Source organism: Phalacrocorax aristotelis, chromosome 1, assembly GCF_949628215.1.
Source record: "Phalacrocorax aristotelis chromosome 1, bGulAri2.1, whole genome shotgun sequence".
Taxonomy (NCBI): domain Eukaryota; kingdom Metazoa; phylum Chordata; class Aves; order Suliformes; family Phalacrocoracidae; genus Phalacrocorax; species Phalacrocorax aristotelis.
In genome coordinates, this window is record NC_134276.1 from 194,430,607 (window position 1) to 194,502,695 (window position 72,089).

The window sequence follows — 72,089 nt, forward strand, 5'->3', positions numbered from 1 at the left end:
AATTATTCATAACTCTTCAAAGGGTTCTAACTTTAATGTAAATGTTGACTTCAAATATTACAGCTTCATTATTTAAAATTTGACCTGGAGTGCTTTATCCTTCCTTCTTCTCCTCTTCTTCCCCCAAGCCTTTCCCCTTATTTCAGATGTCCCTTCCTTGGCTTTCAGTTGTTTTGTCTGGCCAACAACTCACAGAATCACAGAATCCCAGGTTGGAAGGGACCTCAGGGATCATCTAGTCCAACCTTTCTAGGAAGAGCACAGTATAGACAAGATGGCCCAACACCCTGTCCAGAAAACTCTTGAAGGTGTCCAATGTGGCCGAGCCAACCACTTCCCTGGGGAGATTATTCCAATGGTTGACTGTCCTCACAGTGAAAAATTTCCCTCTGGTGTCCAATTGGAATCTCCCCAAGACCAACTTGTGTCCATTCCCCCTTGTCCTCTCCATGGGACGCCTTGTAAAAAGGGAGTCTCCATCTTTGTAACTGTCCCTGAAGTACTGGTACACGGTGATGAGATCCCCTCTAAGCCTCCTTTTCTCAAGGCTGAACAAACCCTGTTCTCCCAGCCTATCCTCATATGGCAGGCTTCCCAGTCCTTTGATCGTATTGGTGGCCCTTCTCTGGACCCCTTCCAGCCTGTCCACATCCTTTATGTATAGAGGGGACCAGAACTGTACACAGTACTCCAGGTGTGGCCTGCAAGTGCTGAGTAGAGTGGGGTAATGTCTTCCTTCTCTCTGCTGGTGATGCCCGTTTTGATGCAACCCAGCATCCTGCTGGCCTCCTTGGCCGCAGCAGCACACTGTTCGCTCATGTTGAGCTTCCCGTCCACCAGGACCCCCAGGTGCCTTTCCACAGAGCTGCTCTCCAGCCAGGTGGATCCCAGTCTGTGCTGCACTCCCAGATTATGTTTTCCCAGGTGCATGATCTTACACTTCTCCTTGTTGAACTTCATAAGGTTCTTGCTGGCCCACTCCTCCAGCCTATCCAGATCTTCCTGCAGAGTTGCTCTCTCTTCTGGAGTGTGTACTTCCCCACTCGACTTGGTGTCATCAGCAAACTTCATCAGGCTACGCTTGATCCCATTATCCAGATCACTTATAAAGATGTTGAATAACATTGGGCCCAATATCGATCGCTGGGGGACCCCACTTGTGACAGGTTGCCACTTTGAAAAAGAGCAATTTACCACCACCCTTTGGGTGCGGCCTGTCAGCCAATTCCCCACCCACTGCACAGACCACTTGTCTAGGTCATAACGCATTCATTTCTCCAGGAGGAGACTGGGGGGGACTGTATCAAAGGCCTTGGAGAAGTCCACGTAGACAATGTCCATCGCCCGCCCCATGTCAACCAGGCAAGTCATTTTGCCATAGAAAGCCACCAGATTTCTTAAGCATGGTCTGCCCTTAGTGAAGCCATGTTGGCTTTTCCCCACTCATCTGATCTGTCTCTGCACTCCCTACCACCACTGGTCAGCAGTCCTAGTTTCTCTGCCCAGCCAGCCCTAGCAACAGGATAGGGCTGTCCATGCCATTTGGACAAAAGCCTGTGAGTGTGGGACTTCCCCTATGCCTGAATATTTACTGAGCAGTCTCTTTGGTGGAAACCAGTTTATTCCTTAGGAACACTCAGCAGTTTAGGCTGCAAGATGCAGTGATGCTGGGAACCTGGGGCTCCCTTTCTTCACTTCAGTGCCCCTGATCCCCAGTCTCAGGACCAGCTTTTTGATCCAGTCTGCTGATGGAACTAAGACTGTTTGCTTAATGTTATTTCATTGCCAAAAGCAATGTTAAAGTAGCAGAGATACCTCAGAAGAAAACCACTCCCAGTTTCATATTGAGAGTCCAGTGTATAGTCAGTTTAAGCATTTAGAAGCAATTAACTGTAGTTCATTTGATAAAATATCCTTTCCAGATTATTATGTCAGATGCTTAATGGACAGCTGGACTTCTGATGGGTGAAAAGTGGCTGCTGGCATGAACAGATTAAAAAAGTCTTCCTAAAGCTAGGCATGATCTGCATAAATAAATCACTACCTCCCACAGATACAACCTGCCTCACTAATGGATATACCAGGGATTTCAATATAGTGGCCCTTTATGAAAAGTTAATGCCTAAATTTAGCAAAAAACAGATATTATATCCGCTGCCTTTGAATTTGCAGGTTGTCAGTTGTAACAGACGTGCAGAAAAATAGGTAAAGGCTTTAGATTTAACATGGAGAAATAATGTTTTATTGCTTTTGGACAACAAGTTATCAAGAGGAAGTGACAATTTTCTCATCGCAGTTATGGTGTTGTGTCCACAAGTCAAAGCTGTTTCTGCTATCAATGTTCCAAGCAGAATAATGAATAAAAGATATATATGTAGCAGACTGTCCAGCACAAAAGAAGCCAGGTGGTTTTGATCACCTCCGTAAAAACATAGTTTCTTCACTGCAGCTTTGATTTTGGTTATTTGATTTTGGATAAACAAAAGCCATGGTATGTCTTCCGCATAATTCCTGTACCTGATGTCCCTTGCTTTCACACTGGACTTGTGGTAACTATCAAAGAGTTTCTAAAAACTGGAAACATCACTGGTAGTGTCTTAGTGTACTTTGTATTACTTATACGAAGTTCTATGTTTTCAGCCAAATGCTTTAACACGGTTAAAATTTTACGTTGTTGCACAGAGTTCAGTTCAAACACTGCACTGCTTTGTTAAGGCACAAATTGGCAAAGTTTCCTGAGGTTAGGCTTGTTTGTATCCAGTGTTCTGAAAGACCCTGGTTCTACAGCACTTTCTGACAAGAGAGCTTGTGGGTTCACAAAATCTACAAGTCCTGCCGTAAATATTTTTGACTATCAGCCAAGCAATAGCAAGCAGAGCATTTGTGATGAGGAAAGCATGAAATCACCAGCAAAGGAAGAATGAGAAGTTAAAATCACAGAAGAGTTGAGACAGAGCACCCAGGACCCCCCAGTGAATGCAGAGGAAGTGAACTGCGCAAATGAAGGAGTGAAGCAGTAGGGAATGTGGACAGACCAGTCTCTTCCCATTCAAGAGTTTTTATCTACCTGGTATTTAATACAGACAACTTTTCCCTGAGGCTCACTGTAAAGATAAAGGGACTCAGTAACTGTTAGATTAGACCTATCCATGTGATCCTATCTCTTTCTTCTTGAGAACAGCCAGGACCAGAAAAGTAGAAGGAAGGTGAAAGGAAAGCAGACTATTACAATAACCTGTCCACAGAAATGTGTCTTCCTAGGTTCCATCCATAAATATCATTTGATGTATTTATGTTACCTCTGTGTATCTGCAATTCATACTTTAAATCCTACAAACTTGTCATAGCAAGATTCAGGTCAGCTACACACTGTGCAAAATTACAGTATTTCCCAAATATATTACTTTGCTTTGTATTATATTTGCCTTGCCTATATTCTATGCTAAAGAGTCACCATGGAGTGAGTGAGTAAGGAAGGAGAAAAGAAGGAAAAAGGGTGCCATGCCTTGCATTGCTGGTGACCAGCTCATGTTCAAAGCTAAACTTGTTTTCTCCTAAAGCAACCCCCTCCCCCCAAAATATATTCACCTTCCATTCACTGCATTTCCTGTAATCATTAGTTGTCTCTGTAGCCTTTTCGTTTCAGTTTCTTATATTCTTGAATTTTTCAAAATATTAAATACTAAAGGAACATTAATTTTGCTTTGATTGCATTCACTATCTTGTACTTCTCCCTTCTAGGTAGAGTTCAGGCTGGGAATACTGAGGGCCTGGGAAATGCTGAAACAGGTTTGATGAAGTGGTCTAAATGAAAGGCGTTTAACAACCTCCAGTGCCCTCCTTCAATGTCTAGAAATTCTACTAAAATTTTAATTGAAATTCTGCTTCTCTATCTGAAGAATCTTGATCTGGTTTATTTTATTGCTTATGCTGGGACACGCAAAGATATTGGCCCTTTTAAGAGAGATGGCTATTGGCACTTATAGACTCTGAACAGAACTGAAGTCATAGCCTAGTCCCTGCCTTACAGTTTCTTGCTTCTCTGTATTAAAAATAACAACATGGAGAGAGATTTTGAGACAGGTCAATAAGGCTGCTTTGTAGACAGCCTAGGACATGACTAGCATCCGAAGGAGTTGAGCAAAATTTGCCTTAATCCCTGCATCACACTGAGACACCCTGTTGTATATATATCAGCAACGAACTGTGTGGAAGATTTCAGACCTGTGCAATATGCACTAGACAACTCCCAGACACAGATTAGATTTGTACACGTACCTATCCATCACTTTTCAATACAAACAACAAGGGAGCAAAGGCAGTTACATAATTTTAAAGCATATTCAGTTATCGAGCACTGATGACCTTTTTAGGAAGACAACTAAATTCCATCCTTCAAGCATACACACCTAAAGCTTACTTGAAAGGTCTTTGCAGTGTGCCTGTGCACTACAGATACCTTTGCACTGGCAGATACCCATTCTGCCAAAGCAATATGGCCTGCAAAATTAGGGTCTGGGATTTCAAGACAGGGTCATGAGTTTCATTCCAAAGAATAACATTGATACAAAACAATGTTTATTGCACGGCTTAAAAAAAATTTACTGCTTTACTAAACAACAACTTCATCTTCCTTAACAAAATTTCTTTTTTGTTGTTCTTTCTTGGCAGTTTTTTTCCTGTCTTATTGTATAGGTGTCTGGAAACAAATTCAAAAAGCTTATTGGTCTAACGTCACCCCTTCACAATTCTAAATGTTTCTTGATGTGTGGTTATGCCAGACTCTTCTGTTTGTTCTTTTGGAAAGACTCCACTGAAATTTAACCCAGCATCATGGTATTTTTCTTAACGATGATAGTCATGTAAAGATAACAGTATTTGAGATCAAACCTAAGTTTCTGCATACACCAGTGAAGGATCTGGATCTTTAGAGAACAGTTCTTTCATTGTAGGTGTTCTGAACCTTTTGCAGCTACCTTTCACTGTCAGTAGTACCCAGGACTGCAAGGTCTTACTGCATTTGTTGTCCCTTTGTTACATACAAGAAAGTAAAGGGCAAGGAGGTAAAGGGCACCTATTAATATTAGCATCCTTAAGGGCATAACTTTGGATTTCATTATGTTCATTAATGTGTTACCACCATCATGGTGCGTTATCATTCTCCTTGGCCAGTGGTAATTAGATGACATTTTTCAGTGTATACTTGTATACCCCTTAGTTTATAACTGATAAGGTATTTATCAGTCAGTAATCAGACACAGACAGTATGAAAATTAATGTGAATCACTATTGTTTATATTCAGCCAACATTTTCTTTCTGTGCATGTAATTCCGTAGTGTGATGTTCAGCTTTATATATATGATGACATCAGACAATATGCAGTCACCCTTCTCTGCCTCTGTTTTCATCTCAGAAAATATATTTGTTCAACAGAACTTCAAGATCCTGCAGAAGAAATAGACCATATGTTAGCAGTCTCCTTCTGGAGCACACTGCTCCCTCAGGCTACTAGCAGGATGAGAGAAGATGACAGCTTGCCAGTTTCAAGTGATGATTTCCTGAGGCAGGGACCTAACAGCCAACCTTTCAAAGGGAGGCTAAGGGCACCCTGCAGTCCCATAATGATAATATTGTTAATGTCACAACAAAGCATGAAGTACCTTACTGCTGGGACTAATAATACACAGACTTAGGCTGTCTGTAAGTCCGATGCATTGTTTCAGTTTTCATGCTGCTTATACCCAACTTAGGTATCCAAACTGCAGAGTTCTTGAGTTAAGAACCTTAATCTGCCCCATTCTGTCAGCGTAACAATCCTTTCAGAGATCCTTTTTCACTCTTTCCTTCACTGGAGTGTGAGGAAAATTAAGATACATACCGAGTCTCTGACGCTCCAGCCAGCAGAGGGCACAGATGATGCACATAGACACTGGCGGGTACATTACAATGCCTTCACTGAGAAATTCAATACAGACTTTCTGTTCTCTTTAGCAAAGCAGCTGCTTGACTCTGACCTACAAACAGAAAAGACAACCAGTGTCTCACCAATGCAGCGCATCATTAGCAGAAAAGATGTATGCCTTATTCTGCAAGTGTTTTTTCCCAAGCATCTGGTATATCAGGACAAACCTGAAAATACCGGAGTCAGACATTACCTCTTCTCATGCTCTCTGGAGATTTCATTCAGCTGAACGCTTCTCATTAAGATCTTCAGCTATCACTAAAATCCATGCTTAAACTACAGATAGAATCATAGAATCATTAAGGTTGGAAAAGACCTCTAAGATCATCAAGTCCAACCGTCAACTCAACACTACCATGTCTCCTAAACCGTGCCCTGAAGTGCCATGTCTACAGGTTTTTTTGAACACCTCCAGGCATGGTGAATCCACAGCCTCTCTGGGCAGCCTGTTCCAATGCCTGACCACTCTTTCAGTGACGAATTTTTTCCTAACATCCAATCTAAACCTCCCTGATGCAGCTTGAGGCCATTTCCTCTCATCCTATCACTAGTGACTTGGGAGAAGAGACCAGCACCCACCTCTGTACAAACTTCTTTTCAGGTAGGTGTAGGGAGCAATAAAGTCTCCTCTCAGCCTCTTCTCCTCCAGAATAATGTAATCTGATCTCTTTGGTAGTACTCCAAACTAGAGATGTGGGTCCCAAACATCCTGTCTCTACCCAAAAATTGAAATATCTGGATATGCAGTGTTGGTTCAGGTCAAGTTTTGCTGGCTAGGTATTTATAGCATCACTACTATCGTCATCTGAAATATAAGATCCATTGTTATAATTTTTTTAGCACAAATAAGTCTCTGCAGCGGAGTAAGCTGCTTTACTTATCCCTTCAGAGACAGAGCACTTGGAGGACTCCATATACTGAGTGCTACATGGCCCCGTTACAATGCTAAACTGGTCCTAAAGCGTGTAAATCTTAAGAGACAAGACAGAAGAGTGAAATATTTTATCAGTGGTTAAAGGTTTCCCAGAAAGATTATGTGGCTCGTCTACAGTCACACGAGACAGCGAATTGTGGCCTTCTGTGCCCCAGCTCAGACTTTTAGCTACAAGAACATACGTCCTTTGAGCTGCTAACTGTAGCAAAGTAGCAATATGTATACATACAATATACTATACCAAGCAGTCTGCAAAATAAAGAACTGCCTTTCATAATCATATAGTTTCACAAAAGATGTAACAGATTTTAGAACAATATTACAGATCTTTGAACTTGGACAAACCCTCCAAGACTTTTTCATGTATTATATTTGACCCCCTAGAAACTGTAAAACACTTCAGTCAGTGTATAGCTGAATTCATGTTTTAGAATTTATGTTCCCATCCTCTGCTGGCCTGTTAGGAGGATATGACTGAAATGTACTTTTTTAGAATATGTTACTGTATCTGCATTATATTGTTTCTTTAAGCTTCCATCACTATGAACCTTAAGAACTACTGCAGAATTTAAAACTTCTGGTAAAAATTCTTGCAGAAATAGAGACTGCTCTATTTTATGTGAGTTTTCCCCTGTGCAGTAATCGGAACATCTTCATTCACAGAAACCACTCTTGCAAATGGACTGTCTTTATGCCACACATCATCATCTGGGTGATAGGTGGAGATGGGAGAAATTCTTATATTTTTCAGCTTGAAGGCAGCCAGAAACATTTCACCTCTTCACTCAAATTTCAGTAATTTATTTGGCTGAAACAAGTTTTTAAAAATATCAAGCTACACAGCAGAAAAAGAATAGTGTTTTGTCTGTGAATTATTTCCTGAGGTCCTTTCACCCATCCAACAGAATAACCCATTTCTTCAATGTCAACTTTTCCACCCATGTCTTCAGTGACTCCTCCCCCCACCCGCCCTGCCATGTTTAGGGTAAATGGTAATCAGTCAGTAAATTTGTGATGGCTGTCTGAGCTGCTACCAAGAGGCAAGTAAAACTGCAGCAGAGTTCTGCTACACTCTCCCTCAATGCAGGACCTGACCACGTTCCTCTCTTTCACTGTGCCATCAATTTTTAAGAAACTTTGAGAGCTGTAATGTGCTCTGAAACTGCTGAAGACACCATCAATGCCTCAGTTTCAAGAGTAGCATCCAAAATTCTGACTCTAACCCAAACCACCAAAGCTAGGGACAAAGGGAGTATCTGTATCAAAAGCAGCACCGTATGCTACTGGAAAAAAAACAGACAACCCCAAACAACAAACCTCTTTTTGTTTGTTTGGGACTCAGCACTTAAATCTGTATGCTTTCCACCAGGTTTTATATTAAGAGAAACAATGAAAAATAATTCCCTAACATTACCATTGGGTGGCAGGACCATCTCCAGTGTCCAATTTCCTTCTGGAAATGTTCAATTAAATTTACAAGGGTAAATAAATGAGTATCTGTAAAAAAAAAATCTCAGAATTACACTATGAGTCATTTTGGTATCTACAATGCAGGCATGAAAAAGCATAAAGTTTTTCAACTTTACAGCTACACTTGGAACCAATTGCTCTTGACAGCAGTGTCGCAAGAGCTTCCAGTCTTTGTGGTCTGACTTGACGTAACCAATGAGGTTTGTCACAAATTGCATTCTCTAAAATGCTGAATTATGTCTCTAAAAAGAGCATGAAAACCAGATTTCAAAATGTTTTGATGAATTTGCTATGTTTCAACAGTAGAAATATCAATACTAAATTTCTGAAGTGCCTTGTTTATTCCTGTATCAAAGTCCTTCATCAGCCAATGCCACCGGCATTGCAACCTTCTAAAGCATCACATATAATTTCAGTGACAACTTCTGAGACTGGCTGACAGATACAGCTTAAGCTTTACCTCTTTATTTATGGGGAAAAAGAAGCCCTTCTCTAATGCAGTCTGGCAAGGCTGTACGCTAAGTGTTGCCTATCCAGCACAGGCAGGAGATTCCTGGTGAAGTGGCATCTCCCGTCATTGCCCACTATACAAAACCACTGTCACAAGTGTCTCTTGTTGAGGCAGGGAAGCATGCTAAGGCAGACTCTCCACAAAATGTCAGAGAACCCAAATAAAACCAGGCTAAGCCCTGGATATGAAAGGCTGTCCTTACACGATGACAATTCAAGAAGAGCTTCATGGGAAGAGTGGAGGTCCTAGGGGTGTGAGAACCGCCACCACTAGAGGTGAAAGACCTATCAAATCGATCCAAATCGATCCTGTCATGGAGTCCACCAACTCTCACAAGCCCGTGCAGCAAACGAGCCCTCGGCCACCGCTTGCCGGGCGGGGGGTGCCGGACAGCCAGCCCACGGAGGCAGACCGAGGCCGGGCCGCCCCGTCCCGCCACGCTCCCGCCGGGGACCAGCCCTTCACCTCACACCATCCCCGCGGAGCCACAGCTGCCCATGACGGTGCCCGGAGGCACCCCGCTGCTCCCGGGGCTGCCGGTGCCTTCATCCGAACGCCTCAGCCCCTCCGCCTGCCGCCGGGCCCCGCCCGCCATTTCGTGTGGGCGCCGCCCCGGTTGCGGAGGCGGCTCCGTCACCTCACCTGACGGGGGCCTTCCCACCCGGCCGGCGCCCGGCCCCGACTCCCTCTCGCCCGCCCGGGCCCTCCGCAGGGCGCCCCTGCTGCTCCCTCCCCGCCCCCAGCCGGGCCACCTCACACCCCCCCCCCCCCCCCCCCGGTCTGCAGCAAGTGGCAGCGGAGAAGGGCGGTGGCGCCATCACGTGAGGCTCTGCCTGCCGCTCGCCTCCCGCGCAGCCTCGCCGCCGCCCACCCCGGGCCCCGGCCCGAGCCCCGCCGCCGCCTCTCCTCGTCTGGCCTCGCCCGGCGCTCCCATGCCCAGCAGCGAGGCGGTGCCGCTGGGGCTGGGCGCCTGCCGCAGGTCGGGGGCGCTGGCCGGGATGCTGGCGCTGGTGGCGCGGCTGCTGGAGTGGCTGCGCTCGCTGTTCTGGAAGGAGGAGATGGAGCTCACCCTGGTGGGGCTGCAGTACTCGGGCAAGACCACGCTGCTCACCGTGCTGGCGGTACGCTGCCGCGGCCCGGCCGCCCAGGGGCAGGGGCAGGGCGGGGGGCGCTGAGGGCGGCGGCCGGCGGGAGGGGGCTCGCCGCGGGGCGGTGAGCGGCGGCCCTGCGGGCTGCCGGGGGCGGAGGGGAGCGGCCGCCCCGAGCCGCCCGCTTCGCCTCGCTTCCTCCGGCAACAAGTGCGGGCTTTGCCTCCGCGGCCTGCGGCGAGGCCGCCTCCTGCCGGAAGGTCCTGGGGGGCGGCAGAGGGAGGGGGGTAGGGGGCACCGGACAGCGCTTTCAGCTTTTACAGCCTCGGGAATTGCACAGCAGGCTCAGGTGGGTGTGAAATTGTTTCAAGAGGGAGAAAGAAAATGTCTCCTGTGTCTAACTGCAAGGGGTGCCCACCTCAGAGCAGATTCCTGAGCACGGACTCTTGCCTGTGACTCAGAGTTCGCTTTTCACAACCAGTGTATCCCAGAATAACGTGGAACATATCGTGCATCCTCCAAGGCCAGAACTCCCCTGTCACTGAATTCTCCCCTCCCATCAGTTGCATCAATATTAATGCCTCCCACAATTCTTTGACAGCTCTTTCCCAGCATTCAAGTCTTGAGTTTGGCATTCCCTTCCCGCCATGGCGATGGCCTTGCAGCCTGGGTCTTCTAACGCTGATGCCTACTCTGATGTTTTCCATTTTGTTGCCATGCTGAAATACATCTTTGTTCACCATGCTCTCTGCCCTTCTGCAGTTGGGTCCATCCCAAAGATTTACTTCCCATCAGAAGATGGAAACAAATATATATGTTAAACGTCATTAGTACTAATCATGCAACTTCTCAGTGCATACATTTTTCTGTGAGGCGATCACTGCTGTTAGATGTATTGCAGCTTCACCTGCCATGAGGTATGGACTTCCCAATGTTCTTCAGTCCTTATCCTGAAAAGTTACTGGATCAAGAATCAAAACCACACTGGGAGGTATATGGCCTAAAGTCAAAGAGATTGAGACAGTGATGAACATGAGTTTATGAAATGTCTTGTTTGCCCTCATATATAGCTATGGATTAAGGGAAAATTAAGAGATTAGTGCAAGTGAAGAAGTAGAGAGAGAGAAGGAGAAAGGAATGGGGTAGCGAAAGTACAGAAAGCAATGAAAGCATGCATTGAGGGACATTACCAATCAATGAACAGAAAATATCTGGAACTGGTATTGTAGTTTGTTTGTTTGGCACTGTGGTGGTCTTGGTAACATGGGCCTCAGCACTCCTCATGCCTGTTGCTAGCGTTCATCTCCCGAGGGCGGGCTTTGCTGAGGAAGGGGGAAAAGGCCTGACAAATTCTATTGCTTCTTGGATTGATTTCTTAAATGGATCAAAGAAGAACACAGCAGTTCAGAGACCTCTAACAGCAGTGTGTGGTATTAGACTTTTGTGTGTGTAAATGTTTGCCCACTCATTTATACTATACCACCTGTGGAATGGCATCATAAGGTGTTTGTCTCTCGTGCTAATTAATATCTTGAGTGCCAGAGCACTGCTGTTACTGCAGGTCTGATCTTGCCAGCAAACATACCATGTAAGAATGTGCTACATGTTTTCTGACATGGGGAGTACCGCAGATTGCAGGTTTTGTGGCTTTTGGATCTTTCAGTCTGGAGATGACGCACCATGATAATCACTGAAGAAGGGTGGCTGAAGAGTTGGGAGTAAGTCAATGGATAATAGTTTACTCCTGAATACAGTTGATATGGGATGGCAAATAGGTTGAGAACTCTATGTGCGTTTGTGTGTATGTGGTTAGAGTGTGACAAGATGAAAATAGCTGTCACAAAATAGTGCCTACTTAAAACGCAAACTGCTGTGGATCATAAAAACAAATGGTAGGAAATTACTATTTTTTCCACTTTGCAACAGTATTCAGCAATCCTGTCATGCTAACACTGAATAAACACCCTTTGAGACAGTATCCTCCCTGAAGGGCTTGAGCCATATTTAGTCCTCTGTTACTAGTGGAAGCCTTGGGTAACGTCACTGCCTTTTACGGTGGATGTGCACTGATGTAATGGAGTAGAATCTGGCCTGTGGTTGTTATGGTAAGGGGTTACAGCAGTATTATCAGTTCAATATTCAGCAACATTTAAAAAGGACATTACAAACTTCTTAGTATCAGTTGTTTTCGTCTGTGTTAGGATGTAATATCTTTTTTTACTGAGCTACAACAATAAACTTGTTTGCACATCTTGAATGGTCACAAAAATAGGTAATTTGTCATGTAAAACTTCATTAGAAAGCAAAATGGAACAGGGTTTTTACTTTATGGTGCTTACAGTACTTGAAACAAAACACAGTAACTGGAGTTCTTGGACTAATGCAAACGAAAGATTCAACATATTACTTTCTTTTCTTCATTGTATAGGAAAATAAAGAACTGTAAACATAATACTTTCTTTGTGGCTGGTTCCATTCAACCAGAATGAAAAGGTTTTAGAAGAGAAGACCCACAAAGGGAACACTAATTCTTTGCATTCTATCCCCAATACCAGAGCAGTTATGATGGTTTATTTTTTATTTTTGTCTTTCAGTTTACCATATTACATACGGTGTATAATTTGCGAACAAAAGTGGAATCCTGACTTTCTGTGAGGTTGTTTAAACAATAGCCTCTTGAGTCGGCTGGCAGTTCTTCCAGGCATTCCTGTGCTTGAGTAATGATGTTACATTCTCAGGGTTTATGTGTTCGTATGTGTTTATGTGTCTGTCCTCCACAAATAAATGTACTAAATATTTTAACAAATTAGGCCGCTACCTGCTACAAGAGATGGTTACTGATTGGCTCTGTCTTACTCCATCCAATAAAAAACTTCTGTCACTGCTAGGTACGAGTATCTATATGAAACTGCAGGTGCATTCGTCTTCACTGTTTTTTCCTACTGCTGTTGACAAGTAATTGAAGCAAGAAAAGAGGAGGGAAAAAAGAGACTAACAGAAACAAAAGATGGGGAAGATGTATAGTACAGAATTTAGCAAGAAGGTTCCCATAGGTAAGGTTGAACAAGTAGCTGATGGAACTTGTTTCTTGCCTGAAGGATCTAATTCCAAAGCCCAAAATCTTGTGAGGGGATCAAGAACTGTCAAAGGTTATACAGCTTTTAAAGTCCCAGATAAAAAATAAGTAATCTTAGTTTGTGAACACAAACTGGAGGCATGCTCTATTCCCACTCCACCATAAACTGCAAAGAGGAAGGTTGCAGAAAGCATATAGAGACCAGCAGTAGCATTAAGGGCAGCTGGTGGCAATGTGTGCAATGTGAGGCATGTAGCTGCTCTGAAGCCCTGATCATCCACTTCTCAGATGGGAGGGCCCTCTTGAAACATGCCTGTTTCAGTCCTTGTCTACATGTCTGTATTTTCTTCCAAAAAAACCCCAGGGCATGTGGCATGATGAGATGGATGAAGGTAATATGGGCAGATGGATATGGAAGGGCCATGGCAAGTCCAGAAGGTCCTGCTCTCCTTTCTGGATGACTGGAAAACCAGGGCTACTGTGTATGTTGCAGAGAGTGCCTGGGCCTCCCGTGTAGACATAACTTTTAAGAAACCATCTGCATATCTTAATGCACCACTCCTAGGAGACACAATACCATATTACTAATACATTTTGAAAAGGAAGATTGAATGATGAGTTATCTATTTAGATGTGAGTTTCACCTTTATCCTCAAAAGCTGTCTTCTGTAGTGGGTAGATGTGTGTAAGGTTCCTTTTGGCATGATGACAAGCGTCTGTCTTGTGAAAATATTTCTCTGAACTGGGAAAGGAGGCAGCAGTTTGGTTTTATGTTTTGAGTTTATGGTGTGCTGAGTTAATACCTTGTATTTTTCTTTCTTAATGATGTTCTCTTAGCTTCCACAGCGGGACTCCTCTGCTGTCACCTACTCAGACGGAAAGGGTCTGCATGTAGTACTCTCCACATGAGTAGTCTTTCACCATTTATTATATTTGGAGTTAGACTATTGGTAACAGTAGTGAGAAACTACAGGGAAAATCCTGATATAGTGAGTTTTGTCGTATTGGGGGTTGGACTAGATGGCCTTTAAAGGTTCCTCTGACCCCAGTCAGTCTATGATTCTGTGATTCTGTATTTTGACCATGCTGCTCTCTGGTTCGCTTAGGGATCAGATGAAGAATTATCCAGTCTCGTGGTTTCTGGGGTGATCTTTGTTACTGAGGAGAATAAAAGAGTGTTTAAAGGGATGGAAATAACAGCCTTCCTTGGTTTGACAATGCATTAATTGAAGTGCTGGCCAGTGCTTTTGTAGAGATTTGTCATATTTTACAGTGATGTAAAATAAAAATTTTAGATTACAAGCAAGAAAGTAATCTGCTGTGTACTATTTTATAATAAATATAATTTTTTGTTTGTTTGTATTCTAGTCAGGGCAGTTCACAGAAGATATGATTCCTACAGTAGGCTTCAATATGAGAAAAATAACAAAAGGAAACGTTACCATAAAGGTAGGTGTGCATGTTTGAATTAATACAGAGTGAATAACCAATAGACAAAGTGATTTCAGCTTGGAATGTGAAAGCGTAGGAAATTTCTGATGATAGGATCATTTATCTATTTTTCTAGGTCAAAAATAACTTTTTAAAGGCATATAGTTCTGTATTTGCATTAACCTGTTTGATTTCATGATATCCATGCCAGGCAGAAGCTTTGCTGCACTCTTTTGGGTTAGAAAGGTCATAAAATTCTGAGATATTCAGGGAGCTGAGTTGACTCTTGGAGTTGCCTCTCTCCCCTCTTCTCTCTCTCTCTCTCTCTCCCTCCCCCTCTTGTAAGTGTAAGTGAAATCTGCAGGAACTTCACTCCTAACTTTTGCATCTCAGTGAAGAGTGCAGTTTAGCTCACGTAATGTCAGCTATGTGGAAATAGAACATCTAATATAAGTCAGTTGTCAGGGAACCATCTCTTAGGCCTATAGAGGAATATAGATGAGGCCAGTTCGGTTGTGATTCATGCCGTGGGCATCAATATAGAAATACATCACTCCAGTAGCATTAAGGCTTCCTCTGGTGTTTGATCATGAAAGGAGCCTGGCTGATTAGTCTAGATTGCATTCATAACTTCTGTGAAGGGAATATAAGTTTTTGCCTTTACCTTGACTTTTCCCTCCTTTGCCTTCATTTTCTCTTCTTTCTCCCTCAGTTCTGAAGTTATTCTTTTTCTTCTGGTTTGGTATGACTCCTAGACCTAGGGAGGATTTTCTGTAATGACTTGTAATGTGAATATAAGCAGTTATTAACTGTCTACCCGCTCGCTCTAAACAGTGAGCAAGTAAAGGATGGTAGAAGGGATGATTGACTTCTGTTGGCTGGGAGATGTTAAAGCTGAACTAAAGAAACCTGAGCTTAAAATGACCATAGGCATATAGATACTGTGACTGCCTGTCTGCTTCTGGTCTTAGTATCTTGCTATACTTTTTCAAGATTTTACATGACCATAGGGCTTTCAGCTGTATGTTTCACTTGTGTGTCTACTTCCCTGTTACAAGCTTGCAGAATAATCAATAGGTTCCTCTACAACTGCTTGTATGTTACAGTGTCTAATAAGCCCTTTGAGATCTATTGAAATGGAAAATCTAATGTCAGCCAACTATTTCCTCTTATCACCCCAACTCTCCTTCCTGTATACGCTCTTGAAATCCATGTCAGGTTTGGCTGAATAAAAACTCCTAACAACGCCCATGATTTGGTCTGATTTTAATGTCCCAGGAAATTTTGGTAGATTGCCAAAAATAAATGTTGGTATCTTAAAACTAGGTCCACAGTAAAGACTGTAAAAGGCTTGAAAGGAAAATGGAATAAAAGTGAAGTAGAGGAGAATCATTATTGCCTGAGTAACCTCAACTTTCTGACTTTGTGCATGATCATTATGATAAGTACATGATTAAAGCCTACTTTGGGAGCGAATTTGACCTCACTCTTACCGCAGAGCAGGGGAGCGAGAAGACAAAGTAGCATCATATAAGCTTATTTAATTCATGCATTTCTTGAAAGGTAAATGATTGATAGAAGCCTAAACTTTTTTTTCAGTGTAGATGATGTATATGTGTTTGTGAGTTTTAAAAAAAACAAATTGTCCACGATGAGCACTACAATACTCATTGCAACATGGCCAAACTCGTCTTGGAAGTAAGAAGTGTGTCCTTCCAGGATGTAAAAATTTCAGCAGAGAATTTTTTTCAGAAGGGAATGCCTTTCTGTAGCCTTGAATAACTAGCTTTTGTGTGATACTAGGAGAAAATGTCCAATTTAATATTTTAAAATAAATACAAATTATTATACCTTTATTATATTTGTTGTTAAAATATATTGTAGCAAGAAAAGCACATGGTGCAAGAGTTACAGGAGTGAAACCTGTGAAATTTTGAGAGAACACCCTCACTCTGCACGGGTAATGGAAGCAGAAGAATTTTTGTCATGATTTCTTACTTTTTATAAGCTCTTCAGGGATGATTTGAGAGCTGCTTGAATTGCCAACATCTACAAATGTGAATGTGTGTTGGCTCTCATTTTACAGTTTATTCTCAAAGATCAAATTTTTCAGCACTGTTTTCATGGAATACACTAATAGTGTGTCTAACAAACCCTTATATTCATCTGCTGCTGACTAGCGTGAGGTAAATATGTAGGAGCTAATGGCGTCAGGGTAATGAAATTCAGTTAAACTTTGGTGTTTGTCTACTGGAATAGGTAGTCAAGACTAGCATTACTTTAACCAGTGGACAACTCTCTGAAAACGCAGAGGAATTTATACGGCAATATGAGTAAGCCTGCATCAGTCGGACTTTATCTGGGTAAAACATAGGTGACCAGAATCAAAAGCCTGTCATCACTAATTCTCACAGCCAACCCTGTACACTCAGTTTATTTTAGGGACACAGGAATCAGAAAGAATAAAAGGTAACTGAACTGTCTTTCAGGAGAGAGAAGGAGGGCACAAGGTGTGCGTTCTGCTGAGTAACAGTTACACAGCTTTCTCTTGTAAATGGAGGTAGTTATTTCATCATGCTTTCTGTTAGTTCTTACGAATGCTATGTTTGAAACTGGTGAAAAAACCCAAAATGTCACCGATGATGAGGTTTCACTTCTGGTGTTGGCCCTTCTTCACCTCTTTTGTCAGTATATACAAGATCATCCAAGGTCTCCCTCATCGCTGCTGGTTCATTTCTCTGTGGCCAGCTCTGCTTGTGTTAGTGTGTACACTACATGTAAGGTAAGGAAAAATTTTAATTTACAGGAACATCTGCTTTGATTGCAGTAGGGCAGTATTCATGCTGCATAACAGGAAGGTGTACTGATAGACACAGAACCATTTCCTCTCCTTCCTTGCTGTGGAGTTTCCCTCCAACTCTCCTCAAGCCCATTAGCCTGTCCTCATCAAACATGTTCTCCTCTTCTACTGCCTGGTTTCTTTGTGCCTCATCCCTTCGCATATACATGCAAAGGCCAAACCCTGAATACCTCCGTCCTCAAAATACCTGCTCTTGTCCCTTAAAGAGGAAGCAACAAATGTCCTCGTTTAGTCCACGAGCACGTTTGTCAGTGGATGAGAAAACAAAAGAAATGCTAGTCTTGGATCCCTCTGGTGAATGTGTCTCAACAACCATCCACGAGTTGCTAGGCAAAGAGCTGAACTCTGTTATATAAAGAACATACTTCATCCTAACAGTAGCTTGGTACATTCCTGTTTTATCTTCTCCCAAAAGAAGAGGCTTTTTAACCAAAGTGAGAACTTCTGAATATTTTTGCCTTTGGGGCCCAAATTCTGCTTTCCAAACAGAATCTTTCTTGTAAAGGAAGATAAAACCAGCCTCTCTTAAAAAAAAAAACCAAAACAAAAAAAAACCACAAAAAAACCCACCTCATAAAATAACCTTTTAATACACCTGGCTTTCTGCCGGTGGTAGCACTTCTAAACATCAGTATGACATTCCTCGTGCTGGGGACAAACTAGACTTGCCTTCTGGGAAACCTAAGAGGGAATCAGGTCAGCCTAGCGAGGGTGGCAGAGATTAAAGGTCAGCTTTTACAATCAGTTTAAGTAGATCATGATGTGAGGTTTTACATTCTACTTTAAGCCTGGTCGTGCACCCTTGCACCCCTCTTCCATCAACACCAGCGATCACATGGCAAAGCAGTTGTCAGATCAGTCAACTGATCTAAATGAAAACAACCTCTAAAAAACCCAACAACCAGCCAAACCAAACCTGCACCCATGCTAGTTTCTCCCCAGTTGAATTACCTAAGTAGTGTACTCCCCAAACAGCTGCCTGATTGCTGGTGCCACCGCAGCGTGGGAAAGCAGGATACAGACGCAGGCAAGATAATGCATTTTGGGGGCACCCTGGATAGATTGATTTAGTTGCAAAACACCGTATTTAGAGCACAGAATCTCAACAGGAAGAAAGCACTCCGTCCCTTTGGTGAGAAAGATTAAGTTTTCCTTCATCCTTCTGCTCTGGTAGCTGCAAACATTTAAGCACAACTAATGTAGCCTGTTGCTAGAGGGCTGCCAGAATTATGGGTTCAATACACATAGACTGATAGTGGATTCAGAAGGATCAGTGACAATATTTTAAAAAATTAAATGTTTAATGCTATATTGCTAGGATTTATGAACTTTGGATGGTGTTAAGTTTGCTAGTCCCTAAGAATAATTAATGATTCATTAATATTAGTTATGAAGCTGGAACACAGGAAGTTCCAGTTAAATATGAGAAAGAACTTCTTTCCTGTGAGGGTGCCGGAGCAGTGGCACAGGCTGCCCAGGGAGGCTGTGGAGTCTCCTTCCCTGGAGACATTCAAAACCTGCCTGGACGCATTCCTGTGCCCCCTGTTCTAGGTGTGCCTGCTCAAGCAGGGCGGTTGGATGAGATGATCTCCACAGGTCCCTTCCAACCCCTGCCATTCTCTGATTTTGTGAGAGTTGATGGAGAAGTCATATGGGCATTGATATCAGAAGAACAGTCTGATTGATGTGCTAATTGTATAGATTTTCTCCCTCAAGATTCTGTTTATAATACACAAATTAACATGTACAGTAGCTACGACAGCAAATCAAATAGTGTATTTACAGCAGGAACGTCAGAGGTACTGCCTTACAAGTGCAAATGCATCCTAAGGCTATCGCATGCTTTCTTGACCTCTTATACATCAATGGCAGATGTGCAGGAGAACGGGACCAGTGGAAAAATTGTGATTAGCATTGTGATATGAAGCAGCAAATGCAGACTCAGAAGCAAAAGCTGTTTGTTTCAGTTTAAGTAGTCAAACTGTCTTAAGTTTTCACTTATTCAAAGACGTATTTTTTCTGTTCTTTCAGGCATGCAGGTGTTCTTTTTCCTCCTGCCTGAGCCCTCCCTTCTATTTCAGAAGAGTGCGTTTGTACTGAAGCAGTACCTTCCATCTGAGCTTTATCAATGCTTCCCAATTCATCCAGGAGAGGACTCTATTTTAGTTATTGCTAAATGTCAATTTCATACATTTTTCATCATATCTGCCTTGCTTTACCACTGATGAAAGAAGTCCACAGATGCCATCGTCAATAAAAAAGTTAGCACATTCCACCGTAGTTCATAAATAATCCACAAGATTAGGAATTTCCTTTCCCGTTATTAGAGTTGTTAAGAATAAGGGGGTAATGCTAACATTATTAATATGTTTCTTAGTTTCAAAAACGATACTTGATTTGGAAGCCAATCTGCACAGGAAAATAATTTACCTTAACCAGTTCACATGGTCTCTCTGCTACAACAGCATACAGTGAGAGAGATGTAAGGGAATATGGCTCTTACGTATAGATGCTTGTTTCCTTAAAAGCCTGTCAAGGTGAAGTACTTGTATGTCACTATTGCTGTATCTAGGTAAGCTGTTAAAATCTTACAGCCTAATTGCTAGATAAAGTTTCCAAAACTATTTCAGTGTGAGAATGCCATAATTTGTTGGTAAGTTGATGACTGGAGAGAGGTGAGGGGGAGGCTTCCTGCTGGAATCCTTTGATGACCTCTTTGCAGCTCAGTCAACAAGGATTTGGAGTGAAATTTTCTTTAACCTTTTTATCCCAACAAAGCAGGTTATCTTTCTCATAGAAATATTATGATATCCAACTGTCAGCTACTATTAAAATCCCTGGATAAAGTGTTACATTACTAAACCTGTGCAGTCTTTAGCATGTGGCAGGAATGTTCTTAATGGTAAGCGGATAGGTCTTGCATCTAACCTTTTTCAAAGGTCCCAGGGACACTGCAAAACAGAACCCCTTAACCTTAATATAAGACTGAGGCTGAGAAACCATCTGAGTCAAAAAGTCATCAGGTGAAAAAATGGCATTCCAGAAGGCTAGGACTGATCACCTTAGGCAAAGAAAGTTGCAACACCAACAAATAGGTGATACTAATCCTTTATCTGGTTTTTGCCAGAGTTTGGGGTAGGCCACTAAGAAGGCAGTACTATGGTAGTGCATTGCAGCATCACTGCCAGGTTTCTTGACTACAGTTCTACGTCCATGTTACATACAATTCCAGAAAGCGACAGGAACTAAGAGGCCCACGGTCTTCTTTACTTTCTTCCTATTTTGGCAGTCGTTTCCAGAAACTAGCGAATTTACTCTCATATTTAGTCTCTAATCCTAGAGTACAAAAGTATCATCACTGGCATGCTTGTATGTATTTATTTGAACCACACTGAAAGAAAAACACTGATTCATGCAAGCCTAAACATTTTGTAGGAAGATGCCAATTTCACATGCTCTTTAATTAAAGTTGAGCGTGATCAGAAATGTAAAGCTCTCAGCTTTAACCATGAATTGTCGAATTTTGGCTTGTCAGTGTATTTTATAACTTTGTTACCTATTATTTCCAGAAAAAAGAGGAGGCAAAGAGGAAAGATTTTACCAGGCAGCATTTGAAGTCTAAGCAGGAAACTTCATAAATTGGTAGGTTGTGGTTGAGGTATTAAATTACAAGATGATTTCCAGTATCAAAATACCTAATGTACTACAAGTTATGGAGCGGTTACAACTATTTTGATGGAGTTCATAATGAAACTGATGGTTATTGCTTCTTTATGACAAAAAAAAAATCTATGAGTGAATTAATTTGGGGTTTTAATTCCAAGCAGGATTTGCTTCCTGAGTGGTCTGATTTTGATGGGATTGCTCTGGTTTTAGATTAGCTCAGTATTAGTCATCTTTTTGCTTTGCGGAGATTTACTGTTCAATAAGCTAAACAGCGGCTAAAAAGTTTCTTTTAACAAACCAAATAATCAGAGCCTCCGAAGACATGCCTCACAAACTGTTATTTTAAATGATTGTGAGGCTCCCAAGTAATCAACTGTTGATCGTCACAGTGGTGGTTTTAGGATAGCCTCAGGTATGAAAAAGAAATAGAGCAACACAAGACATGCATACAGTCAGGCAATGCAGCAACTTCATTTTCCTTGCTCTTGCACTTCGTTTATGCTTGCTCTCTTAAAATAGCACTGCCAGCCAATTTCTGCACCCCGCCGCGGATATTGCAGTCTGGAGGGAGCGGGCCTGGAGCTACAGAGGTTGGACTCTGGTCACCCCAGCTGTTGCCACTAGAGGCCAGCGTCCTTCCACGGGAGCTGCCGCCCGGGCCAGCGCAGGCCAGTCTGCTGGAGGGCGAAGAAAAGCTGTTTGCTCTGATGTGGCAGAGGGGGAGGAGGAGGATTATCCCAGCTCTGTTCATTCCTCTTCCAGCTGTCTTCATTGCAGCATCCCTCCCTGCTCTGGATAGTAGAGTTTCCAAGTCTCCAAACATCCGCATAGAAACAGAATCCTCTTGCTTTGTAATACTTCATCCTGCTATTCAGCAGCAATTAAGAAACATTATACCTGTCATGTCACCATCTCATGTATCATGAAGTAATACAAGCCTCTGTGTGTACTGCCTCAACCTCTTGTCCTATCACCTGTTACCTGGGAGAAGAGACCAACACCCACCTCACTACAACCTCCTTTCAGGTAGCTGTAGAGAGCAATAAGGTCTCGCCTCAGCCTTCTCTTCTCCAGACTAAACAACTCCAGTTCCCTCAGCCGCTCCTCATCAGACTTACGCTCCAGACCATTCACCAGTTTGTTGCCTTTCTTTGGATGTGCTCCAGTACCTCATGAAGAAGCTTCTACAAGATCCCTTGTTTTGTACAATGTTCTTTCACTCTAAGTGTTAGAAAGGTTTTTTCCCTAATATCTGACATGAGTTGCCATCATCACAAATTGAGCTGCTTTTTTCTTCTCTTCTATATCTGGCAGCCATTTCCTGGGAAACCTAATGGTTTTGCTTCCCCCTTTATAGGTCACATTTTCAAGATCTCACCATTTCTTTTCTCATCTGGACTTTTTTTGATTTGTCTGTGTGTGTTCTACAGACTGGTGCTCAAACGCAGAGCCTGCCTGACACTGAGGACAGGGCAGTATGTACTTCCAAAATCATACATAAGATGCTTCTGCTAGTACATGCTGATTTAAGATCTGCAACACTGTTGAAACATGTATTTAGTTTGTGAACTGCTCAAGCTTTCTGTCCTGCACCTCTGCCTGGTTATCCGTTTTGAGCTAGTCCATTTGGTTCCCTCTGTCCAAATGTAGCATTTTGAACTTGTGTGTGTTAAATTTCAGCTGCCTTACTTCAGACCACCCCTCTAGTTGGTCTGGATACTTCAGGATTCTGATTTTTTTTTCTTTTTATCTGCTCCCAGCTTGAAGTTATCTGTAGTTTACATACACATATGTTCTATTTCAACATCCTGTTGGGACACGTGGGAACCGTAAAAGCTGTGTCCTCAGCAGCTTTGCCTCATTGATAAATGCTGGGAATCTGTCAGGATTGCTCAGACTTGAGAGGTAGAGGACAAGGAGGACACATGAGGAGAGTGCCAGGGAGCTGCTCTGTGGGGTTAAGTCTGTCCTGGGAGAACGTCCTTTTCTTGTCTAATCTACCAATATTAGATTACCTTTTCCCAGAATACACACTGTTGCACATGATCCTGGCTTTTCTCTCATATTGAGCAAATACTTATTTTTGCTTTCATGGTTACATGTTCTTCAAGGACAAGCAAAATTAATAATCACTACAGTAGTTATTGATTGGCTGTTTTGAGCTAGCAGTGTCCTTGCCTCTGGTGTCCTCACCCTCAGTCTTCCAAATGCAAGTTCTGCCTACAACTTACAACCTCTGTATGCCTACTTTCACCAGAATCTCTTGGACTTTGAAGTCTAGAGGCTGATTCATGATCATATGAAAAGAGGGTACAAAGGACTGCATGTGGTCACACAGGATCAGGGCTTTTTACTTCGGGGAGGAGACAATATTGAGGCTAGGATGGATTGGCTCCTTCTATTTAGAGGTGTGTTACGTCTTGATTGGAGGGATTACAGGCTTATCTCTAAAGCTGGATTCCCTGGTGCTCTTCTGCCTTAGATCACAATGTGGAGGTAAGGAGCATGAGGTTCAGAAAACAGTTTCTGAGAACAGACTTTGTTTTTGTATCCTTTTTAAAATCCACCTGTTGATCCTTCCAACATGGTACCTTGTGTCTCTGATAAAATGGCAAATATACCCTGATCACCGAGAAATACACCCTCCCATTAGAATGCCTCTGTGCTTGTTTTCAGGAGTTGAAGATACTCATCCATTTAGTGTTGCAAGTCTTAAGTCCATTTCCAGTTCTTCAGTGAAAGTGCTACGATTAAATTAAATAGCTATAAATGGTGAAGTCTGCATATAGCGTTTTTGTCCTGTCTGACGTGACTAATATACCTAGTTGCAAAAAAATGTTTAACAGTTGGACTCTATCGCCAGTGAGGAGTGATAACAAGGTTCTTTAAAGGACAAGAATGATTTCAAAGAACACAATGTTCTGGGAAGTATTGCCTGCAGGAAATGTAGCCACGTGACATATTTTTTCAGCTTTAAGACCAACTGTAAAGTTGATTCCAAAATATAGGATAATAGATAGGTAGTAAGTATTCTAAGTTAGTAAGGTATTCAAACTTCCATAATAGGTTACATGACTGGTACTACAAGTAGGGCTTCATAGTTTTGTCTTCACAGTGCTATTTATTAAAAATTTGAAGGTTATTTGATTTAGTTCTTTTTATTCTTCCTGTTTATTAGACAGGGAAGCTGAATATTACTGGTTGAAGATTCTAGTCTGGAATAGGTCACTGTTTAGGATTTGTCTCCCCTGAGCCAGGTCAAAGGGAGGAAACCAGCGTGAGTCAATTGTCTAAACTCGGTGGGAAGCAGTGGGTGCTTTGCAAGAATGGTTCACCTGGTAGGCAAGGTGGGTAAGACAGATGCAATTGTTTCCTGCTGTGGGTGCCCTCTGAGCTCTTCAGTACCCACAGAGGAATTTTAGTCACTTGGATTACATGCCTACCTTTTAGGTGGCTGAAGTGGAGGGAAATGAATCCCACCCTTTCCAGTTACTCCCTGTCATTACAGATTGAGTTGGCTGTGAATGCTGTGACTGCTTGCTGTGTATGCATGAACTCATTAGTCACATCTCAGTATACGTGGACTTGTCTGTGTACAGCGTGGTGTTGGATGTTGCTGGTGCTACATTATTCTGCCCGCATACTTCTGTGTGTTGAGGATTTCCTCACCTGTTTGTTCAGGTTAGGTTTTATGGCTGATATTTTCTGAATACTTCCAAGCAGAAAGATAGATTTCTGAGTTCAAGTATTTGAAATGTTGGATTCAGCTTGCAAGTTAAGATGCCTGAATTTAAATAGCTATATGTCTACAATGAGGCTTAAGCTCCTTTAATAATAGTCGGAGGAACTCTAGTCAGTATTGTCAAGCCTAGAGCATCCTAAAGACAGCATTACATTTGGTCAGCTGAATAGCTGTCTAGGCTTCACAGACTACTGTGAGATCGTAGGTACTAAACCCATGCATTGACATAGGGATACAAATGCATCATTGTACACATCTCTGTCCACAAGAAATATCCTACCCAGCATGTCTGAAAAAAAGCTATGTAAAACTGATGTCTAGAAAATACTTTTTCTGCAACCTTCTCATTAGCTGTCAGGCCTTCCCACAATATCAGCTAATTAAAAGTAACACAGCTAGAGTGTTAATGAGCCTTCCTGTAACTGAAAGCTTTAGAAAATCTTTGAACCTATTCTCGAGCTTCATTTTTGCTCAACTGTCATAATACACCTCTGTGCAAAAGAAAAGGATTTGCTCTTTAAACATAGCTGGTAGCTGCAGTCTTAAGAAGGAGCCTTAGATCCACATGAAGAAATTGAATAAGAAACATATCCAGAGAGATTCCTGTTTTAGAAGAATTTGATTTAACAGGTAAGTATAAGCACTATGGTAAATGATGGTTCCAAAATATAGTGATTAATCTAGTTTACAAATTAAATTATTTTATGAGAGTTTAGACCTGCAAGCACTAGAAGAATTACTGCTCTACAGGAGTAGACAGGAAGAAATAAAACAGTGATTTATAATATGCAGTAGAAATAAGGTGTATGCCTTTGAAATTGAGCCTAAAAAACAACTCCTTGAGATTTTAATCTCCTGTAAGGCAATGGTACTGGGTATCAAAGAAACTTTTTCTCTGTTTGGTTTGGTAATTCTGTAGGCATTTTCTGATTCTTAAAATCAGCTGCTTTTCTGGGGATAAAATTACCTCTTAAATATTATGAAAATTTTATTCCTGAGGGGCTAATGAAAGCCATGAGAGCAATTTGAAGTCTAGTCTCTTTTTAAAAACACCTAGGCAAAATAAACTTATTTTCATAGCTAGCTGCATATTCTGCTGTTAAGGTGTAGTCTCCTGCCTCTCCCAGTTCACACCCAGAATATGCTTTTTAGCTGTGTACTAAATACTGGGATACAAAAATAGGTGATGTACAAAATATGCAAGGCTCATGCGAGAAAACTTCTCTGATGGTGAGACCCCTCCCCTTTCCTTTCTGGGTGACTTTTGTATTCTCCCAGTTCTGTCCATTCAGTCGTACAGTGGAAATGGTTTGGGGCAGAGATTTGTGTGTTGAATAGTTAACTCTGTCATTGGCTATTCAATATAATGAAGGGAATTCGAAAGTTACTACTAGCACCATTTTAATTACATAGGCAAAGAGGTGAGGGTTTTTTAAAATTCATGCATTTATTTTCTTTCCCTATTTCAGATAATTATAACTTAATATATTGACTTAAGCTGGGTTCCCAAGCACTATTAAAAACACCTAGTCTATTTTGTCCTTCATATTGTACTTTAATGAATAGCTGTAAGCCTTATTAGGGAAACTGACGGGAAATTACTTATCTTTCCATTGTTTCAAGGTGACTTTTTCTCCTAATGACAATAATACTTGTTCTGCAGTGCAATTTATTATAGTATAGATATAGTATCATCAAACAAGGATAAACCCAGTATTTCTTTATCTTGTATTATTTCTTTTGTGATTAGTCGAGGCTACATCATCTTCTAGATTTTTGTGGCTACCAGGAATAATCGCTGTCGGTCTCAAAAAATCTAATCTTACTACTGGACCTCCCCGTTCTCTTTCCCCTTCTTTCTTCCCTGATCTACCAAGAAAATAATTTAGTTTCTTTTTCCAGACGCACAGATGTGCACCAGATGGTTACTGGTTGTTTCAAGGTCCCGATGAGTTATTGGAATAATTAGCGTTGGTGTGAGGTTTGTCATCTCACTATAATACTGAACTGTGTACTCATCTCTTTCAAATCTTTAAAATAAAAGGTTTGTTTTGTTAAGACTTTTGAAACAGCGCTTCAAAGGTCAGTGCAGAAAATAATTGATATCCAGTTCATGGTCAGAAGTTCGCTCAACTCTTTTACGTGTAAAATTCTTGATCTTATAAATGGGATAAAAGGCAGTCTACATTTAGGTGATATACTGATTTTATGCCAGAAGGTACAGTAAGATGTCAATCAGGAAATGATTTTAATGGTGAATGGGGAAATACCTATTTCTAAAATATGAACATAAGGTGTTGAAAATGATAGAGAAATTGATACATGAATGTGATTTATAGATTATGGAATTAAAAATATAGTCTACATTAGTTGAAAAAGGCCTATCCCAAAGGTCTATTAAGTGTCGCTCTGTCGTGCAAGTCTTTGTTGCCACGGCAGGTTTAATATGTTTGGATTTATAAAGTATACGTATAAAAACAACTCTTAAGAAAATTTTGTTTCTGTGTATGTTACTTCCAAATTTAGTTTGTGCTGTACTGGATATGCCACCTAGATCTGGTAGGTGGTACATATTGTTTTAATAGCTATATCTGATTAAAGTAAGAACTAATTACTTCACTTTGTCCTTGACATAGAAACAAATCCATTCTTTTTATTTTTCAGTGTTCACCACTATTTTAATATGTGTGTCAATTGTAACACAACTGTCTTTGGATGTTACTGCAACAGCTACATCATCATGCAGCCCTTGCCTGCATGTTTTAGGTCCTTTCCTTGGTATTTTGATCTCAGAAACAGTTTTGAAACAAGGTTATTGTCATCCATCAGAAGTACTGAATTTTTGCAAGCAAAGCAGAATAACTCCTGTACGGGAAAATGATGTGCTAGTCTTTTAATGATAAAGAATTTAGCGGGATTGCTGGACACTAATAGCATGCATAAGTATTTGCAGGATTGGGGCTTTATAAAATCCCAAGCAGGATCTGAGCTTCCTTGCCTTAAGATTCACTGATTAATCACTTCAGGCCTACCCTACACTACTGTTTCCTTTCTGGTTCTGATCGGTTAATCCATGTGTCTTTTCAAGCACATCTGATGAACAAATGGGAGAGCTGTGGAAGTATTGGAGATCCCTAGAGTATATCATCCTATATGTGGACTCAATCTGCTCTCTGGCCAACTCTTTATTTACTTAATATCCATCTTTATCCTGCTGAAGGCCTGATGCATTCTTAACTCAGGTCTCCCTAGCCCCATAGAAAATGGAACATCATGACTGTTCTCATACAATGATGCTATTCTTTCTGGGTTTTAGACTGCATTTGCAAGGATTCACTTTGGTATCTGAGTAAGACTTTTCTTGCAGTGAGTGGGAAAGGGTAGTGTTCTCCAGAGGGTCATTTGGAGCTGTTAATGTCACAGGACTGATTTGCCCTGTGAACGTGCCTGTCCCCCTCCATTGGCTGGAAGGGGCTGAGAAGACCACTCTCCTGAGGAAGGTCGCGTAAAAAAATGCCTGTGTTCAGGCATTATCAATATAACGTGCATGCTGCATGTAAGAGTTCTTCTGTTCTGTTAGTACTGTGTAGTTCAAAAATGTTTTGGGATTGGGGTGTTCTTACTTCTTCCAGGTATGGGACATTGGAGGGCAGCCAAGGTTTCGAAGCATGTGGGAGCGTTATTGCAGAGGAGTCAATGCAGTTGTGTAAGTTTTCTTGTGTATGCCCATACAAAATGTATTTTAATGCTTTTCTTCCTGTCTACCTCTATCACATAAGAAGACCCAAGATGATAAAAGTAGTGTGTTTTACACAGCCAGCAACCCAGATATATGAGATTTGCATGCTTCAGGCCATTTTTTTCCCAACTGCCCGTATTTAATTCTGTATCTTCCTGTATTAATAAATGCAGGACGTATACAACTCGGGACTGTCTATGCAAACATATTTGTCACATTTCAGATGTTTTAACTTTTTGCAAGTAATGGACAATATCATAAATATATTCCCATTGCAGTTACATGGTGGATGCAGCAGACTTAGAAAAAGTAGAAGCTTCAAAGAATGAACTACACAGTTTGATAGATAAGCCACAATTGCATGGAATTCCAGTAAGTATTTTGATCATTATTCTTACCTGAATGTAGACAGTGTATGTAGACCTCATGAATTGGTTCCTCTGGAGTCTTGAAAATACTAGGTTAAATTTGATGCAGCCTTTATACTCTTGCAAAAATTATTGTGCCATTTTTTCGGAGGACTCAGCATCTTATCAGTGCTGCAGTATGTTTGACGTTTTCTCATCTAAAGGTCAGAGTAGATTTGGAAAAAAATTCATTTTCACATGAGGCATTATCAGACAGTAATTACTTCCAGTCAGTCCCCTTGTTGGCTGGGTTTGAACCAGTGACCCAGACATATTTCCGGCAGTATCTTAAGGCATGTGAGGTTTGGCTTTCTGAAGGTTGGCAGATGCTAACATCAAATAGTGCCCTCTGCTTCCAGAGATTGTGGGAGCTTGGCTTTTTGTGTGTCCTGACTTTTTCTTTTTCTTGACTTCTTAGTTTTTCAAACCAAACTGCGTGGAAAAAATGCAAATATGCATCTGTTCTCCAGTAGGAAGTGTCAAAGAATAGTATATTCTGCTGAAATTCTGGTGAGGAATTACGGAAGTGGAGACTAATGTTTAACTGAATGAAAACTGCCAATTTAGACCCAGTAGGAATCCATTAGGTTAGCATTGATCTTTGATGCTGACATCACCAGGCAAGATTTCATACCTTCGATCATAAGAAAGAAAACAGTGGTACATACAAATTAGGAAAAAATTACTCACAATTTGATGGGTCTTGCTTGGCCCCTTTTTTGTAAGCAGATGTTTGGACACTTGGCAAGTGCAAGTGGTCAGAGTCACCTGAGGATGAGTAGACAGCCAGCCAACATGAAACCATTGTGAGAATAAAGTTCTCACAAATCTGTTCTCGAAAGAGAGGTCTTCAGGTGACTCCCTATCTTTTTTATAGGATTTGCTATTATTGTTTTGGTTTTATACGTTAAGTACATAATTGAACAAATCCTACAGAAATCTATAATCATGCCATTCATGGTGAGTGGCGTTGCCTGTCTTTTGTACTGTCTTCACATCCTGTTTTACTTCTCGCTTTTCCTTCCTGGAAGAACAGGTCTCTCATATCTTCAGAAGTATTTAATTAAGTTCCTTTCCTTTTACATGTTATAATATCCCATTCCAATTGCCCAGCCTGACCAGCACAGTAATTTCCGAGGTGCAGTAATGTATTTTTTACTTACTTTATTTCACGGGTAATAACTAGTATTGAACTTCCTTCAATTTATTGTACACAGGCTTTGGCAATATAGATTTTAAGGTAGTTTTATTAATCTGAGACTGCAAATAATGAGTTTTAATGCATTCCAGATTCACAGGAAATAATAGGACAGTCTTGACTCAGAATTGTAATGCGCCTGGAAAACAATAATGCAATCATAATTAGAAAAACCTTCCATTGCTAACTTTATCTTAGAGTGTGCTCAACCCATTTATCTGACCATAATTTATACTTGAAGCCTTAAGTACTGCATAATGCAGCATCTATTCAGTACATTTTCTGCATTTCTCAAGCTTAATTCCTAATGGCTGACTTTCTGATTTCTACCATGGATGCTCAAAGTGGAAGAAGTCAGTCATTTGGATGATGCTTGGGTGGTATGTGGTTTGGGTGCCGGTCTGTTTAGTATGTCAACATTAAGAAGCAGGAGAGCAAAACTGCAGAGAGAGTCACATCTGGGTCTTGAGAACCAAGCCTCTACTGCTAGGGCCCTACTTTTGATTCATGTTCGTCTGGTCCTGTGAATTGAATGTCCATTGGTGACTTGAGTGCACCTGCTACATGCTGTCCTTCAGGTTTAGTTGCATACAGTCTGACACCATCCCATAATGCCATCCAGAATAGAGAGATTCTCTTCCAGAGGAGCCTTCTGATACTTATAGATACACCTGGAAATAATTTGATCCAGTTTTCAGAGGGTGTGCATCCAGCATCTGACCCTGACTAGGGGTGGGATTTCCATGATGATCCCACAGTCATTGGTCATTTTGAATATGTCTACCGTAGCGTTCTAAAATACTTAGCTGCAAGATCCAAAATAATGCCAACAAATGGTTAAAGACAAAAATAAACTTTTACTGCTTCTGGGTTTAACATGAATATGAATGATTTCTTTCAGGTGTTAGTCCTTGGAAATAAAAGAGACCTCCCAGGTGCACTGGATGAAAAGCAGTTAATTGAGAAATTGTAAGTAGCTGGCCTGTGTAAAAAGCTGAGACACTGTGAAATTTGATATGTAAGAGAAAATCGTTGGTAGTCTGTGGCAATAACCAGCGCTAAGAGATTCCATTTTACATTCTCAGATACTCCACTTCGAGCTCTGCTGGCAGCTGAAATAGCAATCTAGGCTGATAACTGACTGCAGTAGATTTGAACCTCTCTTATTATTTCTGTTATATAAAGTTGTTTCAGACAATCCTGTTTTCCCATCATTGAAGATAACACTGCTATAGATAGTAATAGGCTCACAGACACTTTTCAGAGTACATTGTAGTAGCAGTTTAATGCTCAAATGGCATTAGAACAGAACCATTTCAAACTAGTGACTGCAAATTTAAGCAATTCAGGTATTTTTTGGCATGTTTCCAAAGCATATACTTATGGATTACTGAAACTAACTTAAATTGATACATTATAAGGGTAATTGTAAAGGAAATACACAATTTTGTAAAAATGGCCAGTGTAGCACTGATTTTGCAGAATAGGATTCTTTGTCTCAAATCACATAATTTTAATCAGTGGGAAGTGAAGTTTCAGTATAGAAGGATGGTTCAAAAGCTAAGCAACTAAACTGGGACTTAGGAAACACAGAATGGCTGAGGTTGGAAGGAACATCTAGATGTCATCTTGTCCACCCACCTGCTCAAGCAGAGCCACCTAGAGCTGATTGCCCTGGACTGTGTCCAGACAGCTTTTGAATATCTCCAAGGATGGAGACTCTGCAGCCTCTCTGAGCAGCCTGTGCTAGTGCTTGGTCACCCTCAGAGGTAAAAAATGTTTATGTTCAGAGGGGCCTCCTGTGTTTCATTTTGTGCCCATCGCCTCTGGTCCTGTCACTGGGCTTCATCTTATTTACAGCCTCTCTTCAGATATTTGTACATGTTAATAAGATCCCCCCACCCCGAGTCTTTTCTTCTCTAGGCTAAACAATCCCAGCTCTCTCAGCCTTTCCTAGTCTGTGAGGGCTCCAGTCGCTTTAGTGGCCCTTCAGTGGTCTCTCTCCAGTAGCTTCACATCCGTCTTGTACTGGGGAGCCCAGAAGTGGACACAGCACCCCAGGTATGGCCTTACCAGTGCTGAGTGGAGGGCAAGGATCACCTCCCTTGACCTGCTGGCAACACTCCTCCTAGTGTAGCCCAGGATACCATTAGCCTTTTTTGCCACATTGCTAGATCGTGTTCAACTTGACATCCACCAGGACCCCCGGGTCCTTTCCTGAAAATCTGCTTTCCCAGACAGTTGGTCCCCAGCATGTACTGGCACACAGGGTTCTTCCTTGCCAAGGGCAGGCCTTTGCACTTCTCCGTGTCGAACTGTGTGAGGTTCCTGTCAGCCCATTTCTTCAGTCTGTGGAGGTCCCTCTGGACGGCAGCGCAACCCTCAGCTGTATCAGCCACTCCTCCCAGTTTTGTATTATCAACAAACTTGGTGAGCGTACATTCTGCGCCATTATCTCGATCATTGAAGAAGACATTGAACAGTATTGGATCCAGTATTGATCCCTGGTGTACACTGCTAGTTACTGGCCTCCAACTGATCGTGCCCCTGATTGCCATGCTCTGGGCCTGACAGTTCAACCAGCTTTCAGTCCACCTCAACGTCTGCTCATCCAGCCCATACTTCCTGTGGGGGTATTATGGGACACTGCATCAAAAGCCATACTGAAGTCAGGGTACACAATATCCACTGCTCTCCCCTCGTCTACCAAGCTGTAGATTTCATTGTAGAAGGTTATCAAGATGGTAAAGCATGATTTCCCCTTTGTGAATCCATGCTGATTACTCCTGATCACCTTCTTGTCCATCACATGCCGGGAAATTGTTTCCAGGATTAGTTGCTCCATCACCTTCCCAGGAATCAAGGTGAGGGTGACTGTCATGTAGTTTCCTTGGGTCCTCCTTCCCGCTCTTTCCTCCACTCTTCAGGCACCTGTCGCAGTTGCCATGATCATTCAAAGGTTATCCTGAGTGGCCTCACAATGACATAACCAGCTCCCTCATCATTTGTAGGTGTATCGCACCAGGGCCCATGGACTTCTCTATGTCTAGTTTGCTGACATTTTCTTTGACCTGATCCTCTTCCATCAAGGGTACAACTTCCTTGCTCTAGACTTTCCCCCTGGTCTCTGGGGCCTGGGATTCCTGAAGGCTAATCTTGCTAGCAAAGGTGGCATTTGGTACTTCTGCCTTTTCCATGTCCTGCGTAACCAGGTCCCCCGACTCACTGAGCAATGGGTCCACATTTTCTCTTACCTTCCATTTGTCACTTAAGTACTTACAGAAGCCCTTCTTGTTGCCTTTGACATCTCTCAGCTTCAATTTCAGTTGGGCTTTGGCTGTCCTAACTGTCTCTGCATGCTTGGACAATGTTTCTGTATTCCTCCCAGGTTACCTGTCCCTGCTTCCACCTTCTGTATGCTTCCTTTTTGTCATTGGGTTTTGCCAGAAACTCATTGTTGATCCACTTTTGCCTCCTGGCTTTTTTCCCAGACTCATTAGGATGCTCTTGAGCTTGGAGATGATCCTTGAATATTAACCAGCTTTCTTGGGCCCTTCTTTGCTACAGGGCCTTATCCAATGGGACTCCCAAGCAGATCCCTGAAGAGGCCAAACCCGCTCCCCTGAAGTCCAGGGAGGTCACTATTTAGTTCTCTTCTTTATTAGAGTCTCTTCTGTGATCTGAAGACTCTTCCCTTCTCAGTGCCTCCACTCCCCATCTGCTCCAGGAACGTAATCTGTTTCCTGCATGTCTGCGTCACTTGTGTGAGGATAAATAAATGAAAAAATAACAGAGTGCTCAGAAACTCTGAGGGGGCGAGGGAAATTCCCAGAAATAAACAGAGTTAATTAAGAATCAGTTTCTTCCTAAATGTAGAGACATCCTTTCAGTAGGAATCAGATATATTTAATGTGTCATATAGAACATAATATATTTGTTATAGTATATACAATATCTTTATATATTTTATTAATAAAATATAACATATTTATATATTTTATTACTCTATGGAATTTAATAAACATCCTGAAGATAATGGTGTGATCACTCGAGTATTGTTATTTGATTAGAAGAGTTATCAGAAATAAAGACTGAATTCTAAGTGAAAAGAGGAAAAGGTGAATGCTAAGACGTCGTAGTGTTACTCGGTTGCCACTACAAAATGTTACTTTCAGCTCATGGATTTCTGTGTTCCTATTTGTTATTACACTGACTTAATGAGAAATTTGAATTTTTGTGAAATGACTTTATAACCTTTTACTCTTTATAGTTTAAGAAATATGGGGGGTTTTGTGTGCAGTAGCATATTTTAGAAATTTAGTATCTGAGGGTAGGATGGAACCCACTGAGTAAAAAGCAGAAAGCATGTAATGTAATGGAAATTTATGTTGTCAGTTTTTGTGGAGTTACAACACTACCTATTTTATTATTTTTGTTTCTGTAGAAACCTTTCAGCTATTCAAGACAGAGAAATCTGTTGCTATTCTATTTCCTGTAAAGAGAAGGATAACATTGGTAAGCTTTTTTTTACAGCATCATCAGTGTATGCTTTGTACAGATCAGATCAGATGTTAAAAATGTTAATGAGATTTTAATATCAAATTCCAATATATAACTGAAAATCTCAATTTACTTTGAAAGATTTTGTTGCAAATATTGCATTCAATTCAATTTAACACAGAATTATGTGTAAATTAAAAGTTCTTGTAGAATTATTTAGTTCCATGAGAAGTTAAGAAATAAATTTGATGGGAGTCTTGGAAAAGCATATTTAAAATCCAAAGTAACTGAATCCCTCACAAAAACTGTGTTACTTTTGAAAAAATAGTAACTGGATATGAAGGCCTTCCAGTTATTAGGTGGTACTTAACAAAGTTTGGCAAGTGTTTCACTCCATACACGATTTTACTTTGTAAGCAGGCCCTGCATGTGGCTGTATGGCAGTGTTCCTCAAACTGAGGGACTAGTGGTTTTGTCCTACTGGAGACATGGATAGTGTATCCTGAAGGCAGTGAGGACCTATAAAAGCCCCATGAAGCTATCTTCCATCTGCCTTTCCTTTTTGCCCTTTCCTCTCTCCCCCTTTTCTTCCACTTTCCTGTCCCTTTCCTCTATCATGTTCTCCCCTTCTCGACACAGGGCAGGAGGAGGGGGTGAAGCACAGGCTGAGCCAGCAGCAGCAGGTGCCTGGGGGCATGCTGTGTCTGTGCCACCCGTCTTCCCTGCACGCTGCTAAGACAAGTCGTGCTGGATGGGATGGATACAGCCTCAGCAGGTATTTTTAGCTGCTTCTTTAGGAAGCCAGACTCGTTAGAAGAGCTGGGCAGCTCTGTAGGTCTCAGCTGAATGAGAGACGGTGGGAATGGGAGGAAAGCCAGTTTCTCTTAGCAGCAGGGGAAATTTCCATCCTAGGCAGAGACGACCGGGCAGTGGAGGTGGTGAGGAGACTATACCATGGCACCTGGGCTTCAGAGAGCTAGGGAAGATTCCAGCTGTGTGCAGGGACGTGTTAGGCAGTGGGGGCTTCTCTTGGAAGTGGTGTACGTGATTCGGGTACTTGGTTTGAAGAAGACCAGACCCAGCTTTGCTGCAGCTTGGGGTGCAACGGTTATCTTAGAGTGAGGGAAATCCACAGAACGTACTGTTATGCTGGGGAAGATCAGACTTTGGGATATAAGGACTGAGGAAGACAACAGAGTCAGGATTATCTGCATAGGTGGAGGGCAGCAAAGGTGACTGACATTTTAGAAATGCAGTGTTGATCCTCACCAAATTGGCAGGCTGCAGTGGAGGATCTAAAAGTGGTATTGTGACTAGAAACTGGTAAAAATAACTTAATTTCTGAAAGGATCCTGGAGGAAATAGGTTTTGATCCTGGTTCATTTAAATGGATGGCCTGGAGGAGAAAAGCATGCAAAAAAGGTATGCTAAAATTTGCAAATGAGAAAACAATGAAAAGAGGGATCACTAATGCAGAACCATGTAGATCACTTACTTGTTGAAGTCCTGGGAGTAGTGATGATAAAGGCTCAATTCCTAACAATATCAGTCAAGTGTCTTCCAGTGTAACACTGTGCCTAGAAAAGCTAACTTGGTTCCTGAATATTTGCTCAAAGAAATAACAAATGGGAGGAGACTGCGTATATCACCTCTGTTTGGAACTGTGGAGGCATTACTGGAGTACTGCGTGCCGTATTTTGAGGAAGACCTTGAGAAGCTGAAAAGAGGTTGGGCAAGACCCTAGGGAGATCAAGGAACCGGAAAACATGATTTATAATGAAAAACTATAATGAAAATATTTACCTTATTAAAGTGATAAGACTACTAGGCTGTTAAGAAGACTGGGACCTGTCTTCTTCATCTGCATTTTTGATTGATGTCAACACAGTTGAATGAGATGATAGTCGTTTTTCAGTGCAAACTGCAGCTTAGCTAGCTGGTCTCATCAGTAGGTGTAGGTGTAAGGCTGCCAGTTTCTGTATCCTGAGAGACTGTGGAAGATTAGTATATCATTATTAGCTTTGTTTTAGATGCCGAGGGATGCTGTTGTCTGCAGTCTCAGTGCCGAAGCTGCTCTGCCAGGATATTCATGAAGCGCTGTCTTGAACTTAGGACAGATGTGGCAACAAATTTAAATTTGAGGTCTAGAGCTGTTGCTGCCCCCTGACATCCTTCCTACCTCCCTGATAGATGTTACTGCCTTGAGGCAAAAAGATCTAATCTGCTCATGAATCAGTTTGAACCTGCCGCAGTTTTCAGCCCAATGCATTCAGTTGTATCTGGAGGGGTGACATTTTTAGCTACCAAATTTTAGTCCGGTGTTGCATGTCTTTCAGAGGCCTTGGACTCCTACAACCTGCCTAAATGTCTTCTTAATGCTTTGTCAGATGTTTGCCCTTCTCTTTCTTCCTGGTTGTGTTTTCCTGCCTTTGTTCTCACACTGCATTTCATTCTAGCGTGGATTTTACAGTTCATTTTATGGTCACTTTAAATCTTTGCTTTTCCAACATTTCTTAGTATGTGGCTTAGAGAACTTGATGTCAGTCATCATATTTCAAGAATACAAAGCGCACATTATTTAAAACCAAACAAAAAACAACAGCAAAAAAACCCTCCCTGGAGTTTTAAGTACTGATTTTTTAATTAGGTGTAAATGAGAGCCTATGGTTTCCGGGTTTTGTTTGTTTGGGGTTTTTTTGTTTGTATTAACCTGCTGGTGTTCTATTGTCCTTTTACACTCTGCAAACAGGCTGTTGAGTTTTTCATTTTGTTTTATCTGTCCTGGCAGACATAACATTACAATGGCTTATTCAGCACTCCAAATCAAGACACTGTTGAAGAAAACTTTTGCTGAAGATAACTCTTTCCCGATCACTTTGACTCCTATCAGCTATACACAACTGAAAAGATAAAGAATGCAACTGCGTACTACCAGGACTCACTTTGGTCGTATTTGTTAACAGAAGTAAAACTGAGTTATAGCTTGTCTCTCTATTTTGGTTCTTTTTTTAAAAACCCAGATATTTGTCTGCCTAGGTGAAATTCTTGAATGCCTTAATACAAGACTGAAAGAAATCAACACTTTTTTGGGCTGAAATGTTTGAGTTTATGCATGTGAATTGTCAAATACTTAGTAATTTTTTTCTAATTTGAAACTGAATAAACTGCACAGTGGAAACAGATATGACTGGTTTTTTTGATCATATCATATAATTATTCATACAGAATGTTTTCCTTGCAAACAGCTGTAGTTAAGTATCAATAATCAATTAAAACCATAATTAAAAGCATCTTATTTGAACAAAATGCTGTTAATCAGAACACTTCCATATACTCCGATTGGTGAGAAGTTATTTCCAAAGTCGTCTATATGTAGTTATCTAGATTTTTCCAGTCACTAATGTAAATTATTCATATGAATATTCTTTGGGAATTGAAAAATAAAACAAATTCTAGACAATCCTGTCCTCTGTGGGAAGGGAGAGAATCTGGAATTGCAGAGGATGTTTTTTCTCTCTTAAACAGAGAACAAAATACAGAGAGCGAGCAGGTGAGATCACGTGCATCTTTTCTGACATTATTACCCCCCAAATTAATGGATTTCCTAAGCATTTCTATTGTAAATGAGCTAATTTTCACAGTGCTTCTAGCCTACTCTTTCTACTCCTGAACCTTGTGGAATTTTCGAGTGTACAGCCTAATATGGCTGGGCTCTGAAGTAGGATTAGTTCTTTTGAAACAGATTAAAGGAGCAATTCACTTTTTAAATTTTGATGCTTTGCTAATGTTACAGTTACCTGCTTCCCAGTGCTTCACTTAGAAGCACTCTGGTGGGAATTCTTCTGTGAGCTTGGAAATTCTATAAAATATGGAAAGTTCATGTCAAGAAATAGTAGCTAAACTTAAAACTTCGGAAGATAGATGCTCAGGGGCCAAGTCTTTCAAGCACATTTGCAGACCTAGGAGGCAGAAATTCTGGGATGCTCGTTTAAAGATGTGGTAAATCAACTGATTGCTATAGTATTAAAAAGGTTATAAGTCATTTATGCAGTTCTTGCACTTAAGTACATGAACTATAAAAAGAGCAACTTTTTTTGTCATGTCTGTTTGAGGATGCTTTTAGGCTAGTGTCTCTGATCAGCTGCTTAAAACATATACTGCAGAGACGTGATAAAACCTTTCTCGAGTGTCACAGGAGCGCTGCTACAATCATGATAATCAGGGTATAGCACTTCTTCGTACATGTTTGCAGTATTACCTGCCGAAGTCTGGCCAGAGGGGCTAATTTTACTATGGTTACATAAAAATGATTTGACTGTGTTAAGTGCTGAGTGCTCAGTAAAGAGGTAGATAGTGGTTGTTCCTGAAATGGGATGTTGGAAATGACCTTGCAAAATCTGGCATGTAATCCACGTAATGACATTTTGTGTGCTGAAAAACCAGCATTAGAAGGCTGAGGTGATGAATTTTGAACGCTGTTGTTGCTCATGGACTTTGGAAGTAGTAGAGCTGTTGCAAAACGCACTGGAATCACAGTTGTTATGCATACAACACAAGAGAAGAGCCACTTCTCTACCAGTGGTCTCAATATCCTTCCTGTAGTTGTGCTTTTTGGTGGCAGTGCCTCGGCCTTCCATCCTACTACCACGGCATGCAAGGTCGCGCTTCTGGTATAGGAGCGCCATATCAAATGTTAGTCCATCACTCCTTAATCTGGACCTCTCTTGCCCCTTTGCAGCAGGAGGTTTGTGGGAGTGGATGCAACCTCTTTGGAGGTTGATTGGAACCAGCCAGTTTTCTAAGAGCGCGGGTGAGAAAAGCGGTGCTGGCTCCTATCCTTCCCATGCTTCGCTCAGTGTAGTATTTCCTTGTATACTCTACGTATGTATGTATGTATACTCCTGTATGGGGTGTACACATCACCAAGTACCAATGCAAGCTAAAGACAACCTGTAGAGGGAGGAGGTAAGGTTCCAGGTTGGCTGAATGAATCTCTGAGTAAGAGGTAAGAATGAGCAATTTTGTTATTAAAATTATGCCATTATACAGCATATGCTGATTTTTTTCCCTTGTTTCTCCTACTATGTGACCTTATGTATCCAAACCTAAGGCAAATCAGCGCAGACACTGGCCTTACTGCTTCCGTTTGAAACAGCCTGTCTTTTTTTCAACAACTTGCCTTCAAGTAATTTTTCAAAATGGGTTTAGCTGAAGATGAGTGTTTACTGTCACACTCTATAGCCTTGTGGGAAAGATGAGTTGTAGCTGACTGACAACTCTTGACATCCTATTTCTGAGACTGTATGTGTCCATAAAGTCATACAGAGATCTAGACCACTGGAGACAGTATTGCAGCAAAGTTGTTTGGAGAGGTCACAGACCTCTGCAAAGGAGCCTCTGTGCAGGGAATGCCCCCTTGCTGAGACAGCAATACATAACGCAGTGCCTTGCATGGATCCCATTTAGGTGTGTTTCAGAAGTGGGGAGGGCATGGAGATACATGGAGTGACCGCACTGCGATGGCTTCCCGCTTCGCAGCACTCCTGAGAGGCTGACTGCAAGACAGAGCAGCAGAGGCTGCTCTCATGCCAGGGCTTTGCTTGGGAGGGGGTAAGTGCCATGCTGTGCTTGGAGGTCCTGATCCCTAGGCATGCACGATGGTGGTAATCTGGCCTATGTGCACAGTGTCGTCCAGACTGTGGGAAAAGAGCAGTGTTAGGGAATGTGAACAGCTGAGGAACTAGGACTAACCTTCAGTTTTGGCACAGCTAGTAACCCCAGACCCCCAATGGCAAAAGCCCTAAAACAGCACAAATGCAACAGTGGTACGGTCATGTTTCCCTTCCCTTTTTTTCCTTCTCCAACCATAGGAACAGCTTCACTGTCACCCAGGTCTATACAGAGCCACCAGGTGCCAACCATCTGTTTTACTTCCAGCCCATTTTATTTATTAATTTCTTTTCCTGCTTGCAATGTAGTTTTCCCCATATTTCTTTTCCATTGGCATTGCATATTGTAGAAAGCAATCACGAACATAAAATTTTAGTTAAATGATATTAAAAAAACCAAATCAAAGTCGAGTTTTTTATCAAATGCACTATAAAACTTTCTACATTTATTGCAGAGAGCCGTGACACGTACATAATTTGTTCTTGAATAAGCTATTTTGTAAAATGCTGGTACTTCAGTCACCTGAACAGCATACTGAATTGAATGCCTCTGTTCTGTGCTTTAGGACAGGGTGTACTTATCGGCTGTCACAAGACTTTCAAGGAGGCTGATGGAACATACACAAGAATTGTGTATAGTGACCCCAAAATTGTAAAGCTTGTGAAACACAACAGGCTGTACCCTTGGCTGGCATCTCCCATAAGGCTCTTCTGCCTCTTGCTATGACCCAGGCTGGTCTGTAGCGCACACACGGTGATCCTGCAAGGGCCCGCATAACAAACACTGCCTGGCTCAGGCTGTAACATCATGGCTTAAAAGTATGTAAGGGAAGTGGGTTATGGGTGAAGGGCTGGCTTCTGGCTGTGAGTTTTTTGCACCATGGTTTCCAGGCCAGTCCATGCCTTGGAGTCAATATGTGGCAGTCCATACAGTATGTGCAGCACTTCCTAGGGATTTGTCTTACTCAGATGCCTTCAAGGAGCAGGACACATTTATACTTTTCCCTTCAAAGATCCTGGGGTGCACTGGCAGGAGCCATGGTATCTCTCCATCATACTTTTGTGCTTGGGACCTAAGACACTGACACCCTCTCTTATGGGGAGTGCCTGCAAACCTGGTCTAGAGCCACAGGTTTACAGCATGGAGTGATGCAGGGCAGGATTGTGAAAGCAAAGAAGTGTGAGGAGACATGTCCTTACATCCTCCTTACTTTTGGGGAAGGATGGTTTTTAGATCTGTGGGGCAATGAATGAGAACAACGTCATGTGTCATCAAATGTGATATGATCAGATTTTATCCCTGGCAAGAGAGATGGTGTTGCATTATGGTCTGAATCAAATGATTCTTGTCATGACGCAGTCAGGCTAGAGGCGTAGACTGACCATCACTGGTAAACAAAAACAAAACAGTATTCCAGGTTCTCAGAAGCTACGGTCATCTAAAAGCCATCAGGGCATGGGACAGGGTGGACCAACTTTCTTCCTCCACTGCAGAAGACACTCAAATGGGACATCTGTGAGGAGTCATACACCACTCCCTCAACACAGAAGCAAGGTCTCCATGAGAGATGGAGTCTGTCATGGACTCCATGACAAGACTGTAGGCTGTAAAGTCTGGACAGACTGGATGCTGTCCTGTTCAGCTTCAACAGAAGCCTGTCCAGATTACTTGTGACCTACTAGCAATGGGGTTTCCCTCAAAACTACTGAGCTCTGCCTTTCTCAGTTGGCCCCCTGCCAAGACAGCCATCTTCTCTTCCAACTCAGGCAAGTGACCTCATACTTGTCTGTCCTGGCTTTAATCCTTTTCAGGAGCTGTTCGCAGCACTAGCAGGACGTAGCACATTTCACATGGCTTGGCTTGTGTGAGAGTCAGATTTGGACTCAGAGTCAGTTCCAAGGTAGGTCTGGGGAGGTCTTGGACTCATTTTTGCACAAAACAGTCTGTTCTGTTGTCCCATTCTCTCTGCACTTAAGTGTTTCCTGGCAAAATGGGCATAGTCCACAGAGTCTTCTCAGTGCTAAAGCCACCTTTAAAGAAAACATCATGTCCCACTTATTGAGGGCACTCTGTATTCATTGTGGCATCACATTCAGGATCCCAAGAAGAAAAGGGAGTTTGGAACTGGGCTAACAAGGAATGCTGAAGAGGAAATACAGTCCAAGTGATATGGGTACGTGAGAAGAAATGAGATTGCAGTATACTGTCAGAGACAGTCCCTTCACCAGCCCCAGTTCTGCCAAGGCTATTGATGTGCCTCATGGCATGGCCTGCAGCATTTTTGCTCTTTCCCAGAATGTGGGCATTATAAACTCATAGAATCACAGAATTGTTTAGGTTGGAAAAGACTCTTAAGATCATCAAGTCCAACTGTTAACTTAGCACTGCCAAGTCCACCACTAAACCATGTCCCTAAGCGCCACATCCACATGTCTTTTAAATACCTCCAGGAATGGTGACTCAACCGCTCCCCTGGGCTGCCTGTTCCAGTGCTTGACAATCCTTTTGGTGAAGGAATTTTTCCTAATATCCAGTCTAAACATCCCCTGGCACAACCTGAGGCCATTTCCTCTTGTCCTATTACTTTTTACCTGGGAGAAGAGACCAACACCCACCTCACTACAACCTCCTTTCAGGTAGTTGTAGCGAGCGATAAGGTCTCCCCTCAGCCTCCTCTTCTCCAGGCTAAACAACCCCAGCTCCCTCAACCTCTCCTCGTAAGACTTGTTCTCCAGACCCTTCACCAGCTTTGTTGCCCTTCTCTGGACACGCTCCAGGACCTCAATGTCCTTCTTGTACTGAGGGGCCCAAAAATGAGCACAGCATTCAATGTGCGACCTCACCAGTGCTGAGTACTGGGGCACGATCACTTCCCTGCTCCTGCTGGCCGCACTGTTCCTGATGCAATCCAGGATGCTGTTGGCCGCTTTGGCCATCTGGGCACACTGCTGGCTCATGTTCAGTCAGCTGTGTGAAGACTGGGCAGGCAACAGATCCTGTTTTAGTAGCACTATTCTGTCACAACAATCTCAAAATGGATAAACAGGAGCAACACAGCTGACCCATGGCATGAACTGATAATTATGGATGTTCTCAGCCTGAATATAGAGCATTTCTTTGTCTCCCTTGCCTTGGCCAGCACAGTCAGTGAGTGAGAAGATACAAGATATATCCACGCAATATGAGCATTTGCAAGCTGAGTAGCCAAATGTTTCTTGGAAAGTGGACTTTCTGTGGAGGAAGACTCTCATAAATAAATAAATAAACATGGGGATGTGGAAAAGCCATGTGTGAAGTAGCTGTGAGGCAGCAGGCAGAATGTTGAGGTGAAGAGGTGCCTTATGCTGGCTTCCATCCCCTGAGTTCCTCTAAAAGGGGCATAAAGCCATACCCTGATGACCCAAACTGTTCTGCCCTGTTTCTGGTGTGGTCTGAAGTAGTCAGTACTTGCACTGGAAGTGGAGCACTTCTGTGGGGGTTGTTCATGGTCATGGTCTCTGTAGCCAGTGCTGAGCATGTCAGCAACTTTGGCCTGAAGGGGAATAGTGGGAGCAGGGTGGGAAGAGCAGACTGAGACATGGGGCAAAGCCAAGCAGCAGGCAATGGCAGTGCCTATGTGCTGCAAACAGGGTCCACACTCCGCCCCCACCCCCTTTTCTTAGACTTTTTTCTACCTGTGTGATTGTGACTTCTGTGCTGACTGGCTCTGGCAAATGCTGCCTCTCTTGCCTTTCCAGGTGTGGCTGCTGAGCACGTCTCTGCTGGTGGGTGGGGAAGGGAAGAAAGCTAATGCCACCACAGCCATATGGCAGCTAAGAGGATCGGGGCCAGCCAGCCCTTCGAGGCTCAACTCTTGCTGAGGCTTGCAAGCCTGCTGGCTTGAAAAGGCAAAAGGGCAGGAGATTTGCAGCTTCTGGCAGCCATCTGTGGGTCTCTGCTCTTCACTTGGGAGGAAGGGAGGGAGGAAGGAGAATGAGGAAAATTATTGCCTGCTGTATAGTCCCCCCTGGGGTGAGCTGGATGATGGGCTCTTTTTGGCATGGTTTGGTAATCTTCCTTGCAGGCACCTGCTGCTGGCATGGGAGCACACTTGAGCTGATGAAGGAAGGGGCTGGGATCACTGGAAGTGTCTGAGAGCTTTTGAAGAGCACAGCTTTCAAGCAAGCGGACAGGCAGTCCTGTGACATCCAGTGGTACAGGCTCTGCCCTCCTGCTGTTGGGTGTGGACTGGTGGCCTTGGTCCCTCTGGAGGGGGCTGTGTCAGCATAAGCATTTGAATTTGCATTGAAAAAAAACATTCAGAAGGGTTACCTGCCTCTGCATAGTTTTTCCGAATGGGTCTCCAAGGCCATGATAGCATGGACAAGGTATGGGACCTTGTAGCAATTCAAATGTTTCTTTGGGCACCTAAGCCTTTGTTTGAGAACGGCTGCTCTGGATGATTCTGCTTTTCACAGGCTCTTAATGTGGTGTCCAGCACATCCTCTGGTGTAGTCAAAGCTCTGCCCTTGTGAGTTGAAGAAAGAGGGAGGTGGTTTCTCTGCCGTCTCTGAATACCTAATCCTTGCTGCCAGAGACAACTCATCCCTGGGGCTCACAGATAGGCATTTAGAAAATGCTTTTGTTTTTTGACTGAGTGGACCAGATTGCACCTAGAGCACATAATTTTGAAAATAATCCCCAAGGAGGGTATCTCATCTGCCTTCCAGCTGCAAAAATTGAAGCACTGTGATACATCTATGTAGGCACTATACTTTTCCAGGAATAAGGTATTTACCGATAAGTGCACTTAAAGTAAGTGGGTTTGTTAAGCAGCATTGCCTGACTCTTTACTCATTGTTATCTATAGATTGCATGGAAAGTGTTTCCACTGAAGTGGAAAACAAGTCAATACATTTCCCTAATCCATCCTTCAATGCAAAAGCAGGCACACACACTGCTAGTATTTAAACTTATTTACTAACTAAGGGACAAGGAATGCAAGTTTCCAGCATATCACTCGATTTGGAGGCTGCGTGGTACAGCCATATTGGACCAAGAACCTTGTTACAGGTATTCAAGAATTAATGAGCTTCCGTGTTTTGAATCCGACTGTCCCCCCAAATGCTGACAGTGTTACAAGTAATCCCTAAGCAAAGTTGTCCCCCTTACATGCAGAGGTTGTCCTCCAGTCTGAAAAAGAGACTGGAGTAGATCCCAAGGCAATCACGATGATTTATGCAGTATCTTATACCTTCCTTCAGCTGTCTTTCCCCACACCAAGTTTCACAGCAGTAGGATCTGAATGGAGTATTTTAAACCACTCAAATACATGTATTTTGGTTTTGATGGGTGTGGTGAAGCCTAGTGGAGATATACTGTGTGTCAGCTTTTCTTTCCCTTTCTACTCACATAGGAACACAGAAATCTTTGGGATGAGTAGATTTCACATGGAGAAAAGAGTTGCTTCTGTACCCAGAAGTTCTGTAACCAGAACTTTCTGGCTAACGAAGAGGTGATCTAATGCCTCTACAGTTCAGAAGACAGCATAGAAGGATATATATTAGTACATAAAGTGGCAGAATATATATCAGTTATAGGCAAAAAGTATTGCTTGACATCTGTTGGACAATATGTAAGTATTCTTCAGAAAAAAGCTAAAAAGACATCTTTAGGAAAACAGTCATTCATTTTCAGTCCCTAGAGAGAAGTAAACTTGAAGACTTACGCTTTACCTTTATTTTTAAACCTTTAACCCAAATCCACATACTAGGTCTTGATCCGTGCACAACCTCAAATGCACATGCAGCTACTTTGATTGGATGTGCAAGTGTACATCCATGCAGTTTATATGTAGTTGTACATGCAGATGGCTACTTGGCTACCTGCCTATTTGAATAAGGTCAAAATTAATCAGATTTTTAGAAGGATAAGTCATCAGTCATAAGGAAGAAAGAGCCCAACATGTCATTTCTTCCGTAGAGATCAGTGCGATTAACTCTAAGTATTTTTGCTGTACTCATGCTGTATGGAGGTCGGTAAGTGCTCCACAAAGAACCTGTCAAGATGTTCCCAGTAAATGTCAATAGTTATTATACACCGTGGCACAAAATTCAGCTTCAAGATCAGAATAATTAAAAGCCTGTGATACCACTCCACATCTGACAGCCTTCCGTATGTGCCACCTTGGATCAAAGTCCCATTCCTCTCCACTCCAAAGCTCAGCTCCCAAACTATCACCCTGCCCATTTCCTTGGTGCTTGGTACGCAAGCTGATGGAAGATGCCTTGGGCATCCTAGGGCTGAGTGTTAATCTGAAGACTGCCACATTAAGACACCTTTCATGTTTCTACAACCTCAGCTTCCATATTGAGTGAAGGAAAACAGTTTTATCATGCATCTGTTATCAGCCAGTTTATTTCCTTGTATTATACAGAAACTCCACTGATTTGCTGGAGGACCTCCTGAGGAGTGGATAAATGGCTTGGTCAAAAAGTAAGTTTTACTTGCCATACAAAACTGCATCATCTTTGAGAAAGGTGAATTACCGGTGCTGTAAAACCAGTCTGCCATGAAATGAAATGGAAGAAAATATATTTTTATTATAAACTACTTGGGAGGGCTGTCGCTGTCTTCTATTTCCAGGACCTGAGAGCTTGATTTTGTTAGTTTTCCTTGTGATGTACTCAGATATTCCAGGCAGTGAGCCTTTTAACCTTTTATTACATCAGGTCCTACCTCTTTGACTCTACACAATCTTCACTGCACTCCGCGATTTTCTCAGTGTTTGTGGCCCACCGGTACTGAACTTCTGAAACCTTATGAATTGTGAGTTTCAACCTTAGGGTTTAGCAGCTGCCTCTTTTCTAAATGCACTAAATGAAAAAGAAATGGATAGAACATTAAATCTCTTAGTTAATATAGTGATGCTTTAATATGTGCCTAACACCCAGAAGTGCTTTGTGTTTTGCATGCAACCATCAGCAAATGCACATGACCTATTCTAGATATCATTCATATAGCTGCTAATACGCTCAGTCTATTTGTTGGGTAATCTAGGAAGTAAAGGTATTTTATCTGCAAAAAGGTAAGGCTAGCATATCCATTCAGTCTTGGAGGTAGACAAGTCATAAGTATTTTTGTGCATTGGAGGAATCAAATCACCTAACATATTCTTAACCTTCTTTAACTTCTCAAATTGTCTTCATTCTCATTTCTCCTATAACTAGAAGGTCCTAAAACCATTTTTCATGCATTTGACAAAACACTATTACATGCTTCATTTGCATCAATTACACAAAAATCAGAGTTGAATGGCCTATAAGTGGAGGTAGAATGGAACCTTTAATGCTTCAAGAATGCAATATTTAAGAGACTACTCAGAAAGATCTATAGTGCTAGAACCACTCTTTCTGGAAATATTTTGTTTTGGAAATAGGAATGGAGAAAGAGCATGGAATACATTTATGGCTTACATTTTAAAGATACTGCTAAAGAGATTAACAATTAATCCTATATGCATTTGCAATTTCATTGCTTTAAAACTTCCTTTAGAGTATTTGTTTGGAGTCAAATTAAAGTAAGGTCACCGAAGCCCTTTTTGCCTTTATATGATCATCATGAAATATTTTACAGGTGGCTTTATAGGTCTCTGAAAAAAGGGAAATTAAAGGGATTGTGGAACAAGGAAGGCTTTATTGAGGGGAGGGATTATCATTCCACAGGACTTTGTTTTTCTAAGAATATTCTTAGTGGTGTGTATGAATTAGTTTTCATTGAGAATACAGTCAAAGCTGTCACACTGCCTTATATGTACCAAAACAAAGTTCAAAATTGTAGTTCCATCTATGGTGAACTAAACATAAAAGAGGGAAACACTAACAAAATAATGCTGCTGTAGTTGAACTGTTGGAAAACTGATTACTAGTCAGATCTAGCATAACTGTCAAAAGAACCGTGCAATACATTTGAGAAATGAGACTCAGAAGTCACATGTAAGAAGTCTGAGCATCAGGCTTTCTCAGTCTACTGAAGCTGTAAAGTAATAAATCAATGTCTTTAAAATAAGAGATGAAAGATGAGGGAACAGCAAGAGATATTTTCACACTGTACAGAACAAAATGTATTGATATTTGTAGTGGATAGTTTTAATTACATTTAATTGTTGTACTTTAAGTCTTTAACAGAAGATTTTAATGGGCACAGTAAAATCTTTGCCATTAGTTTTTAATGCAGTAAATTTCAATGCCTGATGCCAAGCTCTTATAAATCACTGAAGTCAGTGGAGTGACAGATACACTGAGGCTCGAGTCTCTTATTTTGCATCAAGTGCAGCCAATCTGCTCTATTAGACAGTATAAACAGTGAAACATGCTGTGTAAAACCTGAAGTGCAGGAATGGCACCTTTCGGGGAGGAGAATTGGAGGTCATCATTGCTGGCTGAGGTTTGCTGGTCCAGGGGCTAATGAAAACTGACAGATTACTCCTCAGGAAAAAAATATCTCCTCACAAAAATAACAACCATGCAAATTAATATGATACACAAAGGGGGTGAAGATTTATGTGGCTATTTCCCTCATCCCTTTCATCTGTCTTCTTTTTTTTATCCTGTTCCCTAATGATGCTCATTTGTCTGCTTCACCTGCCGCTGCCTGCCCTCCTTCCGATGCCGCTCCCGTGTGCAGGGCTCCACTAGGGCTGGGGCACATGACGCTGCACCTTCCCAGCCTTTCATTCTCGATCCCCACTGATTTTTTTTTTTTTTTTGATGGTGGCTGTGCCATTGCAGCTGAGGAAGCTCTTTTGCCCAGCTCTTCACGCCGCCCTCTGCCAGAGTTGATGGCGTTGCAGCACAGGTGGTAGCACAGGTGGCAGCCTTGCACTGCAGCCGCTGCAGATCGTAGCCTCAGTATTGCGTTCAACAGAAATGGGTGGCAATTTAAGGTAATATACCAGGCTGTGAGATGACTGAGCTGTGGGTGAACTGTTTTGCTGCCTCCTCAGCTAGCCTCTGGCTGCTAGGCTTAAACCCAACAGAAACAGTGAGGCAAAGCCAGTCTGCTGAGTCTTCAGCCCAAGTCCATGGAGATCAGTGGGAAGATTCCTACTGCTTTTAATGAAAATAGGACACTGGATTTAGATTATCCACAAGACTCGGCTATGCTGTGACATTTGCAAAGAATAAGGAGAGACACTTTTGCAAAACTGGAGTCAAACCCTCATTTCTGTCCCACCACATTGCACACAAAACTCTGCTGAGAAACAATGCGATTACCTTTCCTTCCATCTTCCCTCTTACAGTCCTTCCCTTTCATCTCCGCTCTGCTGCACCTGAAACAAGATTCACACTTCTCAGAACAGAGTCCCTGGCTTTCCATTTAGAGTGCAAATGTTAGCCTTTTTGAATGTTGTGAGATGATAAATATGTCACAGAAAATGTGTTTTCTGCACTTAACTGGAGAGTAATTAATCCTAGAGCTTTTTCCTTCCTTCTGGGAATGGTACTATCAACTACTTCCTGAGAATGAGAAGCAATTGGCAACAATTTCCTACTTGATGGAGTGAGATGGATGGTGGATTTCTCTGAAGATATTGTTATTTAACGGGTCTGTTTGAGAAAAGAATGAAGCAGAAAGGAGGGAAAGGGAGGAGAATTGAGGAAAACCAGGCCATTGTCCCCTTGTCCCTCAAAGACAGAGTCCAGGGACAGCTCACCCCAAAAGTTGTTCCAAAGTGGTTGGTTGCTGTTGTATCTGCTCTCAGTCTAAAGCAGCAGAACATACATAAAAAATGCATGTGCAGGTATACACACATATACACATACATATATATAGTATGATAGCTGATGCACTTTTTATTTAAATGTATGATATAATATATTAATGAGCCCCAGCCTGAAGTTTGAGCTTTTCACAGCACAGTGAGAAGGGCTGTTGTAGTAAAAAACATTAGCATTAGATAACTTGCTAAATTCCTTACTCAGGTATGGGAAAACTATTGCAAATTAGTGTTCATTTATTTTCATTTCTGCACATTTGTGGCTTTGTGTTTTGCAAATGGTGTTTTCTGCTTTGCATTTAGCAAATAAGCACTTCTATTTGCTTTCACCTTAGCCTGCCCTGAGATAAAGCTACTTTTAAGGTCACTTTCAAATGTCAAGCCATCCCTTCCCTGCATATGTTACCACCTTTTGAAGTAGGAGACTGGGAAACCTAACAACTCCTTGACTCCCCAGAGCATTGCTCCAGGTTGGGAGCAATGTTTTTTTTTCAGAGTGATGGACATGTTTTCGCATTAGCTGCACAGGTAGGTTTGAAAACTACTGGTGTGGGAGTCCAAGAGGTAAATGTGTCTTCCTGTGACTCATGGGGTGCTGGGAACCTCACTGACCTATAGCAGGGTGTGAGGCATGCTTATGAAGTGCAAGAATTTTCAAGGTGTTATGGCAATCATGGTATTGTATGTTTGAGGAGGCTTGTGAAATCTGCTGTTGAATAAACTTGAAGAGTTTGTCCATATTCACAAAAGATTTGGGAATGTGAAAAGTATTGTAAGCAAATGTCACCACAGTCTATAGTAGAGACCTCTAAACTCTTCCATGGACTTGTGTCCACTCTCTTTGCAAAGACTTCTATTAAATACTGAGTAGGTGAGAAAAAAAACAGCCTACCAGTCCACAGAAAAAAGCTCTTATTCATTAATCTCACCAAGTCCATAGATTTTTGTCATAGAAATGGAAACATTAACAATATCTGTGTGTGGGATAACAGTTGCCTGGGTCCTTGACAGGTCTGCCTCAAGGAAAATGACTTCAGAATCGGCAGATTGCAAAACCAAAATGTGCATAAATTGCATATGCTTTTTACAACCAAACCATCATTTGGTTTCAGAAGTTTCAGCAACTCAACATAAGCTGTTTTTTATACCTTTGGGGTTGTTATCTGACAGTCCGTTGAGTATTATCCGCTTGATTCAGTCTTTTTTTCAAAAAGTGATGATCCTTTTAACATACATATAACATGGAGTTGATATAGGCAATGACTCCTTTCAGTCTGTTGGAGAAACTTCTTTTCATTGGCACCTAGAGACATTTGTGTCCTGCTGTGTTTATTAAACTGCTGTCCTAGATATTGCTGAAATATATAGCTTTGGGGTAACTAGGGCATATATATGTACCAAAGATATTTTTTACCACTCATTTGCTCTAGCTGAGGTTACATGTAGAGACAGGATCAAAGAAAACTCAGCAGATATTATTTTGCAGTCACAAAGAAATGAAATTTGCTTTGTAAGTCAATGGACTGCTAGTTTGATTGCTTCTTTTTCCCACTCTCTATTAGAAGCTGAATATTTAAAAAACATAATGCAAAACTTAATCTGTAGAGATTCTTCTGATAAATGCACTACACCAAAACCAGTAAGAAATGCAAAGTGTGCTCTGCTCTCCTTTCAAGAGGAGAAAAATAAAATAAGGCATTTTGAGAAAGCTATATATATATATATGTGTCTCTGTGTGTGTCAAAATACAGTAGTTACGCAAAGCAACCTTCATCCTGCTCTTGATAATGCAGCCAGCATTGAGGATGGATCGTACTTGCAAGCTAGGAGAGCTGAGTGGCAGAAAGATAAATTGGTTATCCAGAATCATTCACTTTTTCCGTTTGCCACCAGCTGATCTGCTTTCATCATTCTCCCCTGAGACTAATAGTGAGATTTGCCATTGCCTTTGTGCTTGTGAAAGACCCTAAGCTAAAACTCAGGTACCGCAAGAAGATAAATCTATTTAAAACAACATAAATCTCTGATAAGGCTTGGGGCCACTTTTTTTTCTGTAGGTTTTCCTGGATTCTGCTTGTCAGTTAGAGTGTATGCTATGTCTATTACTGGGCAGACCAGTAAGTTTGCTGAAATGCTGCCTCTCCAGCGAAAAGAACAGGAACCAGCAATCCGAAGTTCTGTATTTAAAATTTGGGAGAAAGAGAGAAAAAGTTGAACTCTTTGTACTCTGTGGAAAGTCTATTCCTATCTTAACTGAATTGGATAAAAGCAGTGAAAACAGGGACTTTGTTCTTCACGGTTCCTTGAAAATACTAGATTATTTTTTATACATAATCTTAGAATGGTGGCTTTTAGCAAATGCCTTTATAAAATGCAAGTTGTCCCTCTGCAACACGAACTAGGATCATGCAATACTCAAAGAAGGGGAAAAAGAATAGCTTTGAATGGAGCTGACTTCGCCTGCAGTGTGACGGTGACAGACAAATTTGTTGTAGGATGTAATTGATTTTGAGGCAGACTTTACAGAGCAGGTATCAGGCAGATCCTACTGGCGCTTCAGGCATAATGGGATGAAAGAGCCCACAGGTTTGGGATGGATCAATACTGTCTCTGTTCATGCTGTTTCAGACAAAGCAGTGAATCATTTATTTAGAATAGCTCTAGCACATTTTGGATAAACACAAATCAAAAGTGGGGAATCTTCTTTATTGCCATTTTACAGACTATTATCACTGATGTAGTCAAGCTAACAAGCTTCCCTCCATCTGCTTTATCATGATAAAATTGACATCCTTTAGTCAGGAAATAGTTGGGCAAAGATTCATTTTTCTGTTAAATTCCATTGCTTTTTTAAAATTTCAACCTCCTACCCCAGCATCTCGTCTATCTTGGTTTTGGCTTTGGTTTTGCTTTTTTTTTTTTTTTTACTACCCAGAGAGCTGTAAATTCTCTGAATAGCTGTCAGGGCCACATTCAGGATTTTGGAGGCCATGGGGCCATGGGTGCAATAGTTCTGGAGGGGTCTCCATCATCCCAGGCAGGTACCCTGTATGTGCACAGGATAGTTATATGACATGCACAGTAAAATCCAGTCAGAGTCTTTGAACATATGGCATAGCAACAACTGTCTGCCTGCACAGATGGAGTGAACTGGGTGATTTATCTGTTCATGTGCAGTAGCTGCTTCTGAGATGCACCACAGTCACTATGACCATGGAATTACATGTAAGATGCTAGCTGAGCTGAACAGCTGTTTATGGTACTGATTAATGTGTCCTCGTGACCATTCTGAGCAGGCATTCAGCCTTATACCGAAAGATAATATTAGCAGTTATCTGCATATATGATGTCTGGCATAATAGGGACCCCTAGCCAGGTTCACAGGTGTTAGCATGATAGAGGGAAATACTAACTTATATTCAGACCGTCTTGAAAGTTGCCTGGCCATGGGAGCCTGGCCTCAGCGTCTCTTTTTACAAGCCTTCTCCTGGAAATCATTGTTTTATTAAGAGACTGAAGAAGGGAGGGAACTCAGCTGTCTTAAGGGTATTTTCTTTTGTTGCTTTAGTCAACCATTTCCCTCTACTTGGCAATCTCCCCTACAGGCCAAGAGCATTTGTATCTCCTTATATTTTATCATAATAGAAGTAAAAAATTTATTATTAAGAATAATAATGGCAACTGTGTAATTATCATGTTTCAGGAGACCAGTATAGATTTCAAATCTATGGGTTTCCAACCTGGTTTTTCAGGAAACCAGTGAATGATATTAAACCTCAAAGGGGTAAGTAAGAACAATAGGGATATAGGTGAATAATTGTTGCATATTTAAATTCCAATACTTTTTCCAGTTACTTACAACCCTCCCAGTTGTGCAGATGATCAAGAAGATGCAATGAAACCCAGAATTATACTGTGATCAAATAGCCCTTGTCAATATTTATAATCCACAGCCTGAAAGCTTAGATTCTTCCAAGCTTTTCTTATTTAACTAAACTATTATGGATATTCATACCGACTTTATAACTATTCAGTAATTTCCTTAAGTTCAGCACAGCCTTGTAAGGTTAAGTTCCACAAACTGATGGTGGTGCTGTGGGAGGGCCCTTAAAAACCTGTGCATCTCCCTCCTGTCATGGGGAGCTTTATCTCAAAAGCTACTGCATGTTTCGAAGACCTGGACTGTTGAGTAGGGGAGAAAATTTATCTCCGATGAAAGAAATGAACAACTTTAGTTTTACTATAAAGCTCCAGGCATTATAGACAGCCAGGTAATATCCTGACTCTGCTTAAATCACTGGCAAAATGCCTGCTGACTTCAATAAGGCCAGGATTTCATCCACAGCATCTTTAATAATCTGTGTCAAAATGAGATCAGTTCTTTGCTGTGGGTGGGAAGACGTGAAATTGTTCTAAAATGGAAAATGGACAAGTTGCCAATAACTAAGAGACATCAGAGAATTTGAGAAGCTTCCATCTGGGAAACATCTTCAGTTAGTCTTTCATATATATTAAAAATATGTTTCCTGTTTTCTACATCTAATTAACTGGGAAAAAAGTATTCTCCTGGTGGGTATATGCAGTGATCAGCCTATGAGATAAAATCAGCTAGTTTATCAGTGCCAGAAATACTGCTGAAATTTTGACTTTTATTGAAGTATCTTCATGCCCTCTTTTTCATTATTCTGTACATCAGGCTCTGTGTGTTGAAGCAAAATCTGAACTGCTGTTTAGAATTAATTCATATAATCTAATATTATGGCAAGATATTTTATAGAATAATTAAGGTTAGCAGATAGGACTTGAGTCTTCCTAAGTTTCCGGTAACTTGAGCTCCAATCCAGAAAATACAGTATATGCCACTGTTATTTTTGGCCCAGATGAACTGGCAGTGAAGTACTGACAGACAATGATATTTTAAAGTTCTGAAAGTGGGGAATTAACTTCTCTGCCTTCTCTAAGAAGTCAGTGAGACTACGTTAATGTTGCAAGAGGGGACAAATCTCATTTCAAAAAAGTATGCACCAAAGTTCAGTGTTTTGCCATTAATTATATAAACCAATATCATCAAAGATCTTCAAGGATAAATGAGGTTCTCCAGTCTTATTATATTAATCAAGCAGTTATTAAATTATCAATATATTTTATATCAATAAAGAAATTAGGCAGACTCTGGTAGGTTTTTGTAATTCTGTAGACTTCTGAATATATATATATTGTTAATATATATATATTAACCCCAGCAGCCAGATACCTTTTCAACTCATGTTCAAGATTAGCCCAGGAAGTTTTACTTTGCATCTTTACTTTTTAAGCAATGGCTGGTTATCCATCTGTGTTCCTCTGCAATAATCACAGCTGCTTTTTTTTCTCTGTTTAATGGCAGTGATCATAAGAAAGTAACTGTTTTCTTTATCAGAGTGTCTTTCTTTCCAATCCCTCTTCAGCAGAGCTTCTAAAAAGCCAAGTCAAACACTCTGTTGCATGAAGGAAATATTTCCAGAGAGGTATTATAGCTACAGGTTAAACAGAGGTCATATTCTGTTAAAACTGGATTCTGAGGCAATACAGTGTGTAAAAATGAAAATGAAACCAATATGGCCTCTGAAAGAGATGAATTGCTTTCTGCTGTGGGGTAAAGGGAAGAAAACAATGCTACAGTGGTCTGGAAAAAAGGAACAAAATATTGGTTTCCTTTATGTGCCCATTTATTGGGGTTATCCCTTCAGCAGGAGAACCACAACATTCAGAAGAGGAAAAACAGCATCTCCACCTACTAGTTTTATAATAGCTGCTAATACAATAAAATTTAAAGCCATGCAAAAGGGGACCTTTACCTCATCTACTGTTGCTCAAAATCAAGGTTTCTGTAGTGCCATCAGATCTTTATGCCCTTACTGGTCTTGCTGTACCACAGCAGAGGCAACCAAAGATCTTGTTTAGACACACAGGCCCAGATACTGCAAATATGCAACTACTGAAGTAATGTTGTATGTTGAGGAAAGACACATTATCCAGTAATCAGGCAGAAGCAATTGAATGCATAGGGTTATTTCATGCATATGCTTGCATGTCAGTCATACCTGCCCATAAGACTCTTTATGCATCTGACACCCATAGGACAAAAGCAGGAAATAACCCAAAGAGTGCAAGACATCACATGACTTTGCCGTCTTCTAATAAGAGCGTAAACGTCTAGTAAAAATCAGACTTTCTCAAGCTGCCATCCTGCCAGCCCAAGTCTTATGCTCTCCAGCTTTATAGCGGTCTGGACTGAGCAGGGGGATGGAGGAACGTTCCCACCATGAACGCACCATCTTCAGATGTGTGGGTGCCCTCCCTGGACCAGAGAGATTGGACAGAAACTCTTCCGGGCTGTAAGCAGCCCAGATTCAGAGCTCGCCTTTGCTTGGCAGGGGTCCCTGGACAGTAAGCTGCAGTGCAGAAGGACAGGCAGTGACACTGCTGCATTTCATATGGTAAGAGAAGGGCTGAGGGCCTGTGCTTAGTGTTTGCTATTGATCGGCTCTAGCTGGCTGCCTGCTGAGCATGTGGGGACAAGTGCCACTTTGAGTCTTTATGTATACTGAGAAGTTGAGAGATGCAAACTCCTAATTTAGGCTCCCTAAATTGCTCTCTGGAGGTGTTCAGAGCTGTCTTGTTCTGTCTGTTGTGCATTAAAAGCAGTTGGGCATGTTCTCTGCTCAGCTTGCATTACATTTAAAAGAACAGTTGATTTTAAGATGAACTTACTTTGGACATAAGCTTGGGGTGGGTGCAATCCAATTAAGGTTCACTGTGCCTATGTTCTCCACCGGTGAAATGCAAATGACAGCACTCTGCATGGAAGTTGAGTAATTTTGTATACATTAAGAAACTGATGTGCCTCTGATTATGCTGATGTCTGCAGTTGAGAGACAACCCCTTCCCACCCTTAGCTCATCTGGACTGTATCCTTCTGTTAATCCTAGTGCCCAAAGCAGTTTTTTGTCCAACTACATCTTTTCTGTGCCTTTAATGAAACGTAACAGGGATATGGTTGCAAATCTATGGCTACTGGTGAAACGTAAAATTTGTGGAAAGGAACCACTCTATTCAGGCTGTATTTGCTGCAATCTTTTCTGTGAGAAACATCCCATATGCCACTTAGCAATTGTTAATAGGAACCAGAAGCTTAACTGGCAGCTCACCAGATGAACAAAGCATATAAAAGGATATCAGTTCCCCAAGGATATGCCTAGAAATCTAGGAATAAGAATACACATTCTGTGGCTCAGTTTTCATAAATACTGAATTTGTAGCTGAATTAAGCAGTTTCATGTGGTCAGTAGCTCTGCACTGCAGGGCCCAAGCAGTAACATATATCAAAGTTACAGCACATACTCTTGCATTTCACTCTAGCACTAAGTTGCAGTGTGCTGCACTGCAAGGATGGGCACAACATAACCACACATAACTGCACGCATGTAATAATGCTCAGGATTCCTGGTTTTGCTTTTTTTTCTGCTTCCTTCTGTTTAAGAATGTGCTCTTAAGAGACAAACCAGCTAGAAGTATTTAAGACTCAAGGTAATATTACAGGTAACTAGCACTCCAGATGAATAATAAAAGATGAATAAAGGGCTAAGGGTCAAACATCATAACAGTTAAGAAGTGCTCTTCATCAAAATACATCACAGTCTCTGGGATTATGTTTTATCTCTCTCCTGACACTGACGACAGGATGGGATCTCCCATCACTCCTCTGTGTATTTGGCTTTGGCTTTTATTAGTCTGTGTATGTTTTCAAAAACATGGCAATTTTGTCAAGGTCTGGGTGTACAGTGTATTTGAGTTTACAAAAATTAGTTTTTGTTGTTGTTTTGTTTTGTTAGGAAAGACACGCAGATAAGCTAGCCAGTTGAGTGAAGTTCAAAAGGGTTTAGGAGAGAGTGACTATTTTTAAGAAGAGGTAGAAGCACTGATGATAAGTAAACTCACTGTCTTAAAAAGAAAGGAACTTCGGAAAGGTAGTCAAACTTCAGGAAGGGTCTTGCTTTGTCTTAATGAATGGAGGAATGCAATGCTGAGTATAGACAACTTCCCCTCAGATATAGTACAATATGAAACAGTTGGTGTGCCTAGTAAATAGCTCTCTCTCCTGGAAAATGTACACCTACTGCCTGTGTCACTTCGTGCTAAATAAATACACCTACCAAACACTGAAGTTGTTTTATACCAAGGTAATCTTCAAAACCCTTGTGTCACTATTCATTGCTTAGTATCTTACACAAAAAAACCTGCCAGAACCCTGCTGGGCCCGGGTTTATGCTTTTCTTCCCTTCTCCCATACCCATGTTGTCGTGGTGAGTGCTATTATTGCAGGACAGTAGAGCTCAGAGGTGTCAGTCTGCAAGCCTGCTGTGATAATATGCACTGTAGTCCACACCAGGTACCAAGGTGGACACCTGCAGCCTGCTAACATGTAACCTGACTTTGTCTCAGAGGGAAAATCTCAATGGGCTATTTGAACATAAGAGTGAATGACAAGCAGTGGTTGGTATTACATTTTGGAGACAATTTAAAGTAGTCAGTCAGAGAACTATTATTGTATGAAAGGATGTAAAAAAATTGTTGAAAATAGCTGTGCTTTTGGCATGGTTTAAAACACCCCCATCATACGTAGCAGGTGGCTGTGTGTGCACAGCGTGGCAGTCAGTGATGGTACTGGCACACAGCCCATCCTTCTTGTGCGCCATCCTTTGGTTGTTCAAATTTATTATTCAGAATGATCCTATTCTTTAATAGGTGTCCATGATGTTAAAACACAAGTAGGCCTACAACAGATGTCCACATTATTCTTTTGTTGGCATATATGTGCATCTTCTTTTATTTGCTGTGAGGATATTTCCAGCAAATGATGGAGGATAGGCTTCCTACCTCAGCTGATGGAAGCTGGTAGAGGGACAGTGCCCTGGAGTAGTTTTCAAATATAGGGTATGATGTTACTGAAATCCAGTCAGCCTGGCTTTAAGATCAGATATTCGGTCCTTCAGAGTAACTAGGAGAAATAAGGGACCGTGTGGATTGTCTTCAGTTAGCAGAGGTAACACTCCTCCCATCTTCACAGGGGAACAGGCTCCGGCTGTCTCTATCTGCTTTAGCTGACAGAGCACCATCTCTTCCAGATGCTGTTTGCTGACAGATTGTATTTGCAACAAGATGTGTCATCTCAGTATTCTATTTATGAATACATTTAATTAAAATCCATTCATGCAGATGTAAAAGCATTCACCATTTAAGGAGGCTATGACAAGGACATGGAGAGGACTTCTATTCCTGTAACTTCTTTGCCCTTTGCTTTGGGCTTTTCAGTCCCTATCTGAATTTTCCAGGATATTCTTAGATTACCTGTTTGACTAAAGTGGCTTTCAAACATAGATGCTACAAATGGAAATGCTCACAGAGAAACCATTCAATAATCAAAGTCTTTCATTTCCTATCTCTCAGCTCTCTGCTGTTTTTGAAACGCAGCCTCATGAGTCTGACAAGAGCTCCATGTTTAATTGCCAAGATTGAAATTGATGCACCTGCTGCAAAAACTAAAACACCACTTCACTAAAAATTTAAAGATACTTAAAAAACCACAGCATCTCACAAAAAAACCCCAAACTTCAAAGGCCTCATCCAAATTAGTTTTAATCACACAAGACAAAGCAATACTCTAATAGTATTAAGCTATGAAACTAGCCAAAGTGGCTATTGTCAAGGACACATACTTACTCCCAGTTGTTCAGGTATGTCATGGTCCAGTCTTTACTTATGGGAGCACTTCCTATTTTTAAAGGACCTTTATGTACACTGCTCAAGGGATGGCCTTTTAGTCTTTCTCATGCCAGGCAGAGGTATCCTCATGCTGATAACATTAAGAGTGCAGAAGGCCAGCAGGATGGAAAGGGATGTCTGCACAATATCCACAGGCAGCTGCAGATTATCCTCCCATGCTACCAAAGCTTTTTGAATGTCTTGCCCTGCCTGCATCCAGATACGGCCAAAGATAAACACAGGTTATTAGATTTGAGAAGAGGAGCCTTGGTACTTTTATAAGTGCTTGGTTAGGAACAGAGGGCATGACACAGAGGAGCTGATGACTAGCACCAGAGTGGCTAGGGGAGTTTCTTGAGTTTCAGAGATAATATTACTCATTTGAAAGAGGAACACAAGCTTCCCCACTTGAATGGGCTCCAGCCATGGGAGTAAGAGGCGATCAGGGCGGTTTAGAACATTTTTGCTAGATAAAATGTCTCCAAAGTATGTTTCATTTAAGCCAAAATGTTTAATGGAAGTGTAGGAGTGCATTAAAAAATTTCCTCAGACACTCTGTGCTGGGTGATTTGGGCATTAGGGGAAGAGATGGGAGAATTCTTTTAATTTCCCAGCCTCCCTGGTTGAAAATGATTAGGGCAGTAAAAGAAAAAATTACTTTGAATCAATATTATGGCTATATGACTATGCCTGTCATAGTCCTCCTCAAGGGGTAGTTCAGTACTATTCCCTTTTTAGCAAAATATTTGAAAGATTTTCTTTTATTCTCATATTAAATAAAACTACCTTTCACATTTTGGAAGCTAAAAACTTCATTATCATCACCAAGAGACTTCAGATGAGGGCCCTCTGTCTAACACCAGATGTGAGGTTAATCAGCCTCTAGCTGAGACAAGTATGTGTTGAAGAGTATGTACTGTGAGTCTGTATACTCCCAACATGCAGACGAGCTACGTGGTACCCTATAATGGACAGCAGATTTGTGATGTATAGGAAGGGTTCTCAAACATGCACCAGATTTTCAGCAAATTAGGAAGAAGCCTAGAACTGCAAAACATTTTAACGACTCAGAACTGATGGACTGATTTACCATGCCAACTAGCTTCACTGTGTGGTGTAGGGTGGCTTCAGTGGGCAGCTATGAAGAGAACTTTTTTTTAATGTATAATACAGCTTAAGACTGAATTCTGATCTGGTAGTAAACAGAGATTTAAAAAAAGAACAACCCACTTTATATCAGGCTGACTCACTGGAAAATTCCCAAAAGTGCAGAGTACATTATTATTTTGTAAAAATTAAGCATACCTGTCTCTGAATGCCTACACAGTGAGCATGCATGGGCAGGCACAGAGGAAAAAGCTGTAGTTCTTTAAAGTGAAAGGAAGAGATGACATCTGGCTCTTCTGCTGCAACAGTTGCAAAAACACAGGGGAAAAAAAGTCAAAGAAAGTCAAAGAAGCCCTTGGAACCAAGATGAAAACATTTGGGATTCTGGTAGCAAAACTGATAATGGCATTAAAGAAATCTAACTGTCCCAAATAATAACAATTTGCTACTGCTGCTGTTGAGTAAACACAACAGATTCTTCTGCCTGTGACAGTTCTGCCATTAGCACAAGAGAATCATTCATACCACAGCATTGAAGAAAACAAACAGAGGTCTGTACTTAATTTGCAGTGAAACCCTGAGACAGCAGCCTCAAGAAGATGAGGACAAAGGACCTTGCCAATACCCTCCACAAGCTGCACCTATAATATGAGTGAGAAGAATGTGTGTGATCAGAAAATCAATGAAACAGCAAGCAGATCTGCAAGAAACAAACCAAGAAATGTCAACCAGAAGCAGAAGAGGTAGAGCATGTGTGCGCTGGGTGGACTCACAGCACATTCAAGGCAAAGGGAGTAAAGCACTCCTAGGACTGAGGAAAAGTTGCAAGAGGCAGGGTACGCTACAGAGGACGGAGGTACAATAATCTGAAGAATTATCAGAGAAAATCAGGTTGAAGGGGTATCTAGAGAGGTCATTAAATCCACCTACTAGCCCAAGGCACAATCAGGCTTTCCTCCCATCGCCTTCCAGGACAAGCAAAAAAGTCCTAATAGTTATGGGTACAAGGATGCTGAAAGCCACATGAAATCCCAGCGCATTCACTGTACCAAATATGATCATTTTGCATTACTGTGGAGGATAGATGGTATTTTAAAATGTCAGAGAGCTGCTGCAGTCCCTCTCTTTATTAAGACCTTTCACTTTGTGAATTATCAATTCAACTCCAGCTCTGAGGTCAGACAAGATAACTACTCATCAGACAGATGTCCATTCCTAACATGGACAAGCCCACGTGCGCAGTCCACCATGACTGACGCGAGCTGTTTCCTTCAGCCAGTGGACCTTGCAAGTGGTCAGAGGACAAACCGTTCATCTTGGGTGAGTTCTCCACTGATCCATGATGCAGGCTGAAAGGGCAATATAGGGAAAACAGCCTGTGTCGTGTCTTTTCTGGTCAAATAAGACTTTAGTCACCAAAGCTAGCAAGCTGGCACTTTTGACAACCACTTGAATTCGTCTGTGAATATATAAGATATCAGTGACACAACTGATGTCAGTACTGATGAGAGTGTCTTTTCTCACAGACTGGGTAGTTGCTAATGAGCAGTGGATATTTTGCATCTTGTCTGGGATTAATTGCTGCATCTACAGCTACCCTGTCAATAACAAAACCTGTTAAAACCAGTGAATATAAGGGCTGTCTAATGGAAATGGCTACAAAGTGCAGAGGGAGGCTGCACTTTGAGGTGGACGATGATGAAAACTCAATCAGTGACTCTCCCACCTTTCAAAAAATGTCCTTTTACTCCTGGAAGTGAACAATGTTAATGATTTTTACCTGAGTAGTGCTGGGTGGAGATCAATTTTATTAAGAAAAAGTCTGTCTCTAATCACTTTGCTGCCAACTAGGAGTGAATAATAAAACCCAATAAATTAACCATTTCACTCTAAAAAAAATCTAAGAGTCACAATGAAAATTCAATTGCAAGAAAAGTCCTTTGACAGTAAATAAAATTTTATAGAACATGTAAATAACAGTTCAAGTGACAAAAGCTGTTTTCAATGCAGAGTAATTGTTCAAATTGCCCCCTTTCACAAAAAAAAAAAAAAAAGAGAGCAGTGAAAATGAGGCAATTTATGTAGCATTGACAAGAATTGTTTTCAACTTTAGGCATTCTGTTAAAGCTGTTTAAAATTAAGTAGATGGTTGCCAAATTGATGCAATTACTTAGACATCATAAAAAGGGTTTTAAAACTATAAATGCATCTGCTAACAGTATTAAATTGAGGCAATTAGCCAACAGGAGTTTTAACCTTCATCTAGCCACTGGGAATCTATTTGGACATGAGAAGTACTTTCATATATGTCTTACTGCACTCTATACTGGTAATTAAGGAGAGGAATTACCTGGAGATAAATCACCAATATAAGCTTCCAGAGGTGTGCCTGTCTGCACCCAACATTAAACCACACGTTGCAGATGCTATGTTCACATTAATGGTGCTGCATGAACTGTATTGATGTTATTCACCATTACGTTTCATGTATGTACATTTTATTATTTAGTCAGTAAGTCTTACAGTGGAAAGCATCTGGAAGCAAACCAACCCCATTAATGGAGAGCAATTGTATGAAATGAGGCTTGTGAAATTCTTTCAGTTGTCTCCATCTCTGGAGGAAAGCTTGGTGCAGTGCAGACCAGGACCCTGGCTGGCTGTAGCAGTCTCTTGCATCTACAGTGCTGACTTGAGAGGTGCTGTGTGTGTGACGGCTCTTACAATGTCCCCAGAAAGAGCTCTCTGGTATTAACTAACGTCAGACAGGATGGATCACTGTTGCTAGTCCTACAACACTCACTTCAATCCTTTCTAGGTTGTGCTGTGGGGCTTTGGGCTAGTCACATATACCTCAATAGTAATTTAAGAGCGTGAACTGCCAAACATTTAGGTAAACCCTCAGAAATGCAGATTTCAATTATGAAATTTCCAAGCCACCTACAGACCTGCTCTGGTGGGTGCTCATCCCAAATCACTGGGGTCCCTTGGTCAAGGAGGGCATCAAATCCTGTCATCCTGTTCTTATCTGCAGGACGGGACTGTCCCTTGAAAGAGAGTTCCAGATCTTAAATGCTGCTCTGACAGAGGTACTTTAGTTTGGAGGGACTTTGAGTCCTTGCCCTGAGCCTGAAGTTAGGCATAAAAACTCCAGAAAGAGTTGGGAGTTTGGATAAACTCTTCTCTTTTCTCTTTTCTCTTCATGGCTATCTTAGGCAGCGTCCAATGAAACTTGTCAACCCTATCTGGAGATGCTTGATTTTCCCCACACACTGCTCAGGCATTTCTGAGCAGCAAATTCCTGTCCAGGATCCAGGCAACTTGCAAGAGCCTTGTGGCTTTCAGCACTGCAACACCTAACCCCATTTCCAGATAGTTATCACAGTTCCCGTTTGTTAGTGGAAACAACAGCACTGTCTTAAAGGACTAGTGTCGGATGGGTAAAAAAGGATATCTGTTTGTCAAATATTGTAGTGAAGGAAGCCATATGAAGGAAAAAGAGGAACAGATGAGTTGTAATTTGATTAGCCTGAATCCTGATCAGCCTTGTTCATCCGTATTCCCTCCTAGGGGGAACAAGAATCTCACAGAGGAATAATACATGCTCAAAAAAATTCTGTTGTCTGAGTAGCATTTTCCTGTGGGCCTTTTCTGTGCATCTTGATAAAAGTTTTGAAGTTCAAAGTGCTGCCTTTCTGAGTTGGCTGTTAAACTGGGGAGGACAGGTGTACCTAGCAGCACTCAGCTTTGGGACTCACCGAAAGTACTGCCTTCTAGGGCTGGGCATCTTCTACTCATACTGAATGAGTTTCCATCAGGCTTTTTTTGTGTCCATTGGCTTAGTGTCCTTCCATTTTTTTGTGTTCATCCATTTTGTGTCCTCCAGTTTGTCAGAATATAACAAGGGAGACAGATTCCCTTATGAGTTAGAGGGTCAGGTAAGGACTGTGGCTACTACGTAGCGATCACCCTCTCAAGTGCAGGTCCTAGTGCATAATCTTATTGCCACCTTCTAAGTGACTTGTGAGAGTTGCACCTGTGGCACGGGAGATAGGTCTGATAGAAGAGTAACAGGAGAACCAGTGGCTCTCTTCTCAGCAGAGCTGCACCCACCAAAGAAAGGATCATTAATCAAAAAAGTCTGGCTATCACATACACAGTGTGCAAATGCATAAAACATAAGGTGGTTCAATGGCATTTCAGACATCGTATTTAGGAGTGCTATTTATTAACTGTAGTGCAAAGAAGACACCTTAGAGATGTAAAAGAATTACAGAATAACATTGCAAATAACAACTCATGTCCCTTGTTAAAATTTCTTCCCGTAACTCTAAAATTTTAGGCTAGTATCTTCCTCACTGTATCTCCTCAATAGTTCTTCCTACTTTGGTCAGACTGATAATTTGTCTAAAATGAAATTATTTGGTTCATCAGAGAGCAGCTGTCAATAGCTAACTGTCAGACTGGAAAGTTCTCATATTGAGTAGAGTTCCATGGAGCTCTGTCCTGAGTCCATTCAATACTTTCATTAAAGTCTTGGATGGAGGAATTGAGAGTTTGCTTATTAAATCTGCAGACAACTTCAGGTTGGGAGGAGGCACAGGCACTTTGGAGGAGAGGTCTAGAATTCAAAATTATCTCAACAAATTTTTGAAAAATGTTCTTAAAGAGTCGGAGGCTATTCAACAGGGAAAAATGGAAAATATTAGGTATGTGTAGGAATAGTCAACGGCACAAAATGAAGATAGGAAAAGAATCACAGTCCTCTAGGAAAAAACAAAGAATTTTAACAGGCTATATAAGTAGGAAGTAGTGTAGAGCCCATTTAATATTTCCTTCATTCTAGTCAGCAATAAATAACACCTCAACTGAAGTATTGTGTCCATGTAAGGTATTACAGGTCAAGACAAACATGGAAAAGGTCAAATTTCAGAGGGAATCATCAGAAAAATCAGGAAAACAAAACTTGTATGCAAAGAATGAAGGAAGTAGTTTTGTTTAATATGGAGAAGGAACTAATTCAAGGAACATAACTATACTCTGAAAATATTTAAAGGTTTTCACAAAGGTGAAGCAAATAGACTCTTCTTATACACACTAGGGATAGAGGAAGGTCTGAGAAGCTTAAACTGGACCAAGGAAAATTTAGGATAGATACTGAGCAAAATCTTCTAACAGGCAGGAGAGTTAAGAACTCAATAGACTGTATAAGGAGGCTGTGAAATCACTGTTTGTTGAGGGTTTTAAAGAACAGATTAAGCCAATCTCTCTGAGGAAGGCGATATTGTGGACCCTGCTATTGGGCATGACAGACGGAAAATTAATTGAGTGCCCAAGGTCCCTTCCAGTGTTGTTTTCTGTAAGTCTTCACCCAAGAGGATCCTCAGCAAAAGCTCCAGGCAAGTCGTTCAGCCTCACATGGTAATACCTAAATGCTAAACTGTTCAGATTCTGCTCATATTGACCCCCTTCTTCCATTTTCAAAAAAACCCTCACCTTTGCTAACAACCTAATTGCTTTATTTGCTGCATTTATTCTACTGATCGATTATTGCTGTCTGATTCAGCATTAGACATATACAATTCTACAAGAAAAACACATTTGGAGTTCAGACTTTCAGTTCACCAGAGTATGTTCTCATCAATGGGCAGCATGTAACGAAACCACTTTTCTCTTAGGCTTTGCTTTTTACTCTTTTTCCAGTTTCACCTCTTGTGGCATCACAGTTCAATGCATTTTTAATGAAGGTTTATTCTGGCTTGTTGTCTCCAGAGCCTGTTCCTGCATTCCTCAGGCAGGCAAGCTTAGCCATTAGGATTTCACAACATAATATTTTGCCTATTTCTTCTCCTCTTGAAAAAAACAACTTATTGCCTTCCTGCCTTCCTTGCTTCCTTTTTTGTGTATCCATTTTGTTGTTGTACTTTCTCAGGCTGGGGAGGTCATTATATGAGGCAATATTATGTTAGCTGGGGTGTAATTCACAAAGGAGTTTCTCAGGTCTTGACAATACAAATGATCATCAGTGTCAATTTAAAAGATCAGCTTTTACCAAAAACGTTTTCTAGACAATTTTTCACTCTGAGTGCTTATCACTGGACTGTCTCTAAGTGGTCTGTGGTTTTCTTGTGCCCAGGAGTGGTGCAGCCCACCCTGGACAGAGCGATGCAGCTGAGGCCTTAGCTGGTGTAGCTTTCTTTTTTAAAAAGGACCACATTATGTACTGTAGTACAGTTTATTCCTTTTATTTTTTCTTTAAAGAAAAAGTAAAGTTTATAGGCATTCAAATTTTAAGGTTCTTAATGGGGGAGTTTCTGACTACTGACATTTTTTTCTAAAGTAGGAAATTGAAATCAAAACTATTGCTGTTCAATAGATCCCAGGAGAACTCAAGAGTCGATGTGTCTGTGACTTTATGCTGCCTGAGCTCCAAAGAGACTTTGTTACTTCATTTTGCCAAAACCTGATTGTATCATACTTCGGTGAGGTTCCTTTTAACAATTACATTCCTCTTTGTATTGTAAAATCTGTGGTGAAACAATTGTCTTCTGTGTCTGTGCTATGCCTAGCACAGTGGGATTACACTCTATTTCAACCTTGAAAACTTACTGTACTACAGATAATGAATGAAAACTGATCATGCTAGTTGGATGACCCAGATGCAATGTAAAGAATAACCATGGAAATGACAACAGCTCTTTCTTGAGGTCTTAGTTTTCTACTGTGCAAGAAAACCTGTTATTAATGAGACTTTTGAAGGAAGAAGAATGGTATTCTACCACTGATATTTTCATTCATAGTATTCACTGATCTGAAAAGACCCCAAAAGGTGGGTGACGTGGCCAAGCGGAGTAATACTCTAGAAATGTCAGGAAACATGTTTTCCCTGAGAATTAGTTGAGGCTGCAGTTTTCCCATAATACCCGGTGCTTCCCTAAGTTTGTGGTTTTTTGTGGGGTCATGTGGTCCATTGTTTATAAATATCACTGTGACTAGAGTCTATTGTATGAAAATGTCTGTGAATCCCTCAGTCATTTCAGTGTTATTTTTCTGCTAGTGATTAAAATCTTGGACTTGTGCCTTTCATTCATTATTCATTTTTCAACATGAAAAAAAAGTTTGGTCACAGGCAGAAAGCAAGAACAATACCAGCAGGCTTGGGTAGCATAATGTATAATTAAAATGAATAATTTCAGGTCACAAATTCAAAATCTAATCTCTTAGTAATGCTTCCAAATAAGCTATAGATGCTAAGAAGAAATGGCATTGCAAATTTTTAGCAAATATAAAATAAAAGGTGAAATAAAACTCAACAGTCTTTAATAAGCAAGTAATTTAACCATTTGTTTCTTCATTGGCCCCAGTTCTCAAGCATTTGTATTACTGAAGCTATTGCAGGCTTTAAGTACAGATTCAAAAACTAGGAACATTATATTTCCTTTTCAAACACCTATGTGAGTCTACTTGAATGAATATTAATTTATTAATTGCCCAACGGTGGTACTTGTGACAGTTTTTGCAGAGGTAGTTAAGCTTGTCATTTTCAACTCTTTGATGTGGTAGAGATAACACCATTCAATACAATGCAAAGGTGCAAGAACTTCCCTTAAGAAGAAAGAAGGAATAAGACCATTTAGGGATTCCACTAACTCTGAACTTTTAGAAGAGATATCACCTAGAATTGAAATGTTCATTTCAGTCAGATTTAAATGAAGAGAACTTACTGCTTCTGAATGCTGAAGGATCATATATTAATTTCATATCTTTACTTGAAAATTCAATATTAGAATTAAAATTAAAAAATGCTCTATTGCTTTAAGTCATAAAACTGTCACTGAGAGGATGTCTTTGTATATTGACCTACTTTTATACCATGTTACCCAGAAGCATCCCTTACTTTTAGCATACTAATATCTTAAGCAAAATGCAGCTGCAGATGTGATCTGAACACGTTTGATAAAAAAACACTAACAACTAGCTTCTCTGAACCTCTCCTGAGAGCAATTGAAAAAAAAAAGGATAAAAGCATTTAGATTGTTAAATAAACAATACTTTAGCCTTTTACCCCCAAATCACACCTGTAAAAACCAGCAAGTTTTCTCCATCAACACTAGCCATCAAAAAATACCTTGTCAGCTGAATTTATTTGAGATTTATGAGGTCTGTTGTGACATAACTCCCCAGCCAGACTGACCACTGTAGCACAACCTCATTGGTGCATCACAAAGAAGAGATGCTACCTTTCTGAGTAGTCTCTCATCTGGCTAGAACAGCCACTGCCATTGCTGAGCAAATGGGAGGATTCTTCTGCCCTAAATTAGTCATCTAACAGTTAGACTTGTATGTGTGAGTTTGTTACCCTTGGGTCAGTTAGGACAGATGAATCCCACCCAAAGTTTTTTTTTTTTATTTAACTACTAAAATTCTTAAAATTGGAGAATTCAGCTCTGCAGAAGAATTACTAACAGCAGTTTTTTTGGCAGGCTGTTAATATGTGTCCGCAGTGGGTCACTAAACTTTGGCTTGGGTTGTATTGCTGAGTGTTTTCAGCTAAGTGATGTCCCTCTGAAGATAATTGTCAAGGAGTAAAATGCCACACAATTTGCATAAGGAGAGAAAACTATGAAATGAAAGCAGTATTTTTAAGCAGCATTCATAAAAGTGACTGGGAGGGACACATCTCCATTTCACTCTAGCTGACAACCCTATATCCCTTAGTCAATTAGTTCCTTTCCATTTTCATGTATAAATATATATATACCCATATATAAACATATGAGTCTTTTTAGTTCTGCCTTCTTTATCTAAGCAGCTTTCTGTAATTGCAGAATTCAAGAGAATTTTCTATTTTATACCTCACACAAAAAAACCCCTGCAGACTTACCTGTTTGGAGGTAGCAATTACTGTGAAAGTCTAGAGGGCCACATAATGGTAAGAAACAGGCAGAGTTTTGTGGTTACAGCCCTGGATTGCATTTTGGCTTTGTGATCAAAACAAAAACCCAGAAAAGCGTCAGGAATACAAGGCGGCTTTATTTTTCATGTGGTTTTTTTAAAGAAATCAAACCATAACACGTGCTGATCCCAACATGTTTAACTCAGGAATTCTTGAAAAATTTCAACTCCCTTCTCTCATTTTTATGACCCAAACTGATGGCTAATTCAATCCTAGTCCACTGCTCCAATTTATCTCTCTTTTTTTTTTTCTTTCAACAAATTATCGGTCCAAGAAACGTTGCCCAGCCTTTCTTCAGAAGATCCAGGTTTAGTTGTTGTCTATTTCAGCTTTTCACATGAGGTAAATAATCTAAACTTAGGACCCAATCCTGTATGTTTCATTGCCTGATTTGAACTGTGAACCAGATGGTATGTACGTGACTTCCCAAAGACCTAAAGCTGCAACAAGAGCATCCATGCAGAAAGAATTGCAGGGCTATAACTTTATTAATTAAAAGAATCCCAGACGACTTTTTCTGTGGTTGTCTTACTCAGCTGTCGTGTTTAGGTTCCTGAATATATCATAACATAGTCCTGTGAATAGTGAAGCTACATCTCTTCCGCCTTTGGTCATCTTTGGATGTTTACAGCTACATGAGGTGGACAGAGCAGGCACTAGCTATTCAGGATAGCGATAGTTCACATTCACTGGCATCAACACGTTTGTCTGCAGGGATGCAAGACAATAGGGGATGCAAATAGGAGCTGAAAAGATTAATAAGAAAGAAGCAGGAGAATATTGGAAACTTCATACTGACTTTACTGTGGTGAATTGCAGAAGCCTTCACATTGCTTAAAATACATCCATGGACACTTTTTAAAGGGCTTAACTAGAGCAGTTTTTGATTACCATGTAAAAATATAGAACTAACTGCATAAGGATAGTGTTTAGAGTAGCTAAGGTGATACCTTTGTCATATTAGTTAACTGAAATATGTTTCCCAAGTAGAAATGGCCTCAGAAAGTGACTAGTCAAATCATACACCCACTGGTTCAGACACAAAGATATCTTTTTTTACATTGAGAAACTTGTGGTGTGTTTGTTGAAAGATTTTTTCTAACCTACCGGAAGGCTTTACTGTTTCCAGGTAGGAGCGCTTTTAACACAAGTGCTCTATTTGTAATATTGAAATGTCTTTGCCAGTTCAGTCTTTGGTTAGCAAGACTTTTTCACTTCATGTTTATAGGTTAGCATGGCTATCCTACAGTATTTCACATTTTAAGCCATCATATGGCTTAACAAACTCAGTGACCTCTTTGATCACAGCTAGAATAACAGACTTGCAAAATGTGTCCTCTAAATTTGACTTGCCAAGGTTACTATGCTGAAGGGCATTACTTGTCAGTACATCCTTACTTCATCTTCAGACACAAACATATTCCTCTTTAGGAATACTCCTAATATCAGCAGTGCTGTCTTAGGTGATGATTGAAAGTCAGGTCCAATATTAACATACAGCTGTAATGCACAAATGCCTGACAGAATTTAATTAATATGTTATGGCTCTGAATTTTTTACCTTGACTTTGTGTTGCTTCTCATGACTTGCAATATCCCCGGAAAGACAGTAAATGGTAGAATCTTAGGGTTTTTGGTTTGTTTTTCTTTTTTTTGGCCTGTGTGTGATACTTAAGGCACTATTTATTTTGGTGTTATTTCACAGCAGAGAGAAATTTGGGGTTCACACTATGTGTAAAAATCAAAGGCAAGCTAATTGCTCCAGAGAGCATGTTGAGTTGCTCCCTTTTAACACTAGAGGGAAGCGTATGTAAAGACACTAAGGACTGTGCAGACTGCACTTTGGTAATTTGTTAGATGAACGGCATTTCCTTTTAAAGGGATGAGGACTTGGTAGCGCTAATGATGAAAGGCAAACCTGTATAATATATCAGGCAGTGGTGTAGGGTTGGGCAACCTGAATCCTGTCCCAGCCTTCTAGGGGATTTCTGGCCAAGCACTTTACCTCCCTTTTATTTGTTTAGGCTGCCCATTCTTTCAGGGCAGCAGTGCTGATCAGTTTTGTAGTTGACAGAGAGCAACATGCACTCCCAGAAGCAAAAGCCTACAATGGTCTTGAGAATATGGAGCGATCTGAAAACAAGAAAGAATAGAAACATTTATGGCTTATCAGATGCAGTTCATATAGCTGTCAGCCTGTGGCAGGATGGCCTG

General features: G+C 41.2%; 2 protein-coding genes across 3 annotated transcripts in view; both read left to right on the top strand.

The window, feature by feature from the left end:
- The window catches only part of SPAM1 (sperm adhesion molecule 1), a 6,177-nt gene extending 5,938 nt beyond the window's left edge, over positions 1-239 (top strand). Inside the window, exon 3 of the mRNA XM_075081206.1 lies at positions 1-239. This exon is cut by the window's left edge and continues 1,229 nt beyond it. The gene's annotated coding sequence lies outside the window, so the exon portion shown is untranslated.
- Positions 240-9,524: 9,285 nt separating this feature from the next.
- On the top strand, positions 9,525-37,765 carry LOC142051751 (ADP-ribosylation factor-like protein 8B). Of its 2 annotated transcripts, XM_075081207.1 has the most exons (7): positions 9,525-9,999; positions 14,411-14,491; positions 28,374-28,447; positions 28,759-28,852; positions 30,987-31,054; positions 34,530-34,600; positions 37,374-37,765. In XM_075081207.1, the coding sequence occupies exons 1-7, from the start codon at positions 9,811-9,813 to the stop codon at positions 37,421-37,423; spliced, it is 627 nt and encodes a 208-aa protein (XP_074937308.1). In that variant the 5' UTR covers positions 9,525-9,810; the 3' UTR covers positions 37,424-37,765. The 2 variants fall into 2 exon arrangements, with proteins under 2 accessions (XP_074937308.1, XP_074937309.1); XM_075081208.1 differs by lacking the exon at positions 34,530-34,600 and having other exon boundaries at positions 9,557-9,999.
- Positions 37,766-72,089: the final 34,324 nt, after the last annotated feature.

Coding starts and splice junctions, on each gene's coding strand:
- LOC142051751 (XM_075081208.1), top strand. CDS start 9,811: ATGCCCAGCAGCGAGGCGGTGCCGCTGGGGCTGGGCGCCTGCCGCAGG. Junction 10,000..14,410: donor CGCTGCTCACCGTGCTGGCG/GTACGCTGCCGC, acceptor TTTGTATTCTAG/TCAGGGCAGTTCACAGAAGA. Junction 31,055..37,373: donor AAGCAGTTAATTGAGAAATT/GTAAGTAGCTGG, acceptor CTGTCCTGGCAG/ACATAACATTACAATGGCTT.